The 72,089-nt window shown below is 39.0% G+C and overlaps 2 protein-coding genes across 4 annotated transcripts; one reads left to right on the forward strand and one right to left on the reverse strand.

Annotated features, from left to right (window-relative positions):
• Positions 1-277: 277 nt before the first annotated feature.
• On the reverse strand, positions 278-26,740 carry RLIM (ring finger protein, LIM domain interacting). 3 transcript variants are annotated; one of them, XM_036304376.1, is made up of 5 exons: positions 26,417-26,737; positions 24,530-24,593; positions 9,707-9,899; positions 8,493-8,576; positions 278-7,065 (listed from the first exon to the last, which is right to left on the reverse strand). In XM_036304376.1, exons 3-5 carry the CDS (start codon positions 9,873-9,875, stop codon positions 5,480-5,482), a joined length of 1,839 nt encoding a protein of 612 aa, XP_036160269.1. In that variant the 5' UTR covers positions 9,876-9,899; positions 24,530-24,593; positions 26,417-26,737; the 3' UTR covers positions 278-5,479. The 3 variants fall into 3 exon arrangements, with proteins under 3 accessions (XP_036160269.1, XP_036160268.1, XP_036160270.1); XM_036304375.1 differs by lacking the exon at positions 24,530-24,593 and having other exon boundaries at positions 26,417-26,736; XM_036304377.1 differs by lacking the exons at positions 8,493-8,576; positions 24,530-24,593 and having other exon boundaries at positions 26,417-26,740.
• LOC118653514 lies at positions 25,585-34,956 on the forward strand. Its single transcript, XM_036304181.1, has 3 exons — positions 25,585-25,600; positions 26,142-26,444; positions 34,247-34,956. The coding sequence occupies exons 1-3, from the start codon at positions 25,585-25,587 to the stop codon at positions 34,954-34,956; spliced, it is 1,029 nt and encodes a 342-aa protein (XP_036160074.1).
• Positions 34,957-72,089: the final 37,133 nt, after the last annotated feature.

Here is a 72,089-nt window from a genome sequence, read left to right on the forward strand (position 1 = left end):
AAATGTCATTTACATAAATCTTTCCAGGATTCTTATATTGGAATATACTTTCATCTTTTTACTTTACCACTCCAAGATTAAGCCATTAAACTACACAACATAAAACAGAAGTTATATCCCATAAACCAGTACCTGCCCACACTCAGCAGTGAAGGTAATAAAAATCAAGGTTGTGCTATAATTCCACTCGATTCTAAAAATCAAGTGCATTTGACATCAGTTTGAAACAGACCTTTATCAAATTCCCCTTTTTAAGAAAAAAGCCAAGGAGAGATGATCAAGCACAAATGATCACTTCATGCATTTTATTGATAGTCTATATTTTAAATCTGCAGTATGACATCTTACATAGGGAAAAAGCTTCTTCCTAAAAGATAACTATTAATAATCAAACCAGCTTTAATATGACTGACCTTCCAACGTCTTGTTTTGCATTAAACAAGTTAATTTTTAGCAGGTGTAAAAGCACTGTACAAAAAAAGGAAACTGGGTACATTCTCAAATTTTAATACAGGGCTTCCCAACCAGGAGTCTGCTGGCTAGATATTGGAGAAGGGTGTTATGTTCAGGTTTAAATTTAAAGAAAATGAGAAACCAGATAAAGCAAACTAACCAAAATAACTTCACTTTGTGCTCCTTTCTGCTTTTTTGCAAGTCTCTCCCAGAGGTCAGGAAGCCCTGGTGTAACAATCACTTTCGTCGTCACAGAATGGACATTTATGTGCTTCGTGTTCAAAGACGTAAAGGCAGCCTTTGTTACGATCCCCCCTCCAAGTCCTTTCAGTTCTTAGACTTCAGAAAGCTTCCCAAGATTGTAGCCCAGTTCTTTATATGAACCCACGTAAACATCTATACCAAAGAAGCTCTTCCTGGGAGAAGATAAAACAGGCAGATACATATCCAGGCCAACTGTGTACCTACTGAACTTGATACCTGATCACATAGCCCTACATATTTAAAAGCAGCACCAAGGACAAATGGACCTATCAAGAGGTAAAATCCAATCACTGGATAGTTAAAACACATACAAATCAATCAGTTAAAAGAATGTTAGCAGAGGGGCACTAAAGGGATTTAAGGCTGGGGAGCTGGTTCAACCATACGTTGGTATTGGAATAAATCTGCAAGATGAGGAACTGATAGAGGAACCCTGAAATAATTAGGCACAGTGGTATTATGGGTTTGCTTTCACTACATATATTTAAGTTATCACTCAATCCAAGTGACCATAAAGCAACTTGTGGGTCTTTAGCAAAAGAAATACTAATAAAAAACAAACACCTCACTATAATTTTATTTGAGTGTTAGAGGGTATGCCTATTTCCTTCAAATTTGAATTAAAACACCTACATAGAAATGAAAATCATAAAACTAATAAACTGTTGTTATCTCTTGTAAGTTCCAACACTTCAGTAATAGCCCTATTATATGCTGTTTTAGATATAAAATGGATTTACTTAAATCAAGTGAGATAATCACTTACTGGGAATATTAGATATTATTTTAGAAATGTCCAGTTAAGAACTCAATTTCAGGATGATAAAAGTTTTACAGCTGTTTTCATAGCTGTTTCTTAGTTATTAAAATCTGATTTAAAACTAAGTTTTATACTAGTTCTTTGGACCTTGAACTTTAATTTTACAAATAAAGCATGTTATATTGATTTACATTTTCAAATGTTTTCAAAAGCATACAATTTACTAAGTTAACTCAATGAATTACAACACTATTATTGAATATAAAACATCCTGAAGAATTCTACTAAGGAAGAAAACGCCTGACACTTGAACATGTGCCTTTTCAATCTCTTGCATTACTAAGGTACAGAATACTTTAAAAAGTAGCAATCAGCATAGTCTTATAAGCCATGAATAAAAGTGCCCTGCAAACATGGTTTCTAAGTACTTAATGTTGGTAATACATTTGACAGGTAAGCCAGTAAGGTAAAACTTAAAAATTCAAAGGCAGATTACTTATAAAAGAACAAAAGAGAAGGGGAGGAGGGTAAAAATATCCTCCATCTTTAAAAGTATCAACAACTATGAGGTACCGCTGTATTCTAGCAAGCTGTAAAAATGGCCTTTTAGGAGGCATTTTGCAACATTCACCTCCCTATCACATGGGTATTTTGGGAACTGACTGAAGTCATGGCTATCATGGATATTTGGGAAGCAGGTGGTTCAATACAAAGCATATTAAGTGATAATCCTTCATAAATATAATTTGAGACACTGAATACTTGGCATGGAGAGGACATATTTTTCCCAGGGGGGGAAATTACTTGAGGTAACCCTTATAGATAACCAGTTTCCTAATCTTAAAGTTTGGATAAACTCCAATGATATTTTTAGATATTTCATATATATATATATATATATTAAACATTTTTCTTGTTAACTGCCCAATTATTCCCTACATTGCAACACTAATGTGAACACGTTTCTCAATTCCCGCCTCCATTAACCACTAACGTATGACTAATGTGTTCTTTTGAGAGCAATACTCAAAATTAACATGGTTCATCTAGTATTGCTACAAAGTCTGAAAACTTTAAACCTAACTTGTTCAATTTTGTTTGTAGTACTAATAAACTGCAGCTTTATCAGCTGCTTGGAGTTAAACAACATAACATCTCAAATGCTTCAGACTAGTAAGTGTATTTTTTAAAATATCTGAAATATTCAAAGAAATTCAGATTTTAGTACTTTCCCCTATGCTTTGAACAATGTAAACTCCCAACATTGTTTTATCTTGCTCCTATTACTGCATGAAGTTCCCGGAAAGAATCTTTCTTTAATAAAGAAAAAAGTGCAAAAATACAAAATATGTAAAGTCTTTTGCAAGAAAATGCTCCCTTAAGGGAGTAGGTGTTTGGATGCTGGTAGTAAAAAAGATCTTTCTTCTCCACTGTACATCTGACATTGTCTTCAATGTCCACCAGTACCAGTAAGTACTTATTAGTCATGGGCCTTGCAAAAAAAAAAAGCTAATTCCACTCAATTTTTTTATCCATTCTATACAATCTAATGGAAATCAATGAATGCTATTGAAAAAGATGTTCACATGCACATGCCCAATATGTGCATTCTACTGAGGGCTATAAACTTAAAATTCTATTTCCAGTATTTATGAATAGGTTCAATATCTACCTTCATAACCAGAACTCAGCATGAGTTCTTACTTTAATACTTCACAAATGAGTAATAGAATAATACATTTTGGGAGATACCTGTTTTCAGTAACTTTTATGCTTAGAACGAGCTGTTGTTTTTAAACTATATAAAATGGAACACCCCTATAATAATGGGACATTTTATGCCATGAGGAATATGGGTTTGTTTTTAGCCAATCAGGACTATCCTGCAGATCTGAAAACCAGATTACATACCCTTCGGAAAGGAGACAAGGAGGCTCACAAATATAAAGGAATTCTGACTTTTACATGGACAATTTTTTAAAAAGATAACATGTATTATATAAGCGCCATAAACAGTGATTTCTGCTTATATTAAAAAAAATAAGTGAACCTTTGTTTGAACATTACTTCCTTGCAAGAGCAGTACATATCCTTAGCAAACAACTACCACATTTACAAGTTCATTTCCTTGATACTTAGGTAGGATTGAAAGCAAGAAGAAAACATGAAAATATGAGCTTTGAAATCATCTTTACAGCTAAATTGATAGCAGTTAAGGTAACTAGATAGTTCCTAAAAGCAGAATTGTTTATTTTGTTGAGTATCTGATAATGCCAGGGTAGTCAGCTCACTTTGTTAAAGGCCAAGGATGTGTTCAATTCCTCTTTGGACCCATTAGCTTTTTCCAAATAAACAAACACAGTCTTCCACAATCAGACTAATCCAAACCCCAACCAGCCTCGAAAGAAAAATTCGGCAAGAGTGCTGAGGTTCTTTTCACAAACCTATTGTTACTACTAAGGAAACAACATAAAGTACATAACCCATGGATCATAAGTCAGTGGTCTCATCTTCAAATATGGGCAGCACAACTGAAATTTGAATTTCAAATAACCCAACATGACTCACTTTCAAAAAGAAAATCTCTTAACTACTCAACCGGTCTTTAAATGTGAAATATTAGGTTGTGTTAGACAGCAATGAAATACTACCAAGTGTGCACTGGTACCTTAAATGACAAATCTTGAAAACAATGCAAATTCGAGACTTTCTTATTAGTATACACATCTCTACCAATTTTTAGGCTAAAAGTGGTTTACGATCTTTTTATTTTTTTGCTATCTTTTTTTTTTTTTGCAGAGACTTGTAAAAACAACAATGTAAATTATACTAGGTCATAGTGGCTTGTTTTTGTTAAAGCAAAAGCTCTGCCTAATTTGTTCATCTACTTCATCTGCTCAAGTAGAATACTGTGTCGAAGATTTCACCATATGAAACCAGTATGTTTATACTGTCTTCATGAAAAAGTTTAAATTCTTCCAGAGTAGTAGTCTCCCCCGCCCCCCGTCTTTCATTTTCTGCCTAAATCCAAGTTAAAACACACAATTTCCATTGGCCTTCAATGTAGTTCAATTCTGCACTCTGACCTTTACTTTGCAATGTCACAGTAGCTGTTCATATACATTAAATATTATAGATATGTTCTGCTCTTGACATGTACACACTTACAAAAGGAGCTTTGTACTTTGTTTGGTGTGATTTTTTTTTTTACTATATTGGCTCACGAAAAGCAGTTTTTTTCATTTCTATGCATGGTACTTTACAATTTGTAATGCATTATTACAACAGTGCATTGGAAAAGTACTGAGCCTCTACAAAATAGCTTTACATTTTTAAACAAATGAATGTGATTTTTTTCACTTACACAAGCATAGGCTTTTTTAATATTTCCACAAGATAAACATCTTAATTAAACTATAAGCTCACTCTACAGTGTGCCACAGTGATGGGCTTAGAAGACAGTTATACACTTAGAAGATCTAACCTTAGTGTTATTTACACTGACATGTCCAATATCACCTTGCCTAAAAGGTGAACAAATGATAGTCAGCATGTAGCTAAATTTGTGCCAACTAATAACTGGGAATGGTGAAGCTTTAAGCAATCACTTATAAAACATGTACTGTAACTTAGTCTAAACTGGTAATTTCCTTAGCCCTTCTCTCCTATGGCATGGGAAATTTTAAAAATCAACATGAAATAGCCATTGCTAAGACAGATCTTTTAAGATAACAAAGGAGAAACTAATAAACATATATAATAAATCATTAGTATATCAATTACTGATGCTGAAATTAGATTTTATGTCCTAAAACATTGCTTTTTAAATATTTCCTTTTATTCTGGAACAGAAATTGGAAACAGGACAACGATTCATTCAGAAAGCAATGACTCAATTCAGGTTGCAACTTTACAAGCACCACTCAAAAAGTGGACATAAAGCAAGTGATTCCTGTTTGCCCATCACTATACCAGGTACATAGCTGAGAGCTCAGACCTTAATTACACAATGCTTTCTCTGTTACCAGAAGCTAAGACTGCCCTGCGACAAATAGGACAAGTAGAATTTTCAGATAACCAGCGATCGATGCAGTGGACATGATACTCATGGGAACAAGGTAGTTTACGAAGTTTGTTGCCTTCTGTATATTCTGTAATGCAAACACTACAGGTTTTTAATGCATCGTTTTCACCAAAACTTCTCATTGCCAAATTGTCAATCTGTTCTTTGGTGAGTCCTCTAGGTTGGTCATCATCATCCTCATTTAAGAGGAAAAACTGAGCCAGACTAAGGAAGGGCAAAGAGCCACTTTCATCAAATGTTACTGGGGCTCTGTGTCGAACCTCTCGCCTGCCACCTGATGAGCCTGATGATGAGCTTCCTTCATTACTACCTTCAAACACCTCTGAGCTAATCTCTGAACTTTCACCACTAGAACTAGAACTAGGACTGGAACTCGAACTGGAACTGGAACCAGAACTACTATTACCACCAGAACCCCCTCTTCCATTCCGTGACTCCGCCCTTTCCATATTTTGACTTGAGATTGAGCCACTAGGCTCTGAATCACTATCACTGTACATAAAGTAGCTTAATTCACCAAAACCTGTCATTATTTGCCTTAACATGGTCTGAATTGCTACAGATGTAGTCTCACTTAAACCAGTATTTAAGATTCTACGAATTGGAATTCTGATGGTACTGACATAGGTTCTCACACCTGCCCGCTCAGAACGTGAAAATGTACGCCTAAAACCTCCTCGTTCACTTTCATAAGTGACCGTGTTGTTTGGCGTCTGAGACCTTGACCGAGTTCTGCTAGCTATGCTATCTCTCTGCCGATATTCTCCAGGACGGACTCTTCTTACTTGAAGATCAAGGACTATGGTTGGAGGTCTCTGTCCTGATCCTGTAGATTCACCATTACCAGTTGTGTCTGAAGAACCTGCTCCCTGTGAGGCATTTCTTATTCCGGAAGCTGCAAAAAGACCTCTACTTAGCAAGTCAGGTCCACTTATTTGCTGTCTTAGTGTCACATGGTGGCGGGTTCTAGAACTTCCTTCAGTCTCATTTACCAAAGGATGCTCAAAAGTCTGAGATGAGATACTATGATGAGACCTCCGTGGAATTTCAGTCATTGGATGCAGAGGTGACCTACTTCTTTCAGCTCTTGCTCGGGTTCTCCGGTGGTCGGGGCTTCTGCTTCTTGCTCTTCTTTGACCTCTAGTAGATGGGACTTCTCCTGTTAATACTTCAGTTGAATTGCGTTCTGATCTAGATGGCCCTGCAGATGTTGATTCAGATCGTGGATTTTCCACTTGCCTTTGGCTGTTATCCATGTTTTCTCCATTAGAACGTCTTGTAGATGGCTCATTTTCATTCTCTGGGTTTTGACTCCCATTATTACGGTTTACATTGATCTCTAAACTGAATCTGAAATCACCACTGTTTGGATTAGTCCGGCTCACTGCTCGCCAAGATTGGTTTCCTCTTTGACCACTTCTTGTCGTATTTCCAGTTTGTCTGACAGAGTTAAGCCAGTCTATTATAGAGTCACCATTAGACACATCATCTGAAGACTCTCCACCTGTTTTTAAAAGAGAAAAGGAACTATTAAAATTAGGAGAATCATGTAATAGTGCTCAGAAACTTTGTATTAGAAAAAAAAAAAGAACAGACTCTGAACAGATTTCAAATTTATAGATTTCTGTAAACAGTACTACATAGACTTGCAAGTAAAGGCAGGGAAATTTCAATTTCATTTTGAAAGTGCAAGCTAATCTAAACAAAATTTATCCCTAACGGTTTGGCTCAGTGGATAGAGCGTCAGCCTGTGGACTGAAGGGTCCCAGGTTCGATTCTGGTCAAGGGCATGTACCTTGGTTGCAGGCACATCCCCAGTAGGGGGCGTGCAGGAGGCAGCTGATCAATGTTTCTAACTCTCTATCCCTCTCTGTAAAAAAAAATCAATAAAATATATTAAAAAATAATTTTAAAAAAACCACAAAATTTAGAGAATTTTCTTAAAGGGAATCTGGAGAAAGTCTATTATATAAAGAGCCTACCATATTACTGTGGATTGTCAGAAGACAATATTTTTCAGTTCACTGTCAAGACACTCTTGTAATCAAACAAGGTAAATACAAGTTAAGGTATAGAGCTAGAATTTTAGTTCAAATTACATTTCTGTCAAATTTTCATTAGCCTGTAACATTTCTTCTAGACTCTTGATTTAAGTGACTTTGATAATATAAGACATTTTAAAATACAAGACTGCTGTAGCCATTGCAAAAATATAACATAAACAAGGTTTATAGGTTTGAAAATGTTTAAATTATTTCTTCATGTTACCAAGATTCTTAACATGAAATTGGACATCAGACCAAATGAATAGTCTGAACCTAGCACAATACATATAATGGCACATTCAAGACCAGACTGTTATCATAGCCTCTTAGGTTAGATGGTGAAATTCTCTACTTCACATTGAGAAAAAAACATCAGGACGTTAGTTAGGATGTTTATCTGTATCCCTAGCTTCCACCCACTAGATGCCAATAACAAACTTCCAGTACTGACAAACAAAAATGTCTCCAGGCATGGCCAATGTCCCATAAGGGGCAAAATTAAACCCTGTTGAGAATGGCCAGGTTAGAGAATACAGCATTTCTTTCTGCTGGTGAGGAACTCAGATGTTTATTAAAAAAAAAAAAGGAATAATTCAGTAGATAGAAGGATATTTCAATGGATGTGGAAAATCAAGAAATTACATTTAAATATGCCATTTCTCACAATGCCATAATTAACACAAACAAACCAAAGATAAAGCAGAAAAAAAAGACACCCTACGTTCACATTCTTACCAAATATCAAGACAATGCCAGTTCTCTTTATGAGCAGGTAACTTAGCACCAAATTACTTTATATCATTTCTGGATAATCTTTAGCTGACATTTACTGTTATGTTTTTTATCCATTCCATCCTCTACCCACCCCCTGCAAAGCAAAATATACCTCTATTTTCATCTGAGTTTTGTGGTGGTGGGCCCTCTTTAATTTGTTGTAATCTTCTCAGCAACTCTTCCTCAGTACTTTCACCTGAAAATAGTTTTAAAATGTTTGCCAAATTACAAATAAAAACCAATGACTCTTACCCATCTGAGATGAAAACCAAGGAGTAGGAAACTTGGGTAAAATTCATTTCTTTGGGAGCATGACTTTACAATTGATATTTGTACAAATTTCTTGTAGTTTACTGAATGCTTTTGCCTATATTACCTCATTCATTACAATTGCAAGTCTGGGAGGTAGATATTACCATCTGTATTTTAAAACAAGAAAACTGATACTGAGTGAGAAACTGACATGCTAATAAATGGCAGGACCAGAAGCCCAACTTAGATATTCTGAATGAAACCTGGTATTGATGATTCAAAATGTACTTCCTTTCACTAACCAACACCTGACCTTTTAAAATTTAAGCAATCACTCAAAGATTAGTAAAATTAAATAGAAATAAGAACTATGAAAAATAATGAATTTTAACTATGATCAAATGGGACCTAACAGCCAAGCACAAAGTTCTGAATAATTGGTAATTTTACCGAAGGCTAGCTCTGGAGGATTATGACTGGGACATATTCAGGGAATCAGTAATAACAAAAGAGAGTAAGTCTGTCCTAGGAACTAAAATTCCCATTAGCTCTTCCACAATTAGACTCATGCTTAGAAGTTAAATAAGCCAACAAAAATATGGTTCAGCCCAGCAAGCATGGCTTAGTGGTTGAGCATCGACCTATGAACCAGGAGGTCATGGTTCAATCCCCAGTCAGGGCACATGCCCAGGTTGTGGGCTTGGTCGCTAGTGTGGGGTATGCAGGAGGCAGCTAATCAATGATTCTCTCATCTTTGATGTTTCTATCTCTCTCTCCCTCTCCCTTCTTCTCTGAAGTCAATAAAAATAAATTTTTAAAAAATTGTTCAGCTCCACTATTTTCAAATAAGCTCACCATAAATTCATAATGTAATTCATAACTAAAAATATGATATAGGGTAATTCCAAATATAAGTGAACAGAATTAATAAATATAGTAGTAAATGTCATTCTATATGCCTTGCATTAAAATCATACTTCATAATGGCTAAAGAAACTGATTTTCAAAACAGGCTATTTTTTTAAAAGACCAAGAAATTACATATATAAATTCTTAAACTACATTATCACGTACCTGGGGTGCCTAGCAAATTGTTATCCCTCATAAGCCTATAATCTTCTTCACTCAGGTTATTGACAAATTGATAGAAAGCTTCTTCCCGATCCAATCGGTCCATCTGACTTCTGCGCTGTGCTGCAGACTGATCACCACTTCCTTTATCGTTAGAATCTGAGCTTTCCATCTTGATGAACAAGTGGAAAATTATCTAAAAGGAGAAAGGAAATCAATCTTGAAAACAGAAGTCAGTATGTATCCTATAAAACATTTTCAATTATGTGAAAATCCAGAATATAGGTCAAGATGTAAATTTTAAGACCTCATCTGAGTAAAATTTCATAATAGAAAAACTCCCCCAAATCCCTATTTTACTAGGAAAAGACTAGGTCAGGGGTTGGCTAACTATGGCCCAAGGCCAAATTAAGCTCTGGTGCCTATTTTTTTCTTGTTGAGATCCACAAATGGTTTTTACACTTTTAAATGTTTATTTTGAAGGAATTTTTTGATGTAAGTTATATGAAATTCAAATTTCAGTGTTTATTTTATTGTAATAGTAAAATACATTCATTTACATATTGTCTATGGCTTTTATGATATAATGACAAAGTTTAATAGTTGTGACAGACAGACTAAATGTGGCACTATCACTGCTTTACAATGGTGAGCTGGGCATTATAAGTTGTAGTGATGCAATTATAATTTGACAGCATTTCAATGCCATGTACATCACCATACTGTGACATTTTTGAAGTTACAGATGCACACTTATCACATCATATCAAGAAGGTGGACTTAAAATGCCACCCTTAAAGGCACAGAATGAGGCTTATTTTATCAGATTAGACGGTAAAGATTGTTTATTATGCAATGGCACATTAACTGTGCTTAAGTAATGAAATATACGTTGATATTACCAGACTAATGATATTATCATTCCTAATTCACAGGGAAACTACAGTGTAAAAAATTGGAAAACTTAAAATAAAATAGCTATTCACAAAATATTTCTTCACAAAAATAAAAAACAAGGCTTCAACCAAGTTTCCAGTGGCTCATTTGCTGGCTAAGCAAGGAAAATCATTTACTGATGTTGAGTTAAACTGCATTTGATGGCAGAAGCTAAAGAAATGTGTACAAAGAAAATAAAGTTGTTTAAAATTATTAGTGTTTTAATGAGTACAATTGCTCAGAAATTTGAAGATATTGGGACACATCAATAAACAATTGAAAAACAAGGCAGCAAATGATTTTGAGTGGTTTTCCTTGGCTAATAATAAGTCCACAACTGTATGCTAGGAGTCAAGTGTGGATTATTCAAGAAGTTTGAGATTTAGAAGTAGCCTCTATAAATCTTCATGGAACCACTACAGGTGATCATGTTTCCAAAGAAGTTGAGAAAACACTAATTCAGTACAACCTAAAGTAGAATTTGCTAAGATGTATTTCAACTGAAATAGTGGTAAAATGTGTGAAACAAAAATTTACAAACCTTGCGAAAATATAAGTTATCTAAGTCTATGGTTATTCACTATATTATTCATCAGCAGGGAGTTTGCAGAAAATATTTAAATCCATCGTATTATTGAACCAATAGTGTGAATGGCAAGCTTCATTATTGTGGACTTAACCATCATCAGTTCCATGAATTTTTTGTCAGACACAGAAACTAAGTATCTTGACTTACTTCATCACTTGTTCATTTTGATAGCTTATCATTGGTAAAGTTTTATTGTGATTTGTTGTACCCAGGCCCAAAATCAAAAATTTTCCCCAATAAGAACCATCCCCAATTACCATTACAAAATAACAGTGTGAGAATTTAGCTTTTGCTAAAGGATTCATAATGTTCTTAATGAATTCAACCTAAAATAACAAGGCAGCCCAGTCGATGTGGCTCGGTGATTGAGCATCACCCTATGAACCAGGAGGTCAAGGTTCCATTCCTGGTGGGGGCACATGCCCCGGATTGCGGACTTGAACCCTGATACAAGGTGTGCAGAAGGAGGCAGCCAATGGATAATTCTCTTTCATCACTGATATTTCTATCTCTCTCTCTCCTTCTCAATTCCTCTCTGAAATCAATAAAAAAAAACACATTTAAAATTACATGGCAAAATAGTGCTTATATGTAAAACTTATCCTGCAGTAAGTCATTTCAACAATACCACTGGAATCACAAAGTCAAGCTGCTTTATATGCACTTGTGCTATCCAAGAAATGAGAGCTGCATTCCCATACAAATTTGTAGTAGATATATTTTATAAGCACAAACTACAGTTTCAGAAGCACTTTTTAGACCTTAAATAAAAGTAAATAAAAGTAAAATTTCTTTATTTCAAAAATCCATTTAACTGTGCAACTGAGGACCTTCCACCTAACCTTCAATTGAAAGTAGTAACTGCAGTGTAATATGTTAAAAGGTAAACATGAAGAGTCCAACAGAATTCTATAAATTCTTTCTAAGGGATGAGTATGCTTCATTAAAATTATATGTTTCTGGCCCAGCCAGCTTAGCTCAGTGGTTGAGTGCCAACCTATGAACCAGGAGGTAACGGTTCAACTCCTGGTCGGGGCACACTGGGTTTCGAGCTCGATCCTCAATATGAAGCAAGCAGGAAGCAGCCAATCAATGATTCTCACACATCATTGATGTTTATCTCTCCTTTCCTTTCTGAAATCAATTAAAAAGATTATTTTAAAAAAATTATATGCTTCTGGATTGATTACATAGCAATACCTATATTGTGAAAGGACATTTTCAAAGATGAAATATGGAAAATCTCATTTTATGTCAGGAGCACTAGATGTATACCTGCACATGATTTTGATGATAAGGAATATGTTTAACCCCAATTAAGAAAATGTAAACCCCCAAAAGAATGCCATTTTTTAAATTAGTAGACCTATATTACAAAACATTGTCCTCAATTATTATTACATTTTGAGTTCTTAATTTTGTTTTGGAGGTGATGGATATAGGTTTATTACCTTATTGTGGTGATAGTATCACAGGTACTTGCTTATGTCCAAATGCATCAAATTGAATTCATTAAACATGCAATATTTTGGTATATTAATTATACTTAAATAAAACTCTTAAGAAATGTAATGAAATCACATATTTCCTCAAAAGTCCACAAGTTATAAAACCTCTACATAATTCCTAGAGTTAATTAACTGCTCTGCCTTCTTACTGGAACCTGTGTTCTTGGAGAGATTGTTTTTATTTTATGTGGAACCCTTCACAAAGGCATGGCTATTTAGTCCTTAAAATCCTTGTTGGGATCCAATCCTTCATCATTCTAATTTCTGATGCATGTGACTATGGATGTGAAACTCATTTATCTGCCCATCTCCTTCTTATAATTCAACATCATTTATACTGCTCTTAAAAATCAAGGATGTCTTCTTGTTGATTTACTTCTAAGTTGCCTCTAGAAAGGGTATGAACTATTGCCTTTGTTGATTAGAAAAATTTTTTTTTTCAGAATTCTGTATACCATGCTTCCTAAAATCTGACTTATTTGGGGGAAAATATGCACTATGAAACATCTCTACTAACATTTCTTTCTACTATAAACTCAGCATTAAAACTGCATTTTACTTCTAAATCAGGGGTCCTCAAACTATGGCCCGTGGGCCACATGCAAATACAAATATTGTATTTGTTCCCGTTTTGTTTTTTTACTTCAAAATAAGATATGTGCAGTGTGCATAGGAACTTGTTCATCGTTTTTTTTTAAACTATAGTCTGGCCCTCCAAAGGTCTGAGGGACAGTGAACTGGCCCCCTGTTTAAAAAGTTTGACGACCCCTGCTCTAAATTAACTGGTAGTAAACAATCTAAAATTCCATCCAACTTCAGATGGATCTTTTTTAAGTTCACAATGACAAAATAAAAGTTAATCCCATAAACATATGATAATCTGGTTTGTGGGAAAAAAGGGAATCTATACTGGTAATAGGATTTAATGTCATACACAACACATGAAGTATCTGGATGTTCATAAGTCAATACTAAAGAAAAAAATAACAAACCTTCTTGCAGATATAAAAAATAAAAATCCCTAGTCTCTACCTGTCTGCTGAACCTTAAACAAATTGTAGTTCAGACATGGGCACATCTAGAATTCCGTCGTTTCCCTTAGATCATTATTCTTAGAACTATCCTATCATTGTTTAAACAAATGAGATGAACACAACAAGGAAGGGGTAGGAAGGATAACCTTAATATTTTTTGAAAAAGCTTTCTAAACTCATGACTAAGAATCCATAATTTTGGTAAGACTAAACTATAGAAATTTCTGAAAGATGTTGTTTTTATACTAACTTGAAACTTTTAAGATGACTAGAAATCAACAGCTTAAATAAAACATTCATAAGTCACATGGGCCAGCCAATAAAAAAAAATAACAAAAGGACCACATTTTTCCATATGTGGCTAACTAATATTATTTGGTATTGATAATAGTAAGCAGCTAATTTTTTAAAATATAGAAAAGCACAAAGGAAAAAGTACTTCAGCTGCAATTCCTCAAACCAAATTAACATCTGGCTAATGTACTTAAGCAGTTACTATTTTGAATGCTAGTTATGAAAGTTAGGATGAAGTAAGTCCACTTGTGAAGGACCAATGAGTTCTGAAATTTATTTATAAAAAGTACAACTCAGTATAGTTGAAAGGTTTTAAAAATATAAATCTTATAAATAAGGCAAAGTTGTCTGATAAGTTCTGACATCTGAGGGACATGAACCAAAAAACAACCAAACAGTAAATTCATGTACCAAGCACTGTTACAGAAATGGTACAAAGTCTTAAGAATAGCATCATGGAGGTTCAAGCCCATAAGAAACAGAGACCTGCAAAAATATGGGACAGATTGTTTAAACGGTTTTGAAAAACAGTACCTAAAACAAGAAAGGGGTCTTATACTGAGTATGTGGGAGAGTTGGTATAGTAATAAGATGTAAGATAGAGGCACTCAAGTTCTATTTTGTTTCTATTTGATGATTCAATAAGAAAAATCATCTTCCAACTGGAAATAGTGGAAAAAAACAAACTTTTCAAAGAGAGAGTTAAGAGCCTAAATTTCAAAACTTCTAATGATAATCTTTGAGAAATAATAGAGAAAAGGAGATACTACAATACTAGACTTTATAATGTTTTTATCTTCAAAGAAAGTGACCTGTAGCATAGCAAAATCTGATAATAAACCCAAGGGAAAATTCTGCAAATATGTACAATATGTGTTCACCAGAAGTAGGGATCATGGCCAAGTTAACCTCATTTCATTTACACAGGGGTGTTTCTCAACCTTGGTTTGCACATGAGAATTACCTGAGGAGCTTTCTCTGGGGTTGACCAGACAGCAATATTTTTAAAATTTCAGTTAATTATATTGTGCAGTCAAGGCTGAGAACCATGAAGACAATACTGCTGACTAGTCTGATGTGGTTTCTATACAGAGACTAAAAAGGTTTCTCATGCTATCTTTATGAAGAAATGTGGGCTAGAGCAGTGCTTCTCAAACATCAGCATACAAACTGAATCACCTGAAAATCTTGTTAAAATGCAGATTCTAATTCAGTAGATTGGAAGTGCAGCTTAGAACCTGTACTTTATTTATAATTTTTAAAAGTTTTTTTTTATATTTTTATTGATTTCAGAGAGGGAGAGATAGAAACATCAATGATGAGAGAGAATCATTGATTGGCTGCCTCCTGCACACCTCCTACTGGGGATTGAGCCCGAAGCCTGGGCATGTGCCCTCACCGGGAATCGAACCGTGACCTCCCAGTTCATAGGTCCATGCTCAACCACTGAGCCACACCAGCTGGGCAGAACCCGCATTTTAAATAAGTCTCCAAGTAATGTTATCGCTGCTAATGCTAGAATCAGTTTGAGCAACAAGGGCCTTGAGGGCAATATCGTTTAAGAGATTCACATTATTGAATACCACCCTCAAAAATTATGGAGCAATGTTACCTTGGACATTTTACTAAGAGTTATACAGCTAAAATAACACATAGTAAGAGTACTACAGAGAAAGGGAAAAACCTGTCTGGGCAGTTCACATGAAGATAACCTGGCATTTTTAGTTAACAAAAGCTAAATAAAAAGCCTGTTTGACCAGCCTGCCTATGAAATCTAACATAGTCCTACACTACTTTCACAGACCAGTGTTTAATAATGGAATATAACTGTCCCACTGTAACCTTCTGTTCACACTGTATGTGGACTATCTGAAACATTTTAAATAACTCCAAAAGAAAAAGGGACAAACAGAAGAAAGTATATAGAGTAACCAAGATGATGACAAGCCAGGGAACATCATAAAAGAAATGGTAAAATAACCTGGAGATGTCTAGTGTGAAGACAAAAAGGGGCATGATTACTGTCTTCAAATATTTAGTTATAACATGAAAGAGAGCCAAAAATATAGTGTCAAACTAGAGCCAATAGTTGAAGAAACATGGGAGCATATATAATTCCTTCTTTTAATACAATAACCTAACAAGTAAAATTGTCCCAAAGTAGCCTCTTAAAGCAAGCAAACTACCCATTTCTGGAAATATTCAAGTAGAGGCTTTATATAAAAGAGGGGATTCCTTATTAGGTAGGAATTTGAATACACTGATTTCAAAAGACCGTTTGGACTACAATGTCATTAAGAATGGATTAAGTCTCTTGGTTTTCTCTTCTGGGTTCACAGGTCATATTTATTTTTCCCCTTTTTACTGAATATTTTAGGGTGACACTGGTTAACAAAATTATACAGGTTTCAGGTGCACAATTCCACAACACATCATCTGTACACTGTATTGTGTTCATCACCCGTGTCATGTCTCCTGCCATCACCATGTATCCCTACTATACCCTCTTACATCTCCTCCCCACCCACCAATCACTACACTGCTGCTGTTGTCCATGAGTTTTTTCTTTCCTTTTTTGCTCAATCCCTCCACCCCTTCATACCCTCTAACAGCTGTCAGCCTGTTCTCTGTAAGTCCGTCTCTACTTTTCCTGTTCATTTTGTTCATGATATTCAACATTAGTGAAATCATGACACTTTCTTGACAAACCAATTAACTTAGGTTGCCCCATCCCAGCCCTCCAACACACCTTGAGCCTTACTACCATCACACTTCTACTAATGCTGTTCCCTCAGCCCTTTTTTTAGGTTCTCCCCATTGCATTCACCCTTCAATGTTCCATGAAATTCTAAGAAATTATTACTATCTCACCTAGCAATTTTTGCATTCATCTCTGCACACAGCATTTGTCTGTGCCATCAAAGTGGCATTTTGTGCCTAATATGGTCTTTTATATATATATATATTTAATATATTTTATTGATTTTTTACAGAGAGGAAGGGAGAGAGATAGACAGCTAGAAACATCGATGAGAGAGAAACATCGATCAGCTGCCTCCTGCACATCTCCCACTGGGGATGTGCCCGCAACCCAGGTACATGCCCTTGACCGGAATCGAACCTGGGACCTTTCAGTCCGCAGGCTGACACTCTATCCACTGAGCCAAACCGGTTCCGGCTATATTTTTAATATATAGCTTACTTATCCAACATAAAGATATCATTTCAAAATGTTATCAATATAAAATTAGTGAAGTGTTTTACATTCTTTTTTTATAACAAGTCTCTGAAACCTGGTATATATGTTATATTCACAGCACATCTCAAGCTGGATGCTAAGTTAGCAATGGTTCAATAGATTTATTTTGTATATTGTAAAAATAAAAAAATTAAGAGAAAAAACAAACAGAAAAATAATAAATTAGCAATGGTTCAACTGAAATGCAGTTCTATCAAAACAACAGTTGTGTTTAATGAAAAAATATTTTACACTGCTTCAGTTTTTTATTTAACTTTATTAAAATTAAAGGAAATTTAAAGTTCAGTTCCATAGCTACACTAGTGACATTTCAAGTGTCCAGTAGCTACATGTGCATTTTGAAAAAGGAAATCCTGAATGTAAGCAATGTTCTAGAATGCCTTGTAAAATAATCTTACACATATCCAATGAGCCTAGTCTCATTTTAAACAGTTCCTTCACCACTTAAGAGGCATATACCTGAAAATGTAATAAATATAAACCACAAGTTCAGCCCCTGGAAGATGTAATGTCACTAACGTTTGTTAAGTGAAAACAAAAGGTTAAAGCACCAGGTCATAGATGTCAGGGGACCAAAAGTCCAAATGATCAAATACATCTCTTTCCATTTTGCTGTAAAAATATTAGTGAAGAATTATGTTAAAAAATTGTAGTACATTTCCCGTTTAACTACTAAGAGGAAAAAAGAATCCCTACACACCCTGGGCTCCTTTTATCATCATAAAAGAGAGGAATTTCAATCTACTATCTTACTGTCAGTTATAATATTCATATGCATAAATCAGAAATTTTGGATTGAGTATACAATCAGCATCAGCCACTTTTAAACTTAAATCCTACATACTAAAATCCTAATATACAAATCGACCAACCAGGGGAACAACTGGTCACTATGATGCACACTGACCACCAGGAGGCAGACGCTCAACACAGGAGGTGCCCCCTGGTGGTCAGTGCGCTCCCACAGGGGAAGTGCCGCTCAGCCAGAAGTCTGGCTCATGGCTGGCAAGTGCAGCAGAGGTGGCGGGAGCCTCTCCCACCTCTGTGCCAGCGCTAAGGATCCCTAGGGGGATGTCCGCCTGCTGGCTTAGGCCTGCTCCCCACAGGACCCTAGTATTTCTATGAAAAGCTTACCAATAGAACAATTTAAGAGAAAAAAATATATAAATGTTCTTAAATCACTTAGCTCTCCCCCTAATTATAAGCAATACACACCACTCTATATTTACACAGCCCTTTCACTATATTTCATTTAATCCTCACAACAGTCCTATGAAGAACATCTCACTACCTGTATTTTACAGATATAAGAAACAGAAACACAGAGAGAGGAAGTGATTACCAAAGGGCATGTCCAAGACTATATTATTTTAAAATACATTCTATCAATCCCAATAGGCATGTTTCAAGTGTTCAATATCCCTATGAGCTTTGTATATTAGGTTGATTCCTGGTTTAAAAATTTCCAAAGTGACAAAACACCTTTATAAGTACTATTAACCCAGCAGTACTTACTTCTGAATCAGTCAACTTTTAGTATATTTGTTTTAAATACAGTTGTCTCCTAGATAAATAGCATATTTTATTAACTTTATTTATCTCAGCATACTGTGTGCCAATGTATCCAAATCCATTCCTGGAAACAATCAGCCAAATTAGAAATTTTGCCCAGTCATTGAAAAAATTATTCAGAATGAATGTATGACAGTGCTGGGTAAATTTAATTCCGAGGAGAAAAAGTCAACAAGAAAACCAAACCTGAGATTTATTAACTGTAGTTAGAGAATTTAAAAGAGATTTTATTCACCTTGAGAATTTTAAAGCATTATTAGTCATTAACATATATTAATATAAATTATGCAAAATACTATGTTTCTGACCACTGCTAGAAGTATTTCATTTAATCATCCTAATCCATTTACTCCAATGCTTAAATATGTAATTTTTATGATGTTAGGGTGAAAAGTCACCTAAGACATTTTGATCAGTACTAATAGGTTGGAGACCTGGTGCTAAGTATAAGCACACACATATTATTCAACGGACATACTGCATCATGGTACCCAATTATGGAGACTTAAGGGAACAAAATGTACTGTTAACAAAACGACAGTCTTTACAAAACCGAATTCTGAAATTCAAATGCTTTTTTGAATATCAATTTAAAAATAAGCCACACTTAAGTCTGGAAGAAATACCATCTTTTTCAAAACAAAAAGGGAGGGGGGAATCAAGGTAACCTAATATCAACCAATTACTAAAGTATCTTGAGCATTTTCATGTGTTCATACAAACTCCAAACTCAACCGTGTTCTAAAGTAGAATATGCTGATTAAAAAAATTTAAAATAAGACATAGGTATTGTATCAACATACAAATGTGTCATTAAAAAGAGAAGGGCAGGCATCATTCTGTTTGCAACAGAGATTCATTAAAACCTCAGAGTAGATGTAAATTAATGGCATGCTATCCGTGTCAATAAAGAAAATGTTAGATCATTAATACCATCACCAGAAAAAAAAAATAATGCAGTTAAAAAAAATCAAGTCACAAAGAACTGCTGATTTTGAGGTCAGGATATAATGTACCATCACATATGTAGTCACCAAAAGTGTTGGGAATTCTTCATATATAGAATGTTTAATTAATATGTTATGGCATTTGGCCCTAGCTGGTTTGGCTCAGTGGATAGAGCATCAGTCTGTGGACTGAGGGTCCCGCGATTGATTCCAGTCAAGGGCACATGCCTGGATTGTGGGCTCCATCCCCAGTAGGGGGCGTGCAGGAGGCAGGCAATCAATGATTCTCATTGATGTTTCTATCTCCCTCTTCCTTCCTCTCTGAAATCAATAAAAATACATATTTTTTAAAAATATTATGGCATTTATAACAGACAAATAAAAGGTTGAAAACACCAGGATGGCTTTTTTTATTCCATGAGTAGCAGGGTGGTATTCAGCTGTATAAAAAGAACAAACAAAAAAAAAATAGGAATACTGGGTTCTTGTCTTGTCTGTAACATTAACTATTACTAGCTATGTTAATTTGGCCAATTCAGTTAACCACTTGGGCCTCAGGGTCTCCATCAATATTAGAGTACTGAATTGTTAAACTATAAAGTACTTTCCAGTTCTATGAATTCATGACTATGAATAAGATATAATCAAGGTCACATTACAGTATTAAGACAGAAGAATGAACCATAAGAAACATAAAAAACTAGGACATAAGGTAAAAAGCTGTGCTTTTCTCACTGCCATTTCACTCATGTATTTCAATCTCCCTTTTAGTGACTATCCTATCTGTTTGAAAATAAACATAAAGCATTCCTCTTAAAAGCAGGGGAGAGCTGATGTTTCACTGCCTTTACTTATTGCGTGATACCTCTCACCACCCACACAATTTGTTGATTATTTCCAGGACTGGCCTATCAGAGGATGCTACCCAGGGCTCCACCACTGCTGATACTATTGCAATATGAGATTTTAAAATATTATTTGTATGGCAATGTTAGCTTAGCCTCACTTATATTCTATTTCTACCACTTGAAAAGGACAACAAAAATACACAAAAGGATTCAGAAATGTTCTTCATATGTCTAATCTCTTTGCAAGTCTACTGACTTGCAGCTCACAATTTTGCCTATTACAACCCTCTAAAACAGTGATGGCGAACCTTTTGAGCTCAGCGTGTCAGCATTTTGAAAAACCCTAACTTAATTCTGGTGCCGTGTCACATATAGAAATTTTTTGATATTTGCAACCATAGTAAAACAAACACTTATATTTTTGATATTTATTTTATATATTTAAATGCCATTTAACAAAAATCAACCAAAAAAGTGAGTTCACGTGTCACCTCTGACACGCGTGTCATAGGTTCGCCATCACTGCTCTAAAACATAAGATCAAAAGAAAGTCAACAAATCAAAGACAGAGATCAAGCCAAATGCTGCCAATTCATAGGAGCAAGTTAGTTTTCAAAAGAAGCCATTATGATGACATTTCAATTCACTCCAGTACTTGAGATGGAATTTCATCTTCTATTACCCATGTCACTGAGCTGCCTCACTACATTAGAATTTGGTCTTATCCACACAAACTCCATTCTGACTTGCTTTTCGTTATTCCCAAAAAGTAAAAAAAAAAAAATTACTCAAAGCCCAGAAGGTTCATGTAGTTATAAAAGAGTTACTAATGTAAAATTACTGATTACTAGCAATTTAGGTGATAACTGGTAAATAAAAGTACTATTTTTGAGAACATGAGTTTTCCATCAAAAATTAACTTTAAGCCCTAGCTAGTTTTGCTCAGTGGATAGAGCGTCAGCCTTCGGACTGAAGGGTCCCGGGTTCGATTCCAGTCGAGGGCACATGCCCAGGTTGCGGTCCCCAGTAGGGGGTGTGCAGGAGGCAACTGATCAATGATTCTCTCTCATCATTGCTGTTTCTATCTTCTTCTCCCTTCCTCTCTGAAGTCAATAAAAATATTAAATAAATAAATAAGAGTGAAGCCAATTTTTTAAAAATATATCTTAATGATTTTTTTACAGAGAGGAAAGGAGAGGGATAGAGAGCTAGAAACATCGATGAGAGAGAAACATCGATCAGCTGCCTCCTGCACACCTCCTACTGGGGATGTGCCCACAACCAAGGTACATGCCCTTGACCGGAATCGAACCTGGGACCTTTCAGTCCGCAGGCCAACACTCTATCCACTGAGCCAAACTGGCTAGGGCTGAAGCCAATTTTTAAAATTAAAATCACTTGACCAGCCCTGGCCGGGTGGCTCAATTGGTTAGGGAGCCTCTTCCTGTACACCAAAAGGTTTCAGGTTTGATTCCCAGTCAGGGAACATAACTAGGTTGCGGGTTCGATCCCCAGAGTCAGGGTTATGGAAGGCAACCAACTGATGTTTCTCTCTAAAAAAAAAAAAAAAAAAAAAATCAATTAAAAACATATTCTCGGGTAAGGATAAATAAAACTACATTAAAATCACTTGATTAAAAAAAATTATTATCTACATAAATGACTTATATTATTTGAAGAAATCAATTTTGTTACAGAACCAAACATGCTGACAACTGTGCTTCCTGAACCTGTGTTTCTAAATAGAAATGATGACAAAGGTGGCTATATATCCCCAGTTTGTACAGTAGCAGTCTATACCTGTTGTCCTATTGTACTTAATAGGAACCTGGCCCTCTTTCGTTCTCAAAAGTGGCCCAGTTTGAATAAATTATATGGCTACTTAGATGTAACTGCCGGTAACTTTAGTGAATAAAAAATGAAAATTGTAATTAAGAGTTAACTCCTTCCTGTAGGCAAGTGGAGAGCAAGAGGAAAGAGAGTGTTCATTCCAGAAAAGATTATTGAACACAATATCCCCCCCCACAGACAGTAAGTTCATCACCATGCAAATGTTTTAACAGAAGCCCAACTTATAGTCATGAAATTATTGGAAGAGGTCCACGAATCTATATACATACCACACACTGTCTATAGCTATTTGTCTCAACATATATAGGTGCTATTATGACTAAAGAAATTAAAATCCTTGGGTTGGAGCACTAAAATACAAGAAAATTGACATTAAAATATTGACTATATGTATTCCAGAAACAAAACCACAAGTTAATAAGTCCCAAATCGTTCAAAATTGCCAAGATTTTTTTTTAATCTAATAGACATTTCTTTTGATAAAAGGTAATATGAACTGCTTGACTTTCTGGGAAACTTCCATATTCAAGGTTTAGAAAAATAGATACAGAAGTACTACTGCTTTCTTATATTGGTTATCAAAACCTCAAGGGATTAAGTAAACTGCCTACTTTTTAAATCTTTTGTGTTACACAGAAATGTTAAGGATTTAGACAAACGAAGAAAAACACATCCCAGCCCAAGGCTATAGCCCAAAATTCTAGCACCTCATTGATCTGGGTTTGCCAGGACTTTTCACATTGTAATTGGTTTCATATTGTAATTTGTAAATTAAGGAGGCTGATCCATGATTTGCTGTTTCCCAATCCACTAGGGCTGTGGAAAAAGTAATATACACATTATACTTCCATGAATGCAGATGCATCTTTGACCTACTATGCTACATATTCACTAACCTGAAAGAATATATCCAACCAGCCTAATATTTGCAGATGTCATTTCATAATTAAGCCATTCATAAAACCATTGCTGGTTTTAAATTATCAAATTATACAGTAATAGCTTGGACGGGGAAAAAAAAGAAGGGGGGGTAATTGCTAAATAAGTCTCACCTGCTTCATAAAGCAGATTCCCTAAGTTTTTGATGCAATATAACCTATAGATTTTTTTATTACAACCTTCATTTCTTTGCATTTCTGATCTAAACAGAGCAATTAAGTCTAGAGGCAAAAAAGTTTAGTGACTTCAGGTATTAGGCAGACCTGGGTTAAAATGGGGGCTCTGCTACTTATTAGCTATTTAACTGAGGACAAATTACTAATTGAGGACATAATAACCTCTTCCTGGAGTCTCAGTTACCTCAGTAAAATAGATATCCTCATGAAGCTTTGCTGTGATGATTATAAAATCATTCATGTAATAGCACAAGATCTAGCACATAAGCACTCAATACAAGTTAGTTATGAATTTAGGCTAACTACCCATCCCAGTTTGCTTGGGACAATCTTGTTTGTGCCTGTTGTCCAAACATAATAATGTCCCTTTTGCTCTTAAAAGAAACCTGGCTAGGGCAATAAATTATGTGGTTACTTTAACAATGATAATTAAAAGAGTTAATACCAATTAAAGTACCATATACCAATTACTTTTTGAATCTTGAAAGAGAAAAAATAGAACACAAAATAATGTAAGATCATGTTCCTGTAAGAAAGTCTACTGATATTTTATTTAGCTATTCAATGAACATATAAACAGTATTTATTTATACCCATCTTGTTCATTCTGTTCTACATAAGTACTGGTAAACTTCAGACATTATTTTAAAACAGGAAAATTCACAGATAAAGCACTAATGAGTTCCAGCTACTTAGAAACACTACCCTTTGAATTACCAGTATAAAACATCCATTCTCATCATGAAGTATGCCCAACACCAACTAACATGTATCAAATAAGCCCATCCAATTACAGGGTCTGCAAAACAGAATATTTTAAAACATGCAATCTATACATAAATCATCAGGAGACGCAACAAAAAAATAAATTACCTGACTGTTATGACATAGTATTGTAATACAATAAACTGGATTTTAGTTTTCTTCATACTCTGCTCTAGAAAAAAAAAGAATCCATTATTCTTCCTCTTTTATATGTTCTTTGAAATAGACACATTTTAAAAAATACACATCCTATATATTGTAGTCTCTCTCACACACACAACACACACACACAAACACACAACTACCAAATCTAATTCAATATTGGTATTAAGATATTTGGGGAGACTGAGGTTAGAAGGAACCAGGAATCTCATATGCTAGATATAAGATTTTGAATCTACCGTTTAATATAAGCTTGCTTAAAATATGCCTTACTTTATCATTTATCAGATCAGTAATTATTTTCATATTTTGATACTTTTGAGGACTTATTGGGCACTTTACAGTTACCTCTGTAAAGTAGTCCTAGCAGTGGCCTAGGCCGAAGGCAGAAGCTAAAAAAAGTATGAAAGAACATCAGGATGAAACATTTTCAGTAAGAAAAGTGGGTCCTAAAATCATATTTTAAAAAGTATTTAGATTGGTCTTCCTGGGCACTTTATTTTTACAACGGGGTGTTTTTTTTGGGGGGGGGGGGGACGGGACTAAAATCGTGCCTGCCTGTCAAGTAATCCTGGATGAACATAATGTACCTGATGGGATGACATGAGTAGTTATTTTGTCTTTAATCATTAAGAATGAAAGAAATGATTAGTAAGTAGTACGTTTATTTCTTCCTTCCTTCAATCACCCAAAGATATTGTGGTTAATTCTCATTCAGGACGTGCAGGCTCCTTATTTCTAGCAAAAAATTATTTTGGGGCAAAAGGTAGATGACAACCTGATATAAATGCTTCCCTTTTTCCCAAAACTAAAGAATGACCTATTTAACAAACCTGCTAGGCCTCAGATTCCAGGACTAACCTGTGGAATAAGTATGGTGAAACTGTCTAGGGAAGGAACGTGGCTGTCTCCTCCATCTTGAAATTAATCAGCATAAGGGAAAAAGGGACTGAGTGTTCAGGAAGCAGAAGCCCAACCGGTTAATACTAGTTACTAAAGCTATGGCGTACGTGGCAGGTACCGCCCGTAGAAGACAAGACCCTTAGGCTTTTTTTTAGGGGGCGGGGGTTGGTTGAACGGAAATTAACTCGAAAATCATCCGGCCAAATTCCTCTCTTTACAAGGGAAAAACAACACGCAATTTCTTTTCCCTCCTTTTTTGGGGGGGTGGGGAGTGGGGTGGGTATCCTTACAGTGATATCTGGCAAAGGATATTCCAGGGTTATTCAAGCGAGGGAGTAAACCACATATGCCTCAGATCCTCAGGGAAGATGTCATCATGGCCCCAGGGGGCGCCTAATTGATAGTGCCCTGCATAAGTGCTTAAAATGGGGTTTGCAAATCCTGGGAAATCTAAAGGCCCAAGGATTCCCAGCATCTGACTTACAGCAGCCAGATTTTTCCCCTACAAACCCCAGCCCACCGAGTTAAAGGGGCGGAGAGAGGCGAAGGAAGTCTCCAAAGAACCAAGGAGAGAATATCCTGAAAAGATTTAAAGATTGTCACGCCTGAGGCCAAACTTGAAAATCGCCTCCCCCAAATTCTCAAGACTCCGCAGGTTCCTGGCTGCGGGTAGCGCGGCCACAGAAAGGAAATATTTCCCCAGTACCATCCCCTTCAGAAAGCTGTCGACTATACACCCAACTAAAATGGCAGCGGCGACTACGCCACGGAGCCCCCCGCAGCAACCAGCGCCTGGGGTCCGGAAGCGGCGCCGAACCTCCTCCACCACAGGCCACTCAGGCCATTTCGAGAAAAAGCAGCAGCCACAACTCCGCTGTCTTCCTCTCGCTCTCCATCCATTTCTCAGAGGAACCCCAAAGCTTCACTTACTCGGTTTTAGTTGTCGGAATCCGAGTCGGTCGGTAAGGCCGCCGCCGCCGCCGAGGCTCCTGCGCGCCTCTCTTGTCGCCGCTCTCAGGCCCGCCTCCAATGAGTCGCTGGTTGAGACCCGCCTCTAGCCCAGCGCCCGCTCGGGAAACGTTGCTCAGGCAGCCATTATCTCCCCCATTGTTACCAAGCAGCGACAGGAAACGACTGCCCACAACAGGAAGTGATGATACCTTGTCTGGGGCCGCAAACCCCCCCTCCCCAGCCTATTAGCCAATCCCAGGCGATTCCTCGAAAAGGCTTGGCGGGAGGAGGAGGGAGGACAGCGGACGACGCCGACGCGGGCGGCAAGGCGGGCTGCGGCCTGGAAAAGGAAAGCTGCTTGTGACGCCCACTGTGTGACAAGCCCCACCTTCCTCCGCCATTTTGAACTGTGGCGAGAAATTCGCGTTCTGAGAATTGTGGGAACCTTTGCTTTCCCATTTTGAAAACTGAAGCACGTCACCTTCTGATGGCTTGAAGCCGTTTTTTCAGAGAGCTAAAAATGTGATAATAGTTTAACTTGAGGTCGCTTCACACAATCCAGACTAGTTCATCCTACCTTTTATTCAAGATATATATTTATTAAGCGCCAACTGTATGTTAAGCGCTGTTGTACATGTTGGGGATACGGCGGAAATAAAAACAGACCAAAATACGAGTTCTTATAGATAGAGAGAGAGAGAGAGAGAGAGAAAATAAAAGTGAGAGAAAGGGGTGAGAGAGTGCGACGAATTGCAATTTCAAAAAAAGAGTGGTCAGAGATGGGCTCTCAGAAGGTAACTCCCTGAAATACTTGAAAAGGGGCGGTGATTGTAAAAGGGTGGGAAAATCTGATAACTTTGGAATTTGTAAAGGGCAGTTAAGGAAGATCTTAGGAGGTAATGCCTACAGGAAACTTCGGAATAAGTCACACAAAATCTAACTCCCAGTTTCACAGTTAAAGAATAACATTACCCAAGTTTTTGGGTGTTTCCGTGTTTCTTTTCCCATTTTCTGTTGTTGTTTTTTTTTGAGTAACACTCCAGCTATATTGGTCCTATGCTGTAACTTAGGGAGTCTAAAGTTCGTAACCATTAGTCTATGCTATTGACAGAAAAATGTTCAGGAATTAGAAATTTTAGAAGCTGTTTATTTTTAAAACAAGCCTCTTCTCAATTGTTGTTTTCCCAGAAAAGACGTCCCTAACCACCCAATTTAACATATCAATTTCTCCATCTCCTTACCTGCTTAATTTACTTTAAAGCACTTAATCTTAAAATGCATTATTTGTGTACCTCAACCCTTAAGAGCAGTGAACCTCTTTTTGTTGTTGTTGTTCACTGTCACCTCCCCAGTCAGCTCATAGTAGTCCCTCAAATATTTTTTGAGAGAACGCTTCCTCAGCATGAAGGCCATTTTATCAGCCTGGAATATAAGTATTTTACTCCAAGCAGTTCCCCAATATCCCTCATAAGCTCCTCCTCAACTCGCTTTCCAGCAGGCTTGATCTTGTCATTTTTGACAGTATGTGAATATGATTTAAGTGCTGTGTTTCTACTCAGTTTTTGTCTTGTATTACATAATCACATACTAGAACTTTTACCTAGAACATATAAAAGGAATTCTTCAGTATCCTGTAATGTTACTAAGCCTGATATTGAGCTTATGGTAATAACATTACCAACTCCTTAACACATTCTTAATGCAAACGCGGCTTAACATAAAATATAAAATCATAAAAGAAGTAGAAGAAAATACAAGCAAATATGTGTATACCCTTGAGGATATAGAACTTTCTAAATATGACACAAGTCCAAAAGTGAAAATACTATTAAATATGACTTCATTAATAAAAGTAAAGCTTCTGAATGACAAAATGTAAGGTTAGTAAAGTTAAGAGACAAATAGCAAACTGAAAAAAAAACATTTCAACATGACAGATGACAGCTATGGGGTAATACTAGTTTATGATAAAATTAAAAGTCAACATAATTGACAAAATGCTAAATATATGATAAACATATCTGGCTAATATCACTAATCCCTAAAGAGCTATTATAAACTGATTTTAAAAAATAAATACCACAATTTAAAAATCTGAGAAGGACATGGATAGGCAATTTAAATGTTCAACCTCACTAGTAATCAGAAATAAAAATTAAAATGGGATTTCTCTTTTTGCCCCTCAGAATATCAAAGAATAAAATTCCGATAATATTGTTGATGAAAAGCCTATGAAATGGCTTGTTTGCTGCTGTTACAAATTGATATAATATTTTTGAGGCAATTTGTCAATATGTGTCAAAAGCCTCACATATCCATACTGTTTAACCAACAAGACACATACAGAAATGTATTTTAAGGAAAAGAAGTGGACAAAGATGTATGTAATGTTAATCATTGAAATATCAGTCCTAGCCGGTTTGGCTCTGTGGATAAAGCATCAGTCCTCGGGCTGAAGGTCCCAAATTGGATTCTGGTCAAGGACATGTACCTCATTGCAGGCTCAATCCCTGGCCCTGGTTGTGGTGCATGCTGGAGGCAACCAATAGATGTGTCTCTCTCTAACACATCGACTTTTCTCTCTCTGTGTCCCTCCCCATTCCTTCCATGCTCTCTAAAACAGTGGTTCTCAACCTTGGCTGCACATTAGAATCACCCGGGAATCTTTTTAAAATCCTGACTTCTGGGCCTCATCCTCTGGAAATTCTGTTTCTTTGTTATGGGGTGGGGCCACAACATTAGTAACAGAAACAGAATTTCTGGAGGATGAGGCCCAGAAATCAGGATTTTAAAAAGATTCCCAGGTGGTTCTAATGTGCAGCCAAGGTTAAGAACCACTAGTCTAGATGAATATACAGGCAAATAAAATGTGAAGGAATTATTAGGTATTTTAACATTCTTTACCTCTTTCTGTGTTGTTTTGAATATTTTACAATGTGCATGCACTACTTGGTATTGGGAAGAGGGGTCATTTTCATTTTCAAAGAAAAGTCTATTTGAATCTGAAAAGAAAAGAAAACATCTCTACATCCACTTATTTCTTCAATGTTTCATTCAAGTATACCCTTCTCTCCTTCCATCCTCCCTCTCTCCCTCCTCCCTCTTTCTTTCTTTCCTTTCTTTCTTCCTCTTTCTTTCTTTCTTTCTTTCTTTCTTTCTTTCTTTCTTTCTTTCTTCCTTCCTTCCTTCCTTCCTTCCTTCCTTCCTTCCTTCCTTCCTTCCTTCCTTCCTTCTTCTTTCTTTCTTTCTTTCTTTCTTTCTTTCTTTCTTTCCCTTACTTATCTCTTTCATATATTCTTTCATGCTCATTTATAATCAAGGAGCTGCAACTATTTATTCAATTTTGGCATTCAATTCACCTAGAACCCAAGGAAGAAACCACTGAATAATTTTCATTGTTTTCTTGCAGCCTAATTGAATTTCTCACCAATGTGCTTTTTACGTATTCATGATGTTCAAATGATTTTTACCCCTTCCTGGTGAAATGTCCTTTAACAGGATAAAAGTAAAAGAATTTTCCAATCTTCCTTCTATTCATTTATTCAAAAAAATGTATTGATCATCTAATATATGCTGGTGACTGGGAATAGATGGGTAGACCACAAACAAGAAGATTCTGCCCTTGTGGCAAGACAGACATTGCTTATAAATGTAATGAACAGTTTTACAAAGGAGATATGTGGATACAGTGGGAGGGATATATAAAGGGAACATTTAACTTAGAGAAATTGCCATTTTTAGCTGAAATCTGAGCTAAAGGAAGACTGATGGTTAGGAAGAAAGGCAGATTAGGGAGGAGCTCTGGGAGTGGGAATAACCTGTACAATTTTGCTAGGGTGAGGAAATAGAGCCTGAGGAAGTGAAAGAATAGCTTATTTTCTGTAGAAAATCATTCCATTTTATTTTCTTCATAACACTCATCACATTGGAATGTATTTTGTCTATTTTGTAGTTTATGTTATTCATTGATTGTAGTATTTGTTTATAGTCTGTCAGTTCCCACTGGCCCACCCACCCCCAGGCTTAAGTTCCTTGGGAACTGAGGCTTTGCCTCACCCATTTACCACCATATTTTCTGACCCTAAAATATGTAATAGACAATATATTTTTAAAGGATCAATGAATTAGCTTGTAGTTCACATTAGATATTTTGGATCTTATCCTAAAAACAATGAGAAGTTTTTAAGGAACTTTTAAAAAGAGATCATTTAAAAATGATTAAATAAAGGTGTTTTAAAAAATCTTTATGCTTGATATGTGCTCGAGACTGCATTTTCTTTATAGTAGATATGCTTACTGTTTTAAGATTCCAAACTTCTTTATCTTTATGGAATGAAACTGGTTTTGTTTCAAAATGACACCTACAATATGTATATTTATTTAGTTTAGAAACTACTCCTAATGTCAAAGTAGCTTTTTCAAATCTTTTGAATAAGTACCACTGGCTCAAATCAATTTAATTGGAAAACAAATGTCTGTCTCTTAGTGCTTCCATTTTTGTCTCAGTTAGATTCTTAGGAGTTCACAATAATATTCAAGATATAAGTGAATCATAAATGTTTTCTTCAGTTTCCCTGAGGAAGGGAATAGGAGGATGGGAAAAGACAAGTGAAAGGTAATCAGTAATTCATTTTATTCAGTTAGGTCATTCATTCAACAATATGTATTGTGTGCTATGGCACTGTGGCAGGCCTTGGGGCTGTAGATATAAAAGATGTAGTCTCTGTCCTGAGGAAGTTCACAATCCAGAAAAAGATGTATCCTAGAAGGATGTAGTTCATCTACAGTCATTTTGTAAAGATATGTGGAATCTAAAGCTGATATGTTGGTTCCATTGTAGGGGCCCAGACAACACTTTTAAGGAAGTCACCCACAAGCTTGGATTTATAGAATGTCAGAGGTTTTAAAAATAAGTGAAAGATTAAAGAGCGAAGCACACATATCATAAGAGTAAAGCCCTTCTATTCCTTACCATATTTAGAAGCCTTAAAAAAAACAGCATTATATATTTCCCATAGGCTGGTATAAAAGATTACAATTGCTTTCATTACTCACACTCCAGTGCCGTATTTGTATTTGCATTGTTATTGAAAGCCTAGTTGCTCTAGAACTCAGTTTATCTCTTTGAAAAATGTATATAGTGGTATCTATTGTTCATCCCACAAATGACCTGTAAGTTAATTAATGTGGTTGTTCTCCAGTAACATATACTCTAGAAACAGGAAGTATTATTGCAAATATTTAAATATAGTAAAATAAAATATGTATTGATGTCTAGTTAATTAAATGAATAGTAGGGGAACTCAGTGTATTTACTGTCATGCCTTTTTTCTAGCTATTACAGCCACAGTGAAAGGTGTCTGTTTACATTATATGATTTCTGGGAATATAAAAGTAACCTGCCTAACGAAGTAATGTCAAGCACCTTATGTTTCCAAACATGAAGGTTTTAGATGCTCTAGTTATAAAGCATAGGGCAGTTTTCCAACTCATGCCAAACAACTAGAAAATAATCTTCCTGTAACAACTTAACTATTATTGCAGAGAAGCCTTATCTTATCTCCAATTAGTAATCTATTTTTTAAATTATTTAAACTGTGAAAATAAAATGTTGACTATGCACTGTCTCTGGCATCAAACAACTATGTAATAAGTTTCTCTTTGGAGACAGGATGACTCTGTCTTCATCCTCCTCAGTCACCATAAAAACCTCAAGCCCATCTGGTCCTACACCCACCTAAACTTTCATTTCTATAGAGGTCAGCTATAAATCCACTTCCATCTCCACCTGCACTGTTTTGCACCCTCTCAACATTTTCTGAGCTCTTTGGACCTTGCATTTGAAGGTAACACACTTCCCTGCTTCCTTAGTCTCTTCATAGAAAGGTCTCTCCTCAGCACTCTGACTGAAAAGTTCCAGCTTCCAAAATACCTCCATTCCCCCAAGACTCACTGAGAAAACAAACAAAAAACCCAAATGCAGACTTTTTTTCTTCGAAAAGCTTTCATATCTCAAACTCAGACAAGGAGATGGGTGAGGCCTTTAAATAAAGTGCAGATGCCTAGGCCTCATCCTAGGATTCTGATTCAGATGTTTTAAGAACTTAGGAATCTACATTTTAAATAAACTCTCCAGAAGGTTCAGATGCAGGTTATCTGCAGAGAAGTATTTGAAAGATGGACTTTAGTAAAAACAATAATAGTTACCCTTCTATGTGTCCCTACTATGTGCCAAGAACATTATGTACATTTTGTCATTTAACTCTCATTAAAAAAAACATTGGAAAATGTTATGAGCATTTTATAGTTGAGGAAAATAAAACTCAAAGCAGCAAAACCAAAATATGCATGAGATCACACAACTATGAATTAATAGAGATAGGTTTGTATTCTAAGTGTATGCTGCTTCTAACAACCCAGATCTCCTAGCTCCTAAACCAGGGCTTAAGTAAATAATATATTAAAATAATATTTTCTTAAAGATGATTAAAAAAATAGAAAGCCCAGCTTAGCTGGAAATTTTATTCCTTAGATGTTCTGTATATTTTACAATACTAAAGATCTTGAATGGGCATGGTCTTTTCAAATATGTTCTCTCTCTCTTCTCTCTCTCTCTCTCTCTCTCTCTCTCTCTCTCTCTCTCTCTCCCCCCCCCTCGCTCTCTCTCTTTCTCTCTTGGCTGAAATCACTTATTTCTTTGGCTAGATTAATTCAATTTTTTCCTTTTTGGCAAGACAAAAGTACTTGGAAATACCTAGGGGAAAAAAATACAATCTCTGACGTCAGGAAAGCCTGGACAGTGCTTATCTGCTTCTAAGCACTCAAGATGTAGCTGTGATAAAATGCCTATCAGTCTTCCATAGCTCTATATGTCAAGGAGAAATAGAATTCTGTTTTAAAATATGCCTTACTACCTACATATAGAAGTAGATAAAATTAATATTTATTGTGTACTTAAAATGTTGTGCTCACGTAGGCAGCACATATACTAAAATGTGCCAGGCTCTGTATTACCACTAAACAGTGCTCTTATTTAAGGCTCACAATAAACATGCGATGTAGGTATTAGTATACCCATATTAAAGTTGGGAAAATTAAAATTTAAAGTAACTCTATCAAGCAATACAGCTAGTAAGTGAAGGAGCCTGGGATACAAACTGAGTCTGTGTTACTTTAGAATCCAGGCTAGGTGCTTAATCCCTCTATTAAACCTATAAAACAAGCATGTCAAACTCCCGGCTCGCAGGCCACATGCGGCCCACAACTAATATTTGTGCGGCCCAGCCAATATAACAGTATGTAAGACATGTTTTAATAAAAATTTTATAACTTAATTTTTACAATATTTGTTATACATAATTATTAAAAATGAACTACAACGTTCCCTAATGACTGATTACTATAATCCTGTTGCATTCATTTCCCTTACTCACCTTACCCACAGGCACACCATTTCTCTCAACTAATACTAGCAGTGAATATTTTAGCAGCCTATGGCCACGTCATTAGTCTTGTACTGACTTGCTTGGCATGCACAACAGGAAATTTTTCGCTTTCGGAGAACAAGGAAAATTGGTTTATTTGCGTTATGGTTATTAATTTGTGCAGTTATTCAGTGTCTAATAAGTTAATGTTCATGAAAAATATATTAATTTTGGGAGGGGGCAGAGGCGGAGGCACGGGAGGGGGCCGCTGTAGCCCAGGACCTGCAGGCCCTGGGGTATGAGAACTTCCTAGGGGCAGCGGCGCTGAGCCCCTAAGGCCCAGACTTCAGGGCGCTGTGCACCTGGCTGGCGGCTGGCGGCTGAGCTGGTGACTCTGGGCGCCTTGGCGCGGGAGCGAGAGGAGGGCGCGGAGGCACTGAGTGCCAGGTGATAGACCCGGAGCGGAAGAGGACTTCCTGCGACAGCTACCCCGCCTGCTGGAGGAGCTGCACTGCCCTGACTGTGCGCTCTTCAGCGGAGACTGCGCGACTGCGCTGCAGGAGCCCGGCGCTGGCCTGCGCCTTCTGCTTCTCAGAGCTGCTGCCTTCCCTGCCTTCAGGATCCCTGCAGCCCCTTCTAAGCTACCCACTAGACGCACCCAGGTGGGAAGCATTGGAGTCCCTGTGCCAAAGCCTGGGCGATCAGTACTGCTGCCGCCATAGCCTCCTCCTAAAGCACCTGGACCTCACGATATTTGCATTCCAGTGGAGTGATCAGGCAGAGGCCAAAGGGGAGGCCATGAAGGCAGTGCTGTTCCCAATTCGAGAGACTATGACCCCAGAATCAGATGTCTCCATTGCACACATCCTGGCTGCCCGAGCTGATCTGTCTCATCTTGTCCCAGCCATGAGCAAGGCTGCCCGCCGAGGGACCAGCTGTGCCATCAACAAGGTGCTTATGGGCAATGTGCCAGACCCAGGGGGACGTCCAAATGAGTTTGAGGCTCCTATGCCCAGCTGGCAGAGCAGAAGAGAGAATGGAGGTGGGAGGAAGGCAGGCCGCCACTGCTGGGGCCATAAGAAGAAAAAGAAATAAAGGGGGACTGGATCCTCTATGAGATGCTGATACCATTAATATATATATATATAAATATATTAAAATATATAAATATAAATTTTATAATATATAATCTTATAAAATATATAATATATAATTTTATAATATATATGTAAATTTTATGAACATTTTCTATTTTATGTTAATGATGACTCATTTATTTCAGCCCTTTGTATTCAGCATGTCTCTATCGAAATAAACCTACCTTTCTATGAAAATTGAAGCTTTTGTTTTTTTGCGGCCCACATAAACTTAAACCTTGTTTATTTGGCTCATGTTAGCCTTTGAGTTTGACATGCTTGCTATACAAACTAACCTTTCAGACAAATAGTACCCTTTAGACAGAAAAATAACTGCAATTGGGTTATTAAAGAGAAACCACCACATGATTCAGAATAGGGAGTGGAATAGAGTATTTTTATTTTAGATGTCTTTGCTTTATCCATGGAGCACAGGGCCAGTAGATGCATCCATTTCTCATACATGAAGTACCCATTATACCCTATAGCTATTTCACATTGAGTGGTAGGTGACCTGCATTAGTTTGAGCTCTGAGCAAAGAGAGGGAAATACAACGTTCTCTTTTTAAAATTTTTTTATTGATTACGTTATTACATATGTGTCCTTATCCTCACATTACCCCCATCCCCCCAACTCATGCCCTCACCCCCATGTTGTCTGTGTCCATTGGTTAGGCCTATATGCATGCATATAAGTCCTTTGGATGATCTCTCCCACTTACTCCCAACCTCCCTTACCTTCCCTCTGAGGTTTGACAGTCTGATCAATGCTATTCTGTCTCTGGATCTGTTTTTGTTCATCAGTTTATGTTGTTCATTGTATTCCACAAACGAGTGAGATCATGTGATATTTATCTTTCTCTGACTGGCTTATTTCACTTAGCATAATGCTCTCCAGTTCCATCCATGCAGTTGCAAATGGTAAGAACTCCTTCTTTTTTATCGCAGCATAGTATTTCATTGTGTAGATGTACCACAGTCTTTTAATCCCTCATCTGCTGATGGGCACTTAGGCTGTTTCCAAATCTTCGCTATGGTGAATTGTGCGGCTATGAACATAAAGGTGCATATATCCTTTCTAATTGGTGTTTCTAGTTCCTTGGGATATATTCCTAGAAGTGGGATCACTGGGTCAAATGGGAGTTCCATTTTTAACGTTTTGAGGAAACTCCATACTGTTCTCCACAGTGGCTGCACCAGTCTGAATTACCATCAGCAGTGCACTAGGGTTCCTTTTTCTCTGCATCCTCCCCAACACTTGTCATTTTTTTGATTTGTTGATGATAGCCATTCTGACAGGTGTGAGATGGTACTGCATTATCGTTTTGATTTGCATCTCTCAGATGATTAATGACTTTGAACATGTTTTCATATGTCTTTTGGCCTTTCTTCTGTCTTCTTTCAATAAGTATCTTTTTAGGTCCATTACCCATTTTTTGATTGGGTTGTTTATCTTCCTTTTGTTAAGTTGTATGAGTTCCCTGTAAATGTTGGAGATTAAAGCTTTATCGGTGATAACATTTGCAAATATGTTCTCCCATGCAGTGGGCGTTCTTGTTATTTTGTTGATGGTTTCCTTTGCTGTGCAGAAGCTTTTTATTTTGATGTAGTCATTTGTTTATTTTCTCTTTAGTTTCCATTGCCCTAGGAGCAGTATCAGTGAAGAGATTGTTTCGACATATGTCTGAGATTTTTGCTGCCTGTGGATTCCTCTAGTATTTTTATGGTTTCCCATCTTATATTTAAGTCCTGTATACATTTTGAGTTTGTTTTTGTGTATGGTGTAAGGTGGTGGTCTAGTTTCATTTTTTTGCATGTATCTGTCCAAATTTTCCAACTCCATTTATTGAAGAGGCTGTCTTGACTCCATTGTATGTTCTTGCCTCCTTTGTCAAATATTAATTGAGCATAGTGGTTTGGGTCAATTTCTGGGTTCTCTATTCTATTCCATTGATCTATACGTCTGTCCTTGTGCAGTACCAGGGTGTTTTGAAAACAGTGGTTTTGTAGTACAGCTTGATATCTGGTATTGAGAACCCACCTGCTTTGTTCTTCTTTCTCAGGATTGCTGCAGCTATTCGAGGTCTTTTTAAATTCCCAATGAATTTTTGAAAAGTTTCTTTTAGGTCTGTGAAATATGCCATTGGTAATTTAATGGAGAGTTCACTGAATCAATAGATTGCTTTGGGTAGTATGGACATCTTGATGATGTTTATTTTACAATCCATGAACACCGAATGTTCTTCCATCTGTTTATGTCTTTCTCTATCGCCTTTTTCAGTGTCCTGTAGTTTTCTGCGTATAGTTCTTTTACCTCCTTAGTTAGGTTTATTCCTAGGTATCTTAATTTTTTTGGTGCGATGGTAAATGGGATTGCTTTTTAAGTCTCTCTTTCTGTAAGTTCATTATTGGTGTATAGAAATGCCATAGATTTCTTGGTGTTAATTTTGTATCCTGCTACATTACCAAATTCATTTATTAAGTCTAATAATTTCTTGATGGAGTCTTTAGGGTTTTCTATGTACAGTATCATGTCATCTGTGAAAAAAGAGAGTTTTACTTCTTCTTTTCCAATTAGGATGCCTTTTATTTCTTTTTCTTGTCTGATAGCAATGGTTAGTACTTCCAGTACTATATCAAACAAGAGTGCTGAGAGTGGGCATCCCTGTCTTTTTTTTTTAATATTTATTGTTCAGATTATTATAGTTGTTCCTCTTCCCCCCCCATAGCTCCCCTACACCCAGTTCCCACCCCATCCTCTGCCCTTACCTCCCCACCGTCCTCATCCATAGGTGTACAATTTTTGTCCAGTCTCTTCCCGCACCCCCCCTTCTCCCCACCAAGAATTGTCAGTCCACTCCCTTTCTATGCCCCTGATTCTATTATAATCACCAGTTTACTCTGTTCATCAGAATTTTTATTCCCTTGATTTCTAGATTCACTTGGTGATAGATATGTATTTGTTGTTCCTAATTTTTATCTTTATCTTTTTCTTCTTCCTCTTCTTAAAGAATACCTTTCAGCATTTCATTTAATACTGATTTGGTGGGGATGAACTCCTTTAGCTTTTTCTTCTCTGTGAAGCTCTTTATCTGACCTTCAATTCTGAATGATAGCTTTGCTGGGTAAAGTAATCTTGGTTGTAGGTTCATGGTATTCATCACTTTGAATATTTCTTGCCACTCCCTTCTTGCCTTCATGGTTTCTGTTGAGAAATCAGCTGACAATTGTATGGGTACTCCAGTTTAGGTAACTGACTTTGTTTCTCTTGCTGCTTTTAAGATTCTCTCTTTGTCTTTTCCTCTTGGCATTTTAATTATGATGTGTCTTGGTGTGGTCCTCTTTGGATTCCTTTTGTTTGGGGTTCTCTGTGCTTCCTGGACTTGTAAGTCTTTCTTTCACCAGGTAGGGGAAGTTTTCTGTCATTATTTCTTCAAATAGGTTTTCAACATCTTGCTTTCTCTCTTCTTCTGGCACCCCTATAATTCGGATGTTGGTACTCTTGAAGTTGTCCCAGAGGCTCCTTACACTATCTTGATATTTTTGGATTCTTTTTTCTTTTTTCTCTTCTAGTTGGGTGTTTTTTGGTTCTTCATATTTCAAATCTTTGACTTGATTCTTGGGATCCTCTTGTCTGCTGTTGGATCTCTGTATATTATTCTTTTTTTTAAATTAAATCTTTATTGTTCAGATTATTACATTTGTTCCTCCTTTTTCCCCCCATAACTCCCCTCCTCCCAGTTCCCGCCCCACCCTCCGCCCTCACTCCCCACCCGCTGTCCTCATCCATAGGTGCACGATTTTTGTCCAGTCTCTTCCCGCATCTCCCACACCCCTTTCCCCCCCAAAGAATAGTCAGTCCATTCCCTTTCTATGTCCCTGATTCTATTATGATCACCAGATTATTTATTCACTTGATTCTTAGATTCACTTGTTGATAGATGCATATTTGTTGTTCATAATTTGTATCTTTACCTTTTTCTTCTTCTTCCTCTTCTTAAAGGATACCTTTCAGCATTTCATATAATACTGGTTTGGTGGTGATGAACTCCTTTAGCTTTTCCTTATCTGTGAAGCTCTTTATCTGACCTTCAGTTCTGAATGATAGCTTTGCTGGATAAAGTAATCTTGGTTGTAGGTTCTTGGTATTCATCACTTTGAATATTTCTTACCATTCCCTTCTGGCCTGCAAAGTTTCTGTTGAGAAATCAGCTGACAGTCGTATGGGTATTCCCTTGTAGGTAACTGAGTTTCTTTCTCTTGCTGCTTTTAAGATTCTCTTTTTGTCTTTTGCTCTTGGCATTTTAATTATGATGTGTCTTGGTGTGGTCCTCTTTGGATTCCTTTTGTTTGGGGTTCTCTGCACTTCCTGGACCTGTAAATCTATTTCTTTCACCAGGTGGGGGAAGTTTTCTGTCATTATTTCTTCAAATAGGTTTTCAATATCTTGCTCTCTCTCATCTTCTGGCACCCCTATAATTCTGATGTTGGTACTCTTGAAGCTGTCCCAGAGGCTCCTTACACTATCTTCATATTTTCGGATTCTTTTTTCATTTTGCTTTTCCAGTTGGGTGTTTTTTGCTTCTTCTCATTTCGAATCTTTGACTTGATTCTTGCGCTCCTCTGGTCTGCTGTTGGGTATCTGTATAATATTCTTTATTTCAGTCAGTGTATGCTTAATTTCTAGTTGGTTCTTTATCATAACATCGAGGGTCTCATTAGATTTCTTGAGGATCTCACTACATTTATCGGCAGTTTTTAGAAAATTATTGAAAGACCTTAAAAGTGTGGTTTTGAGCTCTATATCTTCCATTTCTGACATTTGCGTCCTGTTTCTTTGTCTCTGCATTTTTTTATCTTTTCTTGGTGCACCCCCTAGTGGTCTTTGTGTACAGTCTTGTTGTAGTTAAGCCTTGATTGTTGTCGGCAATACTGGGGGTGATTTGACCTCCAGGCTAACTGCCTATGAGAGTCTGCTGTGTCTGCAGTGGGAGAGCTTCTGTGCTGGATCTCTAGGGCGGTGCTAATCTAGCGTTTGCCTGAGGCTATCAGGCAAATGGCTCTGCACAGGGCTTGGGCGGGGCGGGTCCCAGGCGATCTACAGGGCAGGCAGAGCGAGCAGTTATGGCTGCTCTCAGTTCCGTCCCTAGGGCCTCTGCCTCACAGAGTCCCAACAACCGCTGCAAATCTTGGAGAGAAAGCTGTCTTCGAGTTCTGACCAAAGCCAGACAGTCCCGCTTCTCCCGTTTGAATCTGGGTCCCTAGAGACTCGTCCGGATCTGGAGCTCAGAGTCTGAAACTCCCTCCCGATTGAAAACAACAACCGTGCCCTCCGCCGCCAGCCAGCTCCACACGCACTCCGCACCTTAGTATTTCACTTCAGCTCTGCACCTCCTCTGAGTCTGGGTATGATATTCTCTTTCCTTCTAGTTGTATAATTTCCACTCAGCCAACCTTCCTGTGGTTCTGGATGATGTCTGTTCCATCTTTTAGTTGTTTTTTGAAGTGGTTGTTCGAGGCAGCAATCTCCCGCATTAACCTATGCCGCCATCTTGGTTTCTCTCTCTGTATATTATTCTTTATTTCAATCAGTGTATGCTTAATTTCTAGTTGGTCCTTTTTCATATCCTAGAGGGTCTCACTAAATTTATTGGTGGTTTCTAGAAAATTCTTGAAGAACCTTGTAACCCTGGTTTTGAACTCTATATCCAGTAGTTTGCTTTCCTCCATTTCTTTCATTTGTGACCTGTTTCTTTTTCTCCTCATTTTGGCTGCTTCCCTGTGTTAATAGAGTGGCTTTGTGTGCTAGGTGTCCTATAGGGCTCAGTGGCTCAGCCTCCCCAATTACCTGAGGTGGACACTCTTGGTGCACCACTTTGTGGGCTGTGTGCACAGTCTTGTTGTAGTTAAGCCTTGATTGTTGTAGGTATCAGTGGGAGGAATTGACTGCCAGGCCAATTGGCTCTGAGAATCAGCTGTGTCTGCAGTGGGAGAACTTCTGTGCTGAAGACATCCTTCTGGGGCAGGACTTGCTTCAGTGGGGCTTTGGTGCTCACTGAATCTGCCCCCTGAGTGTGTCCCTTATGGATCTGAGGAGTTGTAATCTGGATGGTCCCAATCTGACCACTGGGTACATGGGCTCTTGGATCTCTAAGGAGGTGCTAATTTAGCCTCTGCCTGAGGCTACCCAGCAGGAGCTAAGGAGAGATCTGCAGATTCCTCTTCCTTGTTTGGGGTTTGGAGGTGCCCTGATGAGGCCCAGCTGTGAAGCAATGCAAGCTGCTGTGGGGCCTTGGGCCTTCTTTTGGATGTTCTGGGTTTCTCTGACCCAGCTGCAATTTTTTAGGTAATTTTAGATTGCAAAGGGTCAGCCCATTCATATGCAAAAGCCTCTGCTAGCAGCTTGGGTGGGGCGGAGTCTCAGGGAATCAACAGGGCTGAGCAAACAGTTATGGCTGATCCTCAGCCCTGCCTTAAGAGGCCCCCGGGTCTCAGTGTCCTGTCTCAGTGTCCCACAGTAATCGGTAATTGCTGCAAGTAACTCTGAGATAAAGCCGGCCTCGAGTTCTGGCCACTGCCAGACTGTCCAGTTTCTCCCTGTATGGGTCTGGGTCCCCAGAGTCTCGCTCAGAACTGGAGTTCAGAGCAGTCGGCAGCTTGTGACTCCCTCCTGATTGAAAAAGACACCCGCATCCTCAGTTGCCAGCCCTTTCTCAGCGCGCGCGCCTCTGTACCTCTGCACTTTACTTCCGCACCTCCTCTGAGTCTCAGTGTGCTTTTCTCTTCCCTTCTAGTTGTAGAATTTCCACTCAGCCAGCCTTGCTGTGGTTCTGGATGATGTCTGTTTTGTCTTTTAGTTGTAGCTTTGAAATGGTTGTGCTAGGTAGCAATTCCAGGTGTTTACCTATGCTGCCATCTTGGTTTCTCCTCGGGCATCCGTGTCTTATTCCTGCTCTTAGGGGAAATGGATAGAGGGTTAGAAACACCGATGAGAGAGAAACATCGATCAGCTGCTTCCTGCACACCCCCTACTGGGGATGTGCCCACAACCAAGGTACATTCCCTTGACCGGAATCGTACCTCGGACCCTTCAGTCTGCAGGCTGACGCTCTATCTACTGAGCCAAACTGGCTAGGGCCGTGGTTGGCAAACTGCAACTCACGAGCCACATGCGGCTCTTTGGCCCCTTTAGTGTGGCTCTTCCTAAGCCTTAGGAGTACCCTAATTAAGTTCATAACAATGTACCTACCTATATAGTTTAAGTTTAAAAAATTTGGCTCTCAAAAGAAATTTCAGTCATTGTACTGTTGATATTTGTCTCTGATGACTAATGAGTTTGCCAACCACTGGGCTAGGGCAAGAGATCCTTATTTTTAACAGCTGTATAATATTCCATGGTATACATGTACCATGGCTTTTTTAATCCAGTTATCAATTGATGGGCACTTGGGCGGTTTCCAGATTTTTGCTATTGTAAATAATGCTGTTATGAACACAGGGGTGCATATGTTCTTGCTTATTGCTATTTCAGGCATCTTAGGATATATTCCTAGAAGTGTGATCACTGGGTCAAATGGTAGTTCAACTTTTTATTTTTTGAGGAAACTCCACACTGTTTTTCATGCTAGTTGTACTAATCTGCATTCCCACCAGCAGGGTATAGAGTTCCTTTTTCTCCTCATCCTCACCAGCACTTGTTGTTTGTTGATTTATTGATTGTAACCATTCTGGCAGGTGTGAGGTGATATCTCATTGTAGTTTTATTTTTATTTTTATTTTTTTTATTGCTTAAAGTATTACAAAGGGTATTACATATGTCTCCTTTTTTCCCCCCACCCTTGACAATCCCCTGGCCTCCCCTGCCCCCCATCATTGTAGTTTTAATTGCATTTCTCTGATGATTAGTGGCATTGAGCATTTTTTCATATGTCTCTTGGCCATTTGTATGTCCAAGTGTTTATTTAGATTCTCGGCAAATTTTTAAAAAATAATATTTTATTATTGACTTCAGAGAAGAACAAAGAGGAAGAGAGAGATAGAAATATCAATGCTGAGAGAGAATTACTGATTGGCTTTCTCCTACACATCCGCTACTAGGTATAGAGCCCAAAACCCGGGCATGGGCCCTGACTGGCAATGGAACCATGACCTCCTGGTTAAAAGGTTGATGTTCAACCACTGAGCAACATTTTTAATTGGATTGTTTGTCTTCCCTTTGTTGAGTTGTATGAGTACTTTATACTTGATATATTTGGTAAATTAACCCCACTTGTATAATTGGCAAATATGTTCTCCTATACAGTGGATTCCACTTATATTTTTTGTAAATTAAATCTTTATTGTTCAGATTATTACATTTGTTCCTCTTTTTTCCCCACATAACTCCCCTCCTCCCAGTTCCCACCCCACCCTCCGCCCTCACTCCCCACCCACTGTCCTCATCCATAGGTGCATAATTTTTGTCCAGTCTCTTCCCGCATCTCCCACACCCCTTTCCCCCCAAGAATAGTCAGTCCATTCCCTTCCTATGACCCTGATTCTATTATAATCACCAGTTCATTCTGTTCATCAGATTATTTATTCACTTGATCCTTAAATTCACTTGTTGATAGATGCTTATTTGTTGTTCATAATTTGTATCTTTTTTTTAAAAATACATTTTATTGATTTTTTACAGAGAGGAAGCGAGAGGGATAGAGAGTTAGAAACATCAATGAGAGAGAAACATCGATCAGCTGCCTCCTGCACACCCCCCACTGGGGATGTGCCCACAACCAAGGTACATGCCTTTGACCAGAATCGAACCCAGGACCCTTCAGTCCGTAGGCCGACGCTCTATCCACTGAGCAAAACCGGCCAGGGCAATATAATTTGTATCTTTACCACTTTCTTCTTCTTCCTCTTCTTAAAGGATACCTTTCAGCATTTCATATAATACTGGTTTGGTGGTGATGAACTCCTTTAGCTTTTCCTTATCTGTGAAGCTCTTTATCTGACCTTCAATTCTGAATGATAGCTTTGCTGGATAAAGAAATCTTGGTTTTAGGTTCTTGGTATTCATCACTTTGAATATTTCTTGCCACTCTCTTCTGGCCTGCATGGTTTCTGTTGAGAAATCAGCTGACAGTCGTATGGGTATTCCCTTGTAGGTAACTGAGTTTCTTTCTCTTGCTGCTTTTAAGATTCTCTTTTTGTCTTTTGCTCTTGGCATTTTAATTATGATGTGTCTTGGTGTGGTCCTCTTTGGATTCCTTTTGTTTGGGGTTCTCTGCACTTCCTGGACCTGTAAATCTATTTCTTTCACCAGGTGGGGGAAGTTTTCTGTCATTATTTCTTCAAATAGGTTTTCAATATCTTGCTCTCTCTCATCTTCTGGCACCCCTATAATTCTGATGTTGGTACTCTTGAAGCTGTCCCAGAGGCTCCTTACACTATCTTCATATTATCGGATTCTTTTTTCATTTTGCTTTTCCGGTTGGGTGTTTTTTGCTTCTTCGCATTTCAAATCTTTGACTTGATTCTTGCGCTCCTCTGGTCTGCTTTTGGGAGTCTGTATAATATTCTTTATTACAGTCAGTGTATGCTTATTTTCTAGTTGGTTCTTTATCACAACATCAAGGGTCTCATTAGATTTCTTGAGGATCTCACTATATTTATCGGCGGTCTCACCAGTCTTTTCGAGGGCCTTACTAAATTTATCGGCAGCTTCTAGACAGTTCTTGAGAGGCCTTAGAAGTGTGGTTTTGAACTCTATATCCTCCATTTCAGTCATTTCTGTCCTGTTTCTTTGTCTCCATATTTTTTATGCTTTCTTGGTGCACCCCCTTGTGGTCTTTGTGCGCAGTCTTGTTGTAGTTAAGCCTTGATTGTTGTAGGTAACACTGGGGGGGGGGGGGGGATTTGACCTCCAGGCCAACTGGCTATTAGAATCAGCTGTGTCTGCAGTGGGAGAACTTCTGTCCTCTAGGGAGGTGCTAATCTAGCCTTTGCCAAAGGTTATCCTGCAAATGCCTCTGTTCAAGGCTTGGGCAGGGCGGGTCCCAGGTGATCAACAGGGCGGGCAGAGTGAGCAGTTATGGCTGCTCTGAGTCCCGTCCCTAGGGGGTCTGCCTCTCAGAGTCCCAGGAACCACTGCATACCTCGGAGAGAAAGCTGCCCTCGAGTTTTGACCGATGGCAGACAGTCCCGCTTCTCCCGTTTGAGTCTGGGTCCCCAGAGTCTCGCCCCGAACTGTAGCTCAGAGCCTGAGACTCCCTCCCGATTTAAACAGACAACCTCTCCCTCAGCCACCAGCCCACTCCTCACGCACCTCCGCACCTTTGTATTTTCTGCACTGCACCTCCTCTGAGTCTCGGTATGCTTTTCTCTTTCCTTCTAGCTGTAGAATTTCCCCTCAGCCAGCCTTCCTGTGGTTCTGGGTGAGGTCCATTCCGTCTTTTAGTTGTATTTTTGAAGTGGTTGTGTAAGGCAGCAATCTCCGGTGTTTACCTATGCCGCCATCTTGGTTTCTCCCTCCACTTACATTTTAATGCTGGTTTCTTTTGCTGTGCAACAGCCTTTTATTTTGATGTAGTTCCATTTGTTTATTTTTTCCCCTTTGTCTCTCATGCCCTAGACCAGTCGTGGGCAAACTACGGCCCGTGGGCCGGATCCGGCCTGTTTGAAATGAATAAAACAAAACAAAACAAAAAACAAACAAACAAACAAAAAGACCGTACCCTTTTATGTAATGATGTTTACTTTGAATTTATATTAGTTCACACAAACACTCCATCCATGCTTTTGTTCCGGCCCTCCGGTCCAGTTTAAGAACCCATTGTGGCCCTCGAGTCAAAAAGTTTGCCCACCCCTGTCCTAGACACTATATCAGTGAAAATTATCCTCCATCAGATGTCTGTTATTTCTTCACCTAGGTTTTCTTCTAGGACTTATATGGTTTCATGACTTACATTTAGTCTTTTATCCATTTTGAGTTCATTCTAGTGTATGGTGTATGTTGGTGGTCTAGTTTCATTTTTTTGCATGTACCTTTCTAATTATCCCAACAACATTTATTGAAAAGACTGTCTTTACTCCATTGTATGCTCTTGCCTCCTTTGTCAAATATTAATTGAGCATAATGGCATGGGTTGATTTCTGGGTTCTCTTTTCTGTTCTATTGATCTATATGCCTGTTCTTGTGTCAGTACCAGGCTGTTTTAATTACAGTGGCTTTGTAATATAGCTAAATATACAGTATTGTGACCCCTCCAACTTTGTTTTTCTTTCTCAAGATTGCTGCAGCTATTTGGGGTCTTTTTTGGTTCCATATAACTTTCTGGAGTGTTTTCTCTAAATCTGTGAAATAGGCAATTGGTATTTTCATGGGGATTGTATTGAATCTGTAGATTGCTTTGGGTAGTATAGACATTTTAATGATGTTGATTCTACCAATCCATGAACATGGTATATTCCTCCACTTGTTTGTATCTTCTTCTGTCTCATTTTTCAATATCTTATAGTTTTCTGAGTGCAGGTCTTGTACCTCCTTGGTTAAAGTATCTTTAATGTCTTTGGTTGCAATGGTAAATGGGATTTTTAAAAAATATATATTTTATTGTTTTTTCACAGAGAGGAAGGGAGAGGGATAGAGAGTCAGAAACATCGATGAGAGAGAAACATTGATCAGCTTCCTCCTGCACAACCCCCTCTGGGGATGGGCCCGCAATCAAGGCACATGCCCTTGACCGGAATTGAACCCGGGACCCTTGAGTCCGCAGGCCGACGCTCTATCCACTGAGCCAAATCGGCTAGGGCAATGGGATTTTTTTTTTAAGTTTCTCTTTCTGAGAGCTCATTATTGGTGTATAAAAATGCTAACAATTTCTGGATGTTAATTTTGTATCCTGATACCCTTGCTGAATTCATTTATAAAATCAACTAGTTTTTGGTGAAGTCTTTAGGGTTTTCTATTTACAATATTATGTCATCTGTGAATAATGACAGTTTTATTTCTTCCTTTCCAATTTAGATGCTTTTATTTTTTCTTACTTTCTGATCACTGTGGCTAGGACTTCCAGCACTAGGTTGAATAAAATTGGTGAAAGCGACAATATTGTCTTGTTCCTTTTCTTTAGGAAAATGGTTTTAATTTTGCTTATTGAGTATGTTATGATATTGGCTGGATATTTGTCATATATGGCCTTTATTATGTTGAGGTATGATCCCTCTTCTTCCCACTTTGCTGAGAATTTTTATCACAAATGGGTGTTGGATTCTGGTCAAGGGCATGTACCTAGGTTGCAGGCTCTTCCCTAGCCCAGGCCCTGGTCAGGGCGATTGGAGGAAGCAACCAATTGATGTGTTTCTCTCATATCGATATTTCCTTCTCTCTTCTACTATCACTAAAAATCAATGGAAAAATATTCTCCGGTGAAGATTAAAAAAAGAAGTAGATACAAATAAATAGAAGCATAGTATATGGTGCTCATAGATAAGAATAATTAGCATCATTAAAATGTTCAAACTACCCTAAGCAATCTATAGATTCAATGTAATTCCTATTAAATACAAATTAGATTTTCACAGAAATAGGACAAGCAATTGTAAAATGTACATAGAACCACAAAATACTCTGAATAACCACAACAATTTTGAGAAAAAAGAACAACGTTGGAGGTAACATGATACCCAATATCAAACTTTAGTACTAGGCTTATACAGTAATCAAAATGGAATAGTACTTGCATAAAAACAGACATGTTGATCAATGGAACAAAATAGCAAGCTCAGAAATAAACTCTTGTCTGTATAATCAATTAATATTTGACAAAGGATATGAGAATGTATAATGGGGTAAAGACAGTCTGCTCAATAAATGGTGCTGGGAAATTTGGACAGATAGTTAAACCCAGCAAAAACTGATACTAGACCACCTTCTTATACCATATAAAAGAATAAACTCAAAGTGGATTAAACACTTAAATGTAAGTCTTAAAACCTAGAAACCCTTAGAAGGAAACATAGGAAGTAAAATCTTTCACATTTCTCTTAGCAATACATTTTCTGATATAGCTTTTTTGGCAAGGGAAACAAAAGAAAAAATAAAGAAATGGGACTACTTCAATCTTAAAAGTTTTTGCACAGCAAAGGAAGACATCAACAAGAAGACGAGAGAACCAAGATGGCGGTGTAAGGTACAGACCTGTGTGTGCTGCCTCCCACAACAACATTGAAACTACCAACTATAAGACAAACAGCTATCATTCAGAACCATGGGAAAGCTGGCCCAGTGGAAGCTCTACAACTGGAAGGAAAGAAAGAAGAGCATTGAGACTGAGTAGGATGTACAGAGGCGCCAAGAACAGAGGTACGGAGTCGTGCGCCAGGCAGGCTGCAACTGGATACGTGGTTTTTTTTCAATCAGAAGGGGTTACAAACTCTCAAATCCATTGAGCTTGTTTGGGGTGGGATTCTGAGGTCCCAGACCCCTACAGGGAGAGGCGGGACGGCCTTGCAGTGGGTCGAAGAGTGAGGGTGGCTTTCTCATGGAGCTGCTCACCGGCACTTGGGGACATGGAGACATGGAGTCGCAGAGAGGCGAGGAGTCACAGAGACGCCATTGCTCTTTGCTCCGCCCTGGTGATTCCCAGAGTCCCCACCCTACTCAATTTACATCCTCGCCCAAGCTGTGCCAGTGGCACAAAAGGAACCACCTGCGCTTTTGCAGCCTAACCCAACAAACTGTAGATTTCAACTCCTCGCATACATAAGGGACACACTCAAGAAGCAGAATCAGGTTTGGAGGAAGCCAGAGCCAGACCCTGCTGGGCCAGCGACATGGAACCACTGTACCAGCAAACGCACAAGCAGGTCCACCAGATCCAGTCTCACATGGGATGCTGGGAGACGGCAGACAAGCAGTCTGTGCACTTAGTAGAAAATGAAATCCAAGCAAGCATACCAGATATTCAGCCACCAAGAAGGCTGGAGATTTTGTCCAGCAAGGAGCCGCCCAACAAAAGACAGAATGCCAAACTTCGTGTTGACCAGTTAAAGTATGATGTCCAGCACCTGCAGACTGCTCTCAGAAACTTCCAGCATCTACGATACACAAGGGAGCAGCAGGAGAGACAGCGACAGGAGCTTCTGACTCACACCTTCACCCCCAATGTGGGATGTGGCACCCACTGCGAGGCTGCGACGGCCCCTGCGAGGCTGAGACAGCCCCTGTGAGCTGAGACGGACTCTGTGAGGCTGAGATGGCTCCTGCAAGGCTGTGCCAGCCCCTGGGAAGCTGAGAAAAATACCACATGATCTCACTCATTAATGGATAATAAAGACCATTATAAACTGATGAACAAAAATAGATACAGAGACAGAGCAGCATTGAACAGACTGTCAAACTACAGTGGGAAGCCTGGGGAGGGTTGGGGGTGGGGGTGGGAGATCAACCAAAGGTCTTGTATGCATGCATGTAAGAATAACCAATGGATACAAGACAGTGGGGGTAGGGGCGGCTGGGGGAATATCAAAGGGGGGAAGAAGACATATGTAATACTCTTTGTAATACTTTAAGAAATAAAACAAAATTTAAAAAAACAACAAAAAGAAAACAAGAAGACAACCTACTGAATGGGAAATAATATTTGCCAATGATACAACTGATAACAGGCATAAAGAACTCATGCAACTCAGTACCAAAAAAACAACAATACAATTAAATGGTAAGCGGAGGACCTGAATAGACACTTCTCCATAGAGGACATACCGATGGCCAATAGAAATTTGAAAAAATGTTTAACGTCACTAATTATCAGAGAAATCCAAAAACCACAATGAGGTATAACCTTACATCTTTGACAATGGCTATCATTAATAAATCAACAAGCAAGTTTTGGCGGAGATGTGAAGAAAAGGGGACATTTGTGCACTGGAGGTGAGAATGCAGATTGGTGCAGCCAGTATTGAAAACAGTATTGAGTTTTCTCAAAAAAAAAAAAAAAATGGAATTGCCTTAAACCCAGCAATTCCACTTCTGGGCATTTATACTAAGAAACCCAGAATACTAATTTGAAATAATATATGTTAGGTCTGATCAAATAATTGAATCAATACCCACTCCCCTGGGAACTGACCTTTGGGCCACTTCACAATGGACATTCCACTTGCTTAGACCACATTCCACTTGCTAAGACCATTATCTCTCCTCTCCGAACTTCCCAGAATCCGGACCTGCACAGAGAATTCTCTGTCCAGAAAAAGCCTGCTAAAAGTTCTTTAAAAACTTCTGACTCCCATCACTGGGGTGCTGGAGCCATCCAGGCTCAGCCACCTGATGTGTGGATGGTCGAATAAATTCATAATCCCTCATCATTCTGGCCTCATGTATTCCTCCTTTGGGGACCTAACAAATGGTGCGCGAAACCCCGGAGGGTTCCACGGGGGTGGGGAGCCATCTCCCCGGCTTCAGTCACTCCGAGTTTGCTACTTGGAGAGCAGTGGCAGTGGCAGCTTGACTTGGGCTTAACTCTGAATCCTACTTGGGTGATTCCGTTGCCTGCCTCGATCAGGCCTCCCTCCCTTATGGGGGTTCCCCCTTCCCCAGCCATCCAAGGAGGATGCCCAATTGGGAATCTCTCCTACATTGCTGACCCTCCATCCCACACCAGCCATCTTCTCTAGGTGAGCGACGTTCCACAATTCCCCTCGTCCGGAGTCTTCTGCCAACTCACTTTCACTGACTTCTTGAAAGTCTCTTGTCTCAAAAGTCCTAGTGCTAGGCCAGAAGACTCCTCAGCCATTTGGCTTTGGGTCCATCTGGATTGGGGACGCCCAGTCCAGAGGGTCACATCTCATTTCTCATGGTGATTTGTTTAGCAGCAGGGATGCCTGCCCTAAACAGTCACCTTTGGATTTGTGATCTATCACTCACCCTTCCTCTCTCTTGGGCCACGCCACACTCCCTCTCCACACTCATGGGGGAGATCACGCCCAATCACCTCACTTTATTTTGTAACGCTGTTTGGCCACAACATAAACTAGATAATAAGTCTCAATGGCTTGAAAATAGAACTTTAAATTTTATCACACTGAGCAATTTAGAAAATTGCTGTCACTGCAATGGAAAATGATCAGAGATTCCCTACGTCCAGGGTCCAGGCCTTTTTCACCCTTCAGTCCCAATCCTCTCTCTCAGTCCTGCTCTACCAATTAGATATTTTATTATTATTATTATTATTAAACTGGTATCCTGGTGCACGAAATTCATGCACATTAAAAGGGAATTAATTGCCTTAACTGGTTTGGCTCAGTTGATAGAGCATCAGCCTGTGGACTCAAGGGTCCCAGGTTTGGTTCCGGTCAAGGGCATGTACCTTGGTTGCGGGCACATCCCCAGTGGGGAATGTGTAGGAGGCAGTTGATCAATGTTTCACTCTCATCGATGTTTCTAACTCTCTATCCCTTTCCCTTCCTTTCTGTAAAAAATCAATAAAATATATTTAAAAAAGGGAATTAATTAGCGGAGATATTTTAATATTGCTATTTGCCCTTTCTTTATAATAGAAGCGTGAGAGATAAAAGGAAATTAGTAAAATGTATATGAAAATAATATATAAATTTATTAATAAATAAACAGTAACAAAAGGATATAACAACAACAGAGGCATTATATAAAAATGACAAAAACATGATATAAAAACAACAGTGATGCAAACAATGACTGATAAAGTAATTAAACTTATTCTAATATCTCCCTGTACACCACATTAAGAGTGAAAACACTTTCAGAGTGCTTGACTAATTTCCCTTGTGATGAAGTATTTACAACTGTAACATCACATGCTCTTCAAACTCGAGAGAAAGCAACATATAACTGACCATGTGCAAAAACTGGTTCAGGTAGGAATATGCCTACTCTGTCTAGAGTTTGTCCTTGTGATTTATTAATAGTCATCACAAATGCTGGCATCATGGGAAACCATTGTCGAATCAATTTAAATGGGAGGCCAGTGTCAGATGGGGACAAATTTATTCTTGGGATCAGAATAAATCCCTCTGCAGATCCTGTTAATACTTTAGTTTCAATAATGTTAGGTCATAATCTTTTGATAATAAATCTGGTACCATTACAAAGGCCCCATTTACTATTGAGATTTCTCAATAGCATGATGATCGCACCCACTTTTAATTTTAATTGATGACACGGCATTCCCAAAGGAGTAATACTATTAAGAAATTCAATGGGAAAATTTTATTTGCAGCATCATCTGTGGAATCAATGGAATCATCACTCAAATATGTGTGAAAATCTCCATTGAGTATATCCAAAATTTCTTCATTTAATTTTTGAACATGCTCATTTTTTGGACAAAAAATTGCATTTAGATATATTTTTTTGATATCATCTATAGATATACTATTTCCAAAGGTAGTTTCAATAATAGATCCATTACAAATCATTTCACAGGGGATTTAAATAATATCCATTCCTAAATGAAAACTGCTATCAAGTTTTCCATCTCCGTTTTACTAACCATCCACTATAAGTAAAATCCTCTGATCTCATATTTGTTGTAAGAGACAACTTTCTGAAGCATCTCCAAACATTGCAGTATTTTAAACTTGTTTGGACTATGGCCGATCGCATAGCATGTGGTACAATACTGAGACATTGTCAAAAATATCCTCCAAGAAGGAGAACTTTCCCAACAAATACAACATTCAAATTTCTCTTAGTAATCTGTCTATGGCGTTTATAGCAGGACTGGATGCCATGGTGCATTCATCAATAATGAGAAGTTGGGCCTTTTTAATAGTTTTAGCAAGTTCACTCTTTATATTGAGTCTAGAAATTGAAGTTTCATTTAATGGAATTGGTAATTTATATTGGGAATGAAAGGTGCTTCCACCAAGAAGTAAATTTGCAGCAATTCCTGTAGACGCTGTGGGTAAAACAGTACCACCACGACCTCTAATATAATGTATTAAAAGTTTATACAGATATGCAGGTGAATAGGATTCCTAGCTGGCAGGCCCCTGACAGTAAGCTGGCCACCTGTGGATTCCGTGAGGAATGGGGCTACCTCTTCCCTACTGTCAGGGTCTGGTTTGAAGGCCGGACTCAGTACTTGCAGGCTCTGCTCCGAGGGCGGGTTCCTGCCTGAAACTTCACCCTCTGGGAAACAGCTGGGGGAGGGCGTAGCCGTTTCCAAGATGACCCCTGCAGGACTGACTTCCTTCCACTTGGTCGTGCTTCTGGACATGATGTTACATCCAGGGTTTTTATATAAGTAGATATTTATTGTTCAGATTATTACAGTTGTTTCTCTTTTTCCCCCCCATAGCTCCCTTCCACCAGGTTCCCACCCCACCCCATGCCCTTACCCCCCACTGTCATCCATTGGTGTACCATTTTTGTCCACTCTCTTCCTGCACCCTCATACTCCCTTCCTCCAGAGAATTGCCAGTCCACTCCCTTTCTATGCCCCTGATTCTATTATATTCACCAGTTTATTCTGTTCATCAAATTTTTTATTCACTTGACTTTTAGGTTCCCTTGTTGATAGATATGTATTTGTTGTCACTTTCTTGTTCATAGTTTTTATCTTTACCCCTTTCTTCTTCCCCTTCTTAAAGAATACCCTTCAGCATTTCATATAATACTGGTTTGGTGGTGATGAACTCCTTTAGCTTTTTCTTATCTGTGAAGCTCTTTATCTGACCTTTAATTCTAAATGATAGCTTTGCTGGTAAGAATAATCTTGGTTGTAGGTTCTTGGTATTCATCACTTTGAATATTTCTTGCCACTCCCTTCTAGCCAGCATGGTTTCTGTTGAGAAGTCAGCTGACAGTCGTATGGGTACTCCCTTGTAGGTAACTGACTTTTTTTCTCTTGCTGCTTTTAAGATTCTCTCTTTGTCTTTTGCTCTTGACATTTTAATTATGATGTGTCTTGGTGTGGTCCTCTTTGGATTCCTCTTGTTTGGGGTTCTTTGTGCTTCCTGGACTTGTATGTCTATTTCTTTCACCAGGTAGGGGAAGTTTTCTGCCATTATTTCTTCAAATAGGTTTTCAGTATCTTGCTCTCCCTCTTATTCTGGCACCCCCATAATTCAGATGTTGGTATGCTTGATTAAAGTTGTCCCAGAGGCTCCTTACACTATCTTCATATTTTTGGATTCTTTTTCTTTTCCAGTTGGGTGTTTTTTGCTTCTTCGTTTTTCAAATCTTTGACTTAATTCTTGGGTTCCTCTAGTCTGCTGTTGGATCTCTGTGTATTATTCTTTATTTCAGTCAGTGTATGCTTAATTTCTAATTGGTCCTTTTTCATATCCTTGAGGGTCTCACTAAATTTCTCAGAGGTTTCTAGAAGATTCTTGAGTAACCTTATAACTGTGGTTTTGAACTCTATATCCAGTAGTTTGCTTTCCTCCATTTCCTTCATTTGTGACATGTTTCTTTGTCTTTGCATTTTGGCTGCTTCCCTGTGTTGATAGAGTGGCTTTGTGTGCTAGGTGTCCTATAGGGCCCAGTGGCTCAGCCTCCCTAATTACCTGAGGTGGACACTCTTGGTGCACCACTTTGTGGGCTGTGTGCACAGTCTTGTTGTAGATAAGTCTTGATTGCTGTTGGTATCACTGGGAAGAATTGACCACCAGGCCAATTGGCTGTGAGGACCAGCTGTGTCTACAATGGGAGAACTGCTGTACTGGAGACACCCTTATGAAGCAGGACTTGCTTAAGTGGGGCTTTGGTGCTCACTGAGTCTGCCCCTTGAGTGTGTCGCTTATGGATGTGAAGGGTTGTACTCTGGTATGGTCTCACTCTGACCACTGGGTACACTGGCTCTTGGATCCCCAAGGAGATGCAAATTCAGCCACTGCCTGAGGCCACCCAGCAGGAGCTACAGAGAGATCTGCAGATTCCTCCTCTTTGTTTGGGGTTTGGAAGTGCCCAGATGAGGTTCAGCTGTGAAGCAATGCAGGCTGGTGTCTATGCCTTCTTTTGGAAGCTTTGGCTCTCTTTGACCCAACTGCAGTTTGTTAGACTTTAGATTGCAAAAGAACAGACCACTCATTTGCAAAAGCCTCTGCTCACAGCTTGGGTGAGGTTGTAAATTGGGTGGGGTGGTGTCTCAGGAAATCATCAGGACGAAGCAAACCGCAATGGCTGCCAGTCTGCTCTGCCTTAGAGAAGTCCTGGAGTCTCTGTGTTCCTCAGCCTGTGCAGGAACAATGGTGGCTGCAAGCACCTCTGCGAGAAAGCCGCCCTTGTGTTCTGGCCCGATACCAGGCAGTCCAGTTTTTCTGTGTATGAGTCTGGGTCCCCAGAGTCTTGCCCAGAACTGGAGTTCAGAGCAATTGGGAGTTTGTACCTCCCTCCTGATTGAAAAAGACATCAGTGTAGCCAGTTGCCAGCCTGTTTCCGTGAGCTCCTCCATACCTTCGAACTTCCACACCTCTGCACCTCCTACCAGTTTCAAAGCGCTTTTCTCTTTCCTTCTAGTTGTAGAATTTCCACTCAGCCAGCATTCCTGTGGTTTGGATGATATCTGTTTTGTCTTTTAGTTGTAGTTTTCATGTGGTTGTGCAAGGCAGCAAGTACAAGTGTGTACCTATGCCACCATCTTGGTTCCTCTCACCAAACAGATCTTTCCTCTCCACACAAAACATCATACCCTTAACACTTCTAATTCTGAATCTACTTTTGACCGAGCAGAACATCAACCTCCACTCCTTTACACATCCCCTCCCTCACCTGCAGTAGATACCCCAAACCCAGATGTTTCTAACCAGCAACCACCTTCTCTCTGGTCCCTGAGAGCCCAAATCCCAAGAATACAAGTTCCAAAACAGCGTTTTCCCACTGAACATGTGCTCTTGGGCCACTCAAAGACCACCCTCCTCCACAGCCTCTTCTATTCCCTCTCCCATTCTACCCCTGAGGGTGACAGCAGGAACTGAGGGTATTGTGGTCAGTTATGACAAAGTTAATGAAATCACTCAAGGCCCCTAAGAAAACCCAGCTCTCCTCCTCTCCCACCTCACTGAGGCCTTACAGAAATTGACCACCTTAGACACCACCTCCCCAGTGGAAACACTTCTTCTGAACACCCATTTCATATCCCAATCAGCCCCCGATACACATCATAAACTTTGAAAAATAGACAGAGGTCTACAAACTCCTCAAAAAGACCTTGTTAACCTGGCTTTTAAGGTCTTTAATAATAGAGACCAGGAGACCTAAATCCAAAAACAAAGGCGAGATCAGGCCAAGGCTGAGGCCCAGAAGGAGGCCTTCTAGCTCCTAGCCACCCTTCTCATGAACCCTAAATGAAGTGCGGGTCCTCCAACAGAGGGGAAGTCAGATGCTAAGCCTCCTCCAGGTCCATGCTTCAAATGCAACAAAGAAGATACTGAGCCAAGTCCTGCTCAATGTCAAAGGACACCGGATTGGGAATCTCTCCTTCTCCATTGTTGACCCTCCATCCCACACCGGCTTGGGACTGAAGATACCCCCACCTGGGCCCTGCCCAAGGTGTGGAAGGCCACTGGAAATCAGACTGTAGTCTGGCCGCTCCAGTCGGACCTCAGCCAGTCCAGCAAAGCCACCCTCTGCATCCAGTTTGGAGCTCCCAGACCTCCTAGGACTGGCCACCAAAGAAGCTACCCAGGCCCTGACAGGGCCCCACATACTTACATCACCAGAACAGAGCCTAGGGTAACGACTGTGGTGGCAGGTAAGCCGATCTCTTTTTTTAATTGAGACTGGGCCACTTCTTCTGCTCTCTCTGAATTCACTGGGACCCTTGTCCCCTCCTCAGTCTTTATTATGGGGGTTGATGGATTAGTCTCACAGCCATTAGCCACCTCACCTCTACACTGCATCTTACTAAATACCCCTATTCACTCTTTTCTCATTCTACCTCGGTGCCTGGCTAGGGCTACCATGCATTTCCTCATAAAGCCCAGTTGTACCAAACCACAGTCACCTACCTCAGTTCCACTCTCTCACCCCGCAAGGCCGAGCCATTCCTTGGACTGTGAATGCCTTATCTCCTTATCTCCTCCATGACTGTCCCCTCCGCTGAACAAGAAATTTTCTCCTTTCTCAGGCTCACTGGGTACTCTCACCTCCAGGTTCATAACTTTTGTCTTCTTGCAAAGCTCCTCTATGACATGACATGATGAAGGGACCCTCTCACCCAGCCTTTAGATCCCAAGGCCAACATTCTCACCCCCTTTAATGCTCTAAAATCTGCTCTCACCTCAGCGCCTTCTTACCCTCCCCCCTCACAAAGAATAGTTTCTTTACTAAAACTATGAATGCTTACTTAACAGTCCAGCTATTATCAGAAGCTGGACTCTTTATCACCCAAAACTTAGCATGTTATCTCTAAGGAAAAATGTGGCAGTTTTGAATCCAAGCAGCTAGAGGCCTAGGAACAGGCTGCTGGGCCTGCTCCCTCCTCTCCCCACCTTTTCTCCAGCCTCATATGCCTATACATAATTTTCCAAAGTCTTTGGTAACTTAAAGGCTTTGGAGCATTGTTGGGTTAAATAATAAACATCTAAATATTTTAAAGTAACATAAAATACTGAAACATTGATTGCTAGTCACGTTTTAATTCACCTGCTTTAGTTTTTATTATAGAAAGTCTCTTGTACTTTGTTGAATGTATATTTTCTTGAAAGTAAGAGTGCGTTTAAAGTGTGTTCATCAATGTAAATGCTGGTTGTTTACTTTTTGACTAAAGCTGGTTATTTGTGAATGGGTGGAAGGTTTGTGTTGTCCACTGAGTCAGGGCCTGATGACCCCTGATGTCTGAAGGGACCCATTCTCTCCTAGTAAGCTAAAGCAACCCTTCCTAGGCTCTCTCTCTTTTTTTAATTTTTTTAAATTTAATTTTTATTGATTTCAGAGAGGATGGGAGAGGGAGAGAGAGATAGAAACATCAATGATGAGAGAGAATCATTGATTAGCTGCCTCCTGCACATCCCCCTACTGGGGATCAAGCCCACAACCCAGGCATGTGCCCTTGGCCGGAATCGAACCTGGGACCCTTCAGTCCGCAGGCCGATGCTCTATCCACTGGGCCAAACCAGCTAGGGCTCTAGGCTCTCTCTTATTGCTTATGTCCTTAAGTTTAAATCTAGACTTTCTTTATTTTTATGGTTCATTCCTAGTCCTTGACACTATCACTGAAAGCCTCACAGGTTTTTCTGCTTGGTATTTAGGAACTTCCATCCCCCTTTTTAGCCTTCTTAAAAGTCATACCCTGCAAAGGACACTGAGTCAGGAATGATCCCGTAATACAGGAAAATAACAAAACAGACCAGGAGGCCAAGGCAGTGGCTCAGAGGAAGCCTCCATCTCCGCAGCTCTTAGCTATACCCCATATAACACCCTAATACACTCCAGTGGAACTTCAGTCCCTATTAGCTCTTGGGGCCACTCAAGAAGATCCATGGTTAACATTTCAGGGAAAATATATCCTTCCCCAGGACAGGCCCATGATATCTTATGGGCTATTCATAATTCCCTACATATAGGATACATTTACAACTCCTAAAACCCCTCATCACATGTCCTAGCTTAGCCTTCCTACTGCAAGATATCACCAAAACCTATTCTACTTATTACTCTGTAGCTCCCCAAGGACAGGTTAAACCTACTCCCCCCAACCCTACTCATCAGTTAAGGGTCCAAATCCCTGGACAAGACTGGCAGATTGATTTCACTAACGTGCTCCCTATTAAAAACAAAACAAAACAAATATCTTTTAACCCTCATAGATTCTGTCTCAGGGTGGGTAGAAGCTATTCCCCACTATGGCTGACCCACCTCATTACAGTCAGAAAATGGACCAGCTTTCAGATCTCAAATAACTCAACAGGTCTCCTCCACTCTGAACATCAGTGGAACTTACATCCCCTTACCAGCCCCAGTCTTAGGCAAAGTAGAAAAGGCAAATTCTTAATTTTCACCTAACTAAATTAACTCTCAAAACTAAAGAACCTTAAACCACTCTCCTACCTCTAGCCCTTATGCACATCAGGGCAATCCCCCCATTCACCCTCCTTCCTTAGTCCCTTTGAACTTATGTATGGAAGACCCTTCTTATTAGGAAACTTCCCTTCCACAGAGAGCCCTCTCAGAGACTAGGTCCCCATTTTAAATCTCATCTGACAGTTACTGAAGAACATGCTGATCAGATCTTCCCTCAACCTTTTACAGGAGACATCCCTCCTACTCCTTGTAAACGAAATCCATCAATAATTTACAGCCCTGAAGGCAAGGCCCGTATCAGGTACTCTTAACTGCCCCAATTGCAGCTAAACTATCAGAGAATAACTATCAGAGAATAATCTTTCCAGATTAAAACCCATCCCCAGAACACCAACACATGAGCAGGAGTCCCCTAAGTATGATAGTCACCTGATCGGGCCAACCAGACTTTGCCTTACTCAAATCCCATAATAAGAGGACAAATGAGTGAGCACCCCTGCAGGTGCTCTCTCTGTATCCTAATAACCCTGACTTCTCTGAAATCCCACCTCCTCTCCCAATACAAATCCCCCAGATCCTAGTTACTGCCACCTCTCCCTTTGCATCAGGATTCTCACCTTTCCATGGGACTCCCTTCTACAAAAGGACTTCAATTACCCATGGGACAAGATTTCCTTCTTTATAGATCCTTGAGATAATCCTGATCCTGGAAGTGTGAATTAGCTCTCCTTCTCACCCTATTCCAACCCTCCTCTCCTACACCCATAAGGAACTTTCTCACTTCCACTCGTCTAGAATAAACACTTCACCTCACACATTCCCTCTTAAATTAGACCAATCCAGCCTTAAGCAAGGATTGCTGGCTCTGCCTTTCCCTCTCTTCTTCAGAATATACCACCATACCTATACCAATGAAGAGATGGAATCAGGCCAAAATCATGCTAGCTTATAAAAGGAAAGGGGAACTATATTTCTCAAAAAGGCAGACACCTGTCTAGGTAATTATCCTACAGCCCAGGCAAATCAAGCCTCATTTCTTTTCTACACTATATTCTATTTCTTACTAAGGTAGCTCCTTCCTCCCTCCTCGGCACAAGTCCTATCACTCTACACACCCCACTAATCGCCTAAGCCCCTTTATGCTACAAGGTCACAGGGCAATATAACAAAAGGCCATCTCCCATCATCAGCTTGCAACACTACAGTTAACCTAGAACTACCAAATGGCCATTGGTCCCAATGGGTTGACTACCAGGTATCCCTGGAAGCCAATGGTTATTTCCTTCAGTTAGTCTTTTTTAATTCTTATCCAACCATCCAGGCCCCAGGCTTCAACTTCTCGTTTCCTTCCCTTTCACTTTTCTCTTGGATAACAGCTCATTCTAGCATTTCTGCTCACTTTCACTGCAATGGAATCTCAACCACTCGTCTGTCACCCTTATTGGTAATGCTATGGTGACTACCCTATGGTGCTCCTTTGGGTTTGGAGCACAGAACCAGGAAAAGGAATCTCATACCCTTTAGTCTACCTCTTCTCCTTACATATTTTAGCTTGTCTTTATGGTTAGGGATCCTTCTTCCTCTGTGGGGAAACACAAGCATCTGCCTCCTGAACAACTGGACAGGAATCTGTACTCTCCTCTCTCACCCAAGGTAGATGTAGCCCCCAGTAATCAGTAACCCATTATATCTGACACAAAAGGGCAGTCCAGATAATCCCTCTCTTCATAACTCTAAGTATCTCAGCAGGTGCCGGGACTGGCATTGGCAGGGGGAGGACTTAATCACTACTCTACAGTGTTTTGAAATCCTGTCTCAGGACCTACAAGAAGGATCTGGATGCCCAGCAAGGGACAAAACTGGGAAAACAAGAATCTTGCCCCCAGAGTAATCTATTCTTCCACTTCATATCACTAGTTAGGCAACTTAGATCACTGATCTTTTCCTCCCTCAGCTGTATTTCAGCTCCAGGTCCAGAAAAGCAGCAAAACCAGACAAGTGATGCTGTGGCAGCCTCAGGACCAGCTTTTACCTCCCAAGTCATTCAACAGGACCGCTTTCGAGTCTTCACCAACCAGTCTCTTGGGGGAAATCATGCTGTTGCGACCCCTCATCCAGCCTACTACTATCAAAGTCCATTACCCTGTGATATCAATGTCCCACTTCAGCAGGAAGTAATTACTGAAGATATGACTTTCATCCCTATTCCATAAAACAAAAAGGCTGGAATGTTAGGTCTGATCAAATAATTGAATCAATACCCCCTCCCCTGGGAACTGACCTTTAGGCCACTTCACAATGGACATTCTACTTGCTTAGACCACATTCCACTTGCTAAGTCCATTATCTCTCCCTCCAGACTTCTCAGAATCTGGACCTGCACTGACTCCCGTCACTGGGTTCCTGGAGCCATCCAGGCTCAGCCACCTGATGTGTGGATAATTGAATAAATTCATAATCCCTCATGGTTCTGGCCTCATGCGTTCCTCCTTCGGCAACCTAACTATATATGTAGCACAATGTTACTTGCAGTGTTAATTATAATAGCCAAGATATGGAAGCAGCCCAAGTGTCCATCAATAGATAAGTAGATAAAATGATATTGTACATTCACATTTACAGAATGGAGTTAAAAAAGAAGGAAATCTTAACCATTTGTGACAACATGGATAGAGCTAGAGGATATTATACTGACATAAGTCAGGAAGAAAAAGACAAATACGAAGTTATTTCACTTATATGTGCAATCTAAAGAAGAAAATGAAAAAAAAATATTGAAACAGACTCATAGACATAGAGATTGGACTGACAGTTATCAGATGGAAGGTGAGTTGGGAAGCTGGGTGAAAAAGATGAAGAGATTAAGAAGTACACAGTGGTAGTTACAAAATAGTCATGGGAATGTAAAGTACAGCATAGGGAATATAGTCAATAATATTGTATTAACAATGTATGGTGCCAGCTGAGTACTTAAATATTGAGGAAAACTGTTTATAAATTATATTATTGTCTCACCATTATGCTGTGCACCCGAAACTAATGCAAAATATTATTGAATGTAAACTAATTGTAAAAATTTCAAATAAAAAAGAATGTATTCTTCAGACCTCCATTTTTCAACCAGCTAGTCAACAAGACAAATGGAGTAAGCCATGTCTATGAGGTTAAGAACAACTAATTCTCAGAAGTTTTTATTTTATCCACTAGAGGCCCGATGCACAAAATTCATGCAAGAGTAGGCTTTCCTTTTGACAAAATCCAACACCCATTTTTGATAAAAACTCTCAGCAAAGTGGGAATAGAAGGGTCATACCTCAACATAATAAAAGCCATATATGACAAACCCACAGCCAAGATCATACTCAATGGGCAAAAACTAAAACCATTTCCCCTAAGAACAGGAACAAGACAGGGATGCCCACTCTCACCACTCTTGTTTGACATATTACTACAAGTATTAGCCATTGCGATTAGACAAGAAGAAGAAATGAAAGGCATCCAAATTGGAAATGAAGAAGTAAAACTGTCCTTATTTGCAGATGACATGATATTGTACATAAAAAACCCTGAAGAGTCCATCAAAAAACTATTAGACTTAATAAATGAATTCGGAGAGAAGCCATATAGCCTCAGAGGCCAACCCCAGAACACTGCCACCCAGAGGCTGAGCCACAAACTGACTCTTTATTAAACACAAAATAAGGCAGTCTGGGAAACAAATACGGCCTGCTTTAAAATAAGGACTGTGGTTTACAACACAGAGGAACAGTGTATTGCAGGGAAATTCAACAGTCTCCTGAATACCTGGCAGGACTAAGGCAAGCCAGACTGACGAGTAGAAGAACCAAAGGACCTTCACTACTGCAAATTTTTTTTTCTTTTTTCACCTTTTAACTAAGAAACCAATTATTTTTTCTTCTTTTTCCATCACCTGATTTTACCCTTTAAATTACTACATTCTTATTTTTAATCAGTATTATTACTGCTACCATTTTACCATTTTTAAAGTGCCATTTTATTTTCTCTTTATTTTATTTTGGGATTAGTGTTCTCCATTCTATTTTCATCGTTCCTTTAGCAACAATTTTCCCTACCTCAATTTTACCTCTATGCTAAAACCCTCTCCCCCACTTTTCCCCTTTTGTTGTCCTGTTTCTCTTACCCTATTCCTGCTTTAGATTTTCCCTATTCCTTCTATTTACCTCCTGCCAAAATTTCACCCTACTTATATATCCTATTTCCAATCCACTGCTCTAAATCTTTATACACATACCCCTTATCTTTCTTCACTATCCAAATTTTTTTTTATTTTTTATTTTTTATTTTTTTCTTTTATCTTTCTATCGTTTTGTTGCTGTTTGCTTGATTGTTGAGTATATTGTTTTTTTGTTGTTGTTGCTTGGTTTTTTTTTGTGTGTGTGTGTGTTTTAGGACTGGTTGTGAGGCTGTTTTTCTTTTTCTTTTTCTTTTTTTCTGCTGGTCTTTCCCCTCCCTCCACCCATCCCCCCAGTTTTTTTTGTGCTTCTGTTTTCCCTTGCCTCTATTGATATTATTGGTTGTTTCTAGTTTGCATTCATCTCCAGGGAGCTGTTGCTGGAATTTGTTGGGATTAGTAGCGGTTCTATAGGAGTTTTCTCCTCATATAAATAGTCTCTTCCCCTCTTCCACTTCATTCTCTCTTTTCGCTCTTTTTTTTTTATTTTCTTTTCTCTCTTTTATTTTCCCAACTCCTTTTCCCCAATTTCATTTTTGCACTCCTTTTTTTGGTCCCTACTTTTCTTTTCTTTTCTTTTTTCTCTTTTCTCTTTTTCTCTTCTTTCTTCCTTATACCCTAATTCTCTTAATTTGGGTGGTCACCTTTATTTGGGGTTATTAATATCATGAATATATTTGTGTTTAGTGCCTGGTACGTGGTGCCTTGCTGTGTTGTATTTTGTGTCTTTAAATCAATGCAGCAGATCCAAGCAACAGCAGCCTCCTGAGCACCACACCCTCTGTCTGAGTGCCAGAAGCCGGTCCATCCTTGCTGCTTGACACAGTCACTGCAGGATAGAAACATCTGCACAGCATATGTTTCAAGGGACCTGGCGTATATAGCATACTGTTCTTAATATGTTTGCTCCCCTTAGCGCTGTGTGTTTTAAAAAAGGTCACCTCTCCTAGAAAGGTTGTTTCCCCAGGTAGGGATTTTTCCCTGAAGTTAGGGAGGGGATGAAACTCCTTAATTAAGTGCCAGGCGTGTAGTTAATCACTTTAACTACAAACAATCATGCTTAAGCTACATAATCTTTACTCCCTGGAATGGAGATAAGAAATGCCCTAACCATTGTAATAGAAATTGACAGGATTAAAATCAACTAGTATAAATACGGATGTAACAAGAAAATAAACAGCAGAACCTCTCTGGAGATACAGCCCAGAACTTGGCTGGAGATCCTGCCTGGAGATCCAGGCTAGGCTGCTGATCAACTGAACACTGTCTCTGTGTCCTTCCTTCTTAGCCGACTCCGTCTATGCCTTGGGAACCCCTGGAACTGCTGGGGTTGGACCCCAGCATCTGAGGAACAGCAGCTGTACATGAAACCTCCCCCCACCAGCCAGAAGAGCCACCACAGCTGTGAACAGCACCCCACCAGAGGAGCTGCTGCCAACTGAGGAGCAGCTGCTACCGCAACCGTCCGAAGAGCAACCACAGCCCAAGGAGTCATTGCCACCCAGGGAGCAGGCACTGAATGACTCAAAGTCTAGATATGTCAGTGAGATCAAACATGGGTAGACAAAGAAACCCCCAAAGGAAAGAGAAGGAGGACTCTCTAGAAAAGCAGCTAAGTAATACGGAGGCATGCAACATGACAGAAAAAGAATTCAGAATAAGGGTCCTAGAGTGCATAAACCGGATGGAGGAAAAAATCAACAACATATACAAGAAGCAAGAGGAAACAGATGAAAAAATCAACAACTTAAGTAAGACCCAAGAAAAAATGAAGAGTGATATAGCTGCAATAAAAAACACCATTGAAAGTATCAACAGTAGACTAGGAGAAGTGGAGGACCGAATTAGTGAATTAGAAGACAAGGAAGCAAAACACATCCAAACTGTACTGGAATTGGAGAAAAAAATTAAAGACAGGAGGAGAGCCTAAGGGAGCTTTGGGACAACATGAAATGAAACAACATACGAATAATAGGGGTGCCAGAACAACAGAAAGATCAACAAGGATTAGAACATCAATATGAAGAAATAATATCAGAAAACTTCCCTGAGGTGGGGAAGAAAAAAGTCACACAAGCACACAGAGTCCCAAACAAGGTGAACCCGAAAAGACCCACACCAAGACACATCATAATTACCATGGCAAATGTTCAGGACAAAGAGAGAATCTTAAAGGCTGGAAGAGAGAGAAGGAGAGTTACATACAAGGGATCTCCCATTAGATTATCAAATGATTTTTCAAAAGAAACACATCAGGCTAGAAAAGAATGGACGGAAATTTACAAAGTGATGCAAAGCAAAGGACTGAATGCAAGAATACTCTATCCAGCAAGGCTATCATTCAAAATTGAAGGGGAAATAAAAAGCTTCACAGACAAAAAAAGGCTAAGGGAGTTTATCACCACCAAGCCAGCAATGCAAGAAATGCTAAAGGGACTGGTGTAAAAAGAAGAAATAAAAAGCTCAGGAAAAAAAATCCACACAAAAAAAGAAATGGCTACAAACAAGTACCTTTCAATAATAACTTTAAACGTAAAAGGACTAAATGCTCCAACCAAAAGGCATCGAGTGGCTGAATGGATAAAAAAAATGGGACACATACATCTTCTGTCTACAAGAGACCCACCTCAGTAGAAGGGACTCACACAGACTGAACGTGAAGGGATGGAAAAATATCTTTCAGGCAAATGGAAAGGAAAAGAAAGCTCGGGTAGCAATACTTATATCGGACAAAATAGACCTCAAAGTGAAGGCCATAACAAGAGATAAGGAAGGACACTTCATAATACTAAAGGGATCAATACAACAAGAAGATATAACTCTGGTTAACATATATGCACCCAATGCAGGAGCACCCAAATTCATAAAAAAACTCCTGGAAGATATCAAAGGAGAGATCGACAACAATACAATCATAGTAGGGGACTTTAATACACCACTGACATCACTGGATAAGTCCTCTAGACAAACAATCAGCAAAGAAACAGCAACCCTAAATGACTCACTAGATCAGTTGGACTTAATTGACATCTTCAGAAGACTTCACCCCAAAGCCAAGGAATATACATTCCACTCTGTTGCTCATGGCACATATTCAAAAATAGACCACATATTGGGTCAGAAGCAAAGTCTCCCCAAATTCAAGAAGATTGAAATCATACTAAGCATCTTCTCAGACCATGATGGCCTAATATTAGAAATAAATTACAATAAAAACAACCGCAAATACTCAAACACTTGGAAGCTGAATAGCATGTTATTAAATATTGATTGGGTTAACAATGAGATCAAAGAAGAAATCAAAAACATCCTGGAAACTAACGACAATGAAAACACAACAATCAAAAACCTATGGGACACAATGAAAGCAGTCCTGAAACGGAAGTTTATAGCTCTACAGGCCTATCTCAAAAAACAAGAAAAAATGGTAGAAAATCATCTAACTCTACAACTCAAAGAATTAGAAAGACAGAAACAAGAAAACCCCAGAGTGAGCAGAAGGAAGGAGATAATAAAGATTAGAGCAGAAATAAATGACATAGAGACCAAAAAAACAATACAGAAAATCAATGAAACCAAGAGCTGGTTCTTTGAAAGGATAAACAAGATTGAAAAACCTCTAGCCAGGCTCACCAAGAAGCAAAGAGAGATGACCCAAATAAAAAAATCAGAAACGATAGAGGCGAAATAACAACAGACCCCACAGAAATACAAATGATTGTTAAAAAATACTATGGATAGCTCTACTCCAACAAGGTAGACAACCTGGAGGAAATGGAAAAATTCCTAGAAAAATACAACATTCCAAAACTTCATCAGGAAGAATCCAAAAATCTTAATAGGCCAATATCTATGAAAGAAATTGAAGCAGTCATCAAAAAGCTTCCAGCAAACAAAAGCCCAGGATCAGACGGCTTCACAGGGGAGTTTTACCAAACATTCAAGGAAGAACTAAAACCTATCCTCCTCAGACTACTACAAAAAATTCAAGAGGAAGGAGCACTTCCAAGCTCATTCTATGAAGCCAGCATTACCCTAATACCAAAACCAGGTAAAGACAACACAATGAAAGAGAATTACAGGCCAATATCCCTCATGAACATAGATGCCAAAATCCTCAACAAAATCTTAGCAAATCGGATCCAGCAGTACATCAGAAAGATCATACACCACGACCAAGTAGGATTTATCCCAGGGATGCAAGGATGGTACAATATCCGCAAATCAATAAACGTGATACATCACATAAACAAATTGAAAGAAAAAAACCACATGGTCATATCAATTGATGCAGAAAAAGCATTTGACAAAATCCAACACCCATTTTTGATAAAAACTCTCAGCAAGGCGGGAGTAAAAGGATCATACCTCAACCTAATAAAATCCATATATGACAGGCCCACAGCCAACATCATACTCAATGGACAAAAACTAACACCATTTCCCCTAAGAACAGGAACAAGACAGGGATGCCCACTCTCACCACTCCTGTTCAACACAGTACTGGAAGTATTAGCCATTGCAATAAGGCAAGAAGAAGAAATACAAGGCATCCAAATTGGAAAAGAGGAAGTAAAACTGTCCTTATTTGCAGGAGACATGATATTATACATACAAAACCCTAGAGACTCCATCAAAAAGCTACTAGACTTAATACATGAATTTGGCAATGTAGAAGGATACAAAATTAACCCCAAGAATTCTGAGGCATTTTTATACACCAATAGTTAACTTTCAGAAAGAGAGATTATAAAAACAATCCCATTCACCATCGCACAAAAAAAATTAAGCTACCCAGGAATAAACTTAACTCAAGAGGTCAAAGACATCTACTCAGAAAACTACAGGACGTTGAAAAAAGAGATAGAGGAAGACATAAACAGATGGAAGAACATACCATGTTCATGGATTGGTAGAATCAACATCAACATCATCAACATCATTAAAATGTCCATACTACCCAAAGCAATATATAAATTGAACGCACTTCCCATTAAATACAAACGGCATACTTCAAAGTTCTAGAACGGACTCTCCAAAAATTCATCTGTAATAAAAAAAGACCCCGAATAGCTGCAGCAATCCTGAGAAAGAACAAAGTAGGTGGGATCTCAATACCAGATATCAAGATGTATTACAAAGCCACTGTTCTCAAAACTGCCTAGTACTGGCACAAAAACAGGCATATAGATCAATGGAATAGAATAGAGAGCCCAGAAATCGGCCCGAACCAATATGCTCAATTAATATTTGACAAAGGAGGCAAGAACATACAATGGAGCCAATATAGTCTCTTCAATAAATGGTGTTGGGAAAATTGGACAGGTATATGCAAGAAAATGAAACTAGATCACCAACTTACACCATACACAAAAATAAAGTCAAAATGGATAAAGGACTTAAATGTACGACAGGAAACCATAAAAATTCTAGAAGAATCCAAAGGCAACAAAATCTCAGACATATGCCGAAGCAATTTCTTCACTGATACAGCTCCTAGGGCACTTGAAACTAAAGAGAAAATGAACAAATGGGACTACATCAAAATAAAAAGCTTCTGCACAGAAAAAGAAACCATCAACAAAACAATGAGAAAACCCACTGCGTGGGAAAACATATTTGCCAATGTCATATCTGATAAGGGTCTAATCTCCAAAATTTATAGGGAACTCATACAACTTAACAAAAGGAAAATAAACAATCCAATCAAAAAATGGGCAAAGGACCTAAATAGACACCTTTCAAAAGAGGACATTCAGAAAGCCAAGAGACATATGAAAACATGCTCAAAGTCACTAATCATCAGAGAGATGCAAATCAAAACAACAATGAGGTACCATCTCAAACCTGTCATATTGGCTATCATCAACAAGTCAACAAACGACAAGTGCTGGAGAGGATGTGGAGAAAAAGGAACACTCCTGCACTGCTGGTGGGAATGCAGACTGGTGTAGCCACTATGGAAGACAGTATGGAGTTTCCTTAAAAAACTGAAAATGGAACTCCCATTTGACCCTGTGATCCCACTTCGAGGAATATATCCAAAGAAACCAGAAATACCAATCAGAAAGGATATATGCACCCATATGTTCATAGCAGCACAATTAACCATAGCTAGAATCTGGAAACAGCCTAAGTGCCCATCTGTAGATGAATGGATTAGAAAAGTGTGGTACATCTACATGATGGAATACTATGCTGCTGTAAAAAAGAAGGAACTCTTACCATTTGCAACAGCATGGATGGAACTGGAGAGCATTATGCTAAGTGAAATAAGCCAGTCAATGAAGGAAAAATACCACATGATCTCACTCATTCATGGATAATAGAGACCATTATAAACTTTTGAACAATAGTAAATACAGAGGCAGAGCAGCCTCAAACAGATTGTCAAACTGCAGTGGGAAGGCCGGGGAGGGGTAGGGGGCAGGATGGAGGGGGGTAAGAGATCAACCAAAGGACTTGTATGCATGCATATAAGCAGAACCTATGGACATAAGACACTGGGGGGTAGGGGAGGCCAGGGGATTGTCAAGGGAGCGGGAAAAAATGGACACATTTGTAATACCCTTTGTAATACTGTAAGCAATAAAAAAAATAAAAAAAATAAATGAATTCGGCAATGTAGCAGGATACAAAATTAATGCCAAGAAATCTATGGCATTTCTATACACCAATAATGAACTTACAGAAAGAGAGACTAAAAAAGCAATCCCATTTACCATCACACCAAAAAAATTAAGCTACCTAGGAATAAACTTAATTAAAGAGGTAAAAGACCCCTACTCAGAAAACTACAGGACGTTGAAAAAAAGATAGAGGAAGACAAACAGATGGAAGAACATACCATGTTCATGGATTGGTAGAATCAACGTAATTAAAATGTCCCTACTACCCAAAGCAATCTATAAATTCAATGCACTCCCCATTAAAATACCAACAGCATATTTCACAGACCTAGAACGAACTCTCCAAAAATTCATCTGGAATAATAAAAGACCCCAAATAGCTGCAGTGATCCTGAGAAAGAAGAACAAAGTAGGTGGGATTTCAATACCAGATATCAAGCTGTATTACAAAGCCACTGTTCTCAAAACTGCCTGGTACTGGCACAAGAACAGAGATATAAATCAGTGGAATAGAATAGAGAGCCCAGAAATCGCCCCGAACCAATATGCTCAATTAATATTTGACAAAGGAGGTAAGAACATACAATGGAGTCAAGACAGTCTCTTCAATAAATGGTGCTGGGGATATTGGACAGGTACATGGAAAAAAAATATGAAACTAGACCACCAACTTAAACGATACACAAAAATAAACTCAAAATGGATAAAGGACTTAAATGTAAGACAGGATACCATAAAAATACTAGAGGAATCTGAAGGCAACAAAATCTCAGACACATGCCGAAGCAATTTCTTCACTGATACATCTCCTAGGGCAGTGGTTGGCAAACTCATTAGTCAACAGAGCCAAATATTAACAGTACAACGATTGAAATTTCTTTTGAGAGCCAAATTTTTTAAACTTAAAAACTATATAGGTACGTAAATTGTTCTTAACTTAATTACGGTACTCCTAAGGCTTAGGAAGAGCCACACTCAAGGGGCCAAAGAGCCACATGTGGCTCGCGAGCCGCAGTTTGCCAACCATGGTCCTAGGGCATTGGAAACTAAAGAGAAAATAAAGAAATTGGACTACATCAAAATAAAAAGCTTCTGCACAGCAAAAGAAATCATCAACAAAACAACAAGAAAGCCCACTGCATGGAAAAACATATTTGCCAATGTTATCACCGACAAGGGTTTAATCTCCAACATTTAAAGGGAACTCATACAACTTAACAGGGGGAAGATAAACAATCCAATAAAAAAATGGGCAAAGGACCTAAATAGACACTTTTCAAAAGAGGACATTCAGAAAGCCAAGAGACATATGAAAACATGTTCAAAGTCACTAATCATCCGAGAGATGCAAATCAAAATGACAATGAGGTACCCTCTCACACCTGTCAGAATGGCTATCATCAACAAATCAAAAAACGACAAGTGCTGGAGAGGATGTGGAGAAAAAGGAACCCTAGTGCACTGATGGTGGTAATGCAGACTGGAAGACAGTATGGAGTTTCCTCAAAAAGTTAAAAATGGAACTCCCATTTGACCCATTGATCCCACTGCTAGGAATATATCCTAAGAAACCAGAAACACCAATCAGAAAGGATATATGCATCCCCATGTTCATAGCAGCACAATTTATCATAGCTAAGATTTGGAAACAGCCTAAGTGCCCATCAACGGATGAATGGATCAGAAAACCGTGGTACATGTACACAATTGGAATACTATGCTGCTGTAAAAAAGAAGGAATTCTTACCATTTGCAACAGCATGAATGGAATTGGAGAGCATTATGCTAAGTGAAATAAGCCCGTCAGTGAAAGAAAAATACCACATGATCTCACTCATTTATGGATAATAAAGATCATTATAAACTGATGAACAAAAATAGATACAGAGGCAGAGCAGCATTAAACAGACTTTCAAACTACAGCAGGAAGGCTGGGGAGGGCTGGGGGGGTAAGAGATCAACAAAAGGACGTTTATGCATGCATATAAGCATAACCAATGGACACAAGACACTGGGGGAGGGGGAGGGGAGGCTGGGGGAAGGTCAAAGGGGAAAAAAGGAGACAAATGTACTACTCTTTGTAATATTTTAAGCAATAAAAAAAAGAATTAAAAAAAAGAGTAGGCATTCCTCCCCCCGGCTGCCGGCACCAGCTTCCCTCCGGCATCTGGGACACGGGCTTTCCTCCAGCCACCATCAGGCACCCCGAATCCAGGCTTCCCTCGCAGCCCCGGCTTTGTCCTGAAGGTCGTCCGGAA

This window comes from Myotis myotis, unplaced genomic scaffold (genome assembly GCF_014108235.1).
Source record: "Myotis myotis isolate mMyoMyo1 unplaced genomic scaffold, mMyoMyo1.p scaffold_m19_p_4, whole genome shotgun sequence".
Taxonomy (NCBI): domain Eukaryota; kingdom Metazoa; phylum Chordata; class Mammalia; order Chiroptera; family Vespertilionidae; genus Myotis; species Myotis myotis.

Bases quoted from the DNA above. Each gene is read 5' to 3' on its own strand.
- RLIM (XM_036304376.1), bottom strand. From the start codon at position 9,875: ATGGAAAGCTCAGATTCTAACGATAAAGGAAGTGGTGATCAGTCTGCA. The intron at 8,577-9,706 runs GTACGTGATAAT...AACTATTTTCAG, and splicing joins CAATTTGCTAGGCACCCCAG to GTGAAAGTACTGAGGAAGAG. The intron at 7,066-8,492 runs GTATATTTTGCT...TTTTAAAAACAG, and splicing joins AAACTCAGATGAAAATAGAG to GTGGAGAGTCTTCAGATGAT.
- LOC118653514 (XM_036304181.1), top strand. The intron at 26,445-34,246 runs GTCGGTAAGGCC...CTGGCGGCTGAG, and splicing joins AGTTGTCGGAATCCGAGTCG to CTGGTGACTCTGGGCGCCTT.